Source organism: Cucumis melo, chromosome 6, assembly GCF_025177605.1.
Source record: "Cucumis melo cultivar AY chromosome 6, USDA_Cmelo_AY_1.0, whole genome shotgun sequence".
Taxonomy (NCBI): domain Eukaryota; kingdom Viridiplantae; phylum Streptophyta; class Magnoliopsida; order Cucurbitales; family Cucurbitaceae; genus Cucumis; species Cucumis melo.
In genome coordinates, this window is record NC_066862.1 from 36,251,221 (window position 1) to 36,323,309 (window position 72,089).

Sequence of the window (72,089 nt, forward strand, 5' to 3'; positions counted from 1 at the left end):
TTCTACCCGTCCTTTTCTCGTTACCATTTTTTTCATTACCATTTATTTACCAATTTCATCTTTAACTCAAATAAGGAAACCCATGTGAGGATTTCAATGGATGATTTTTAACTTTGACACCATTAAGATGAGATTAGTAAGATATGAAAAAAAAAAAAAAAAAAAAAAAAAAGGGAAATTAAGGACACTATATAACTAATTGTAGTTACTTTTACTAGGGGTTATGGTTAAGTACTGACTGTGGTTTGTATTTATATTTATACTTCTCATTTATTTTAATAAAGAAGAGAGATACGTCAAGGCAAATCTGCTTATAGACACCATGGGAAGGATTTAAACACGCCCTTGAATTTTGGCTTAACAAAAGCTAATAATTGAGAGACATGTGTAATAGACATCTAAAATATCCAATCACATAGATTTATATTTAACTACAGTCATAAATATAACGATTATATTTAAAGTATTTGATATACATAGTAATATTTTTTAAAAAGTATATAAATACCACTGTATAAAAGTTTATAGAAGTAACTACGGTTAGTTACATAGTGTTCAAATAAAGAAAACAATGAAAAGTTTTTATAAGAGCCTTCCCTGATAGATCATGAGAGTTTAAGTTTATAGCTAATAGACTTTGCTATAGTTATAGTATTTTTTTAAATGTTATTATACACCTAGTTATTATCCCTTAATTGCTATCAATTACAATTACAAACACAAATTGTATTCTATTATTTTGTGAAATAAAAATAAAGAGAAAATAAAAAAAAATCATAAATACAACAAAATAATAAAATATTTACAGCCCGCGTAACAAAGCCCATGAAGTTAGTCATTTTTTAAATATTTCAGATTTGCTATTCCATCTGTCTTCTCCTCGATCTTCACTGCGATTTCTTTCCATCGTCTTTCTTCTTTTCTTCTTCCTTTTTTTTAAACTATTCTTTAGTTTCAAGATCGTGTAGACTTGAAAAAAAAACGTCGTCTTGATTTGGGTGATCAAATTTAAACAAATCTAAACAATCGTGTACAAAAAATAGTCAAATATAAAGGATCGTGTACAAAAAAATTTGAAAAAAAAATCGTTTAGAGTGGAGTAGAAAAATCTAAACAATCGTGTAAAAAAATAAAGGATCGTATACCAAAAGAATCTTAAAAAAATCGTTTAGCCAAATCTAAAATATCGTTAGCCAAAGAATCTTGAAAAAAATAAACGACCGTGTAAAAAGATCGTGTACCAAAAGAATCTTGAAAAATTCGTAAATTTTGAAAAAAAAATGATACGATCAAATGTAAACGATCATGTAACCAAATTAAACAATATAATTGAAAAAATAAATCGTTTAGATTTGACTATCCAAATTTATCGACCAAATCTCAAAGATCGTGTACCAAACAATAGCCAAATTTAAACGATCGTGTACCAAATGTATTACATGTGTCGTTGACGGCGTGGTTGATAGAGCATTTTTTGTATTTTCCATTATGGGTTTGTAAACCTTTTTTCCGTTTTCGAAATTGTTTTATATAGTGTAAATGTTTTGCCGCTTTGTTATATTTTTTAAAAAACGTAAAACTAAATTACTAGATTCTAAAAAGAAAAAGGATAAAAAAATACAAAAAAGAATTGTTTCCATTATTATATATGTTTATTATCATCACCTCAATAGCAATAGGTAACATCTTTGATATAAGTAAAAGTAGAGTTATATGGTACGGAAATATTGAATAAATTAGTGTATGAGTCATAAGTTGAATATAATGATCAAGTTAATTGAAGTGATTGAGACATGATATTTAAATTTGTTATTTTCGGTTAGCTAACACTTTACATCCTACTTTGATTTAAACAATTTTAGCGTCTTTGGCCCACACACATTTACAACTACGACATTAGAACCATACTTTATCTCCATTCTTTAATTGACATTTATACTATTCTTTTTTTAAATATATATGTGTTGCAAAAATCTCCCACAAATTAGGAACACACAACAATTCACCCAAATTTTCAAATTGGACACCAAATAATATCATAACATCTAGAGTTTTAAGAACACATGAATGAATTGATCAATATTGCATTTAAGTGAGATATCCTAAACAAATGAAAATATGGTTCAAAGTTACTATTCATACTAACAAAGATGTACTTTTCTTTTTAGTGGCTCAATCATACATGAACTCCAACGTTAAGCGTGCTTAGTTTTGGACAATGATTTTCTTGGGATAACATGCTAAAAGCATTCGTGTTAGTTTGTGAGAACAAATTCCACTCTAGAAACATTCAAAATAAACAAGGACAACTGGATGACGTTGTTAAGTTGCAAAGGACACAAGAGTGATAGGGCTATCAGATGTTAGATCTATAGGTGTAGGGTTTTACATAAAATATGGACTAGGAAAAATTTACTACATACTAAATGTTACCAATTACTCTGAAACCTCTTCGACTATTATATCGCTCATAAAATTGAAGTTTATCAAGCTTAAAGAGTTTCCAACTTAGGTTACTTAAAACCATGCCAAAAGTTATAGACTCCTTACAAATTGATTATATATATATAATCACTTTCATCCTATGAGATATAATATGTAGATGTGTTTCAAAATTTGTAGTAAAAATAATTAGAAAAAGAAATTTAAGTCTATATTTAAATATAACAAAACTATAGCAAAAATATTGAAGTCTATCTATTATGGACCACCAAGATATATCCTACTATATGTTTTTATTTAGAAGGAAATTTGAATTTTTTTCTATATTACCATTTATTGTTGCCAACCTAAGCAGCTATTAAGAAAATAAATGAATTGTGTTGGGTTAACTCAATAAATATTTAATAAATTACTAAATCATTCGATAACCTGTCAAATAATCAATAAAGTTATTATATACTAGGCGCTAGAAATTTTTCTGTCTAATTGTAACATGACAGACACAAATAATACCCTACAAGAAGGGGTTCTACATCGGCAGATGTCAGATCCGCGTCAACAAAGGCTATGTCGACGCAGAAATGGACGCCGACAAGAACATCGTGAGAGATGTGTCGTCAAAGGCACTCCCGATGCGCAAATGGGATGACGTCGGCAAAGGGTTACTTTCAACGCACTGTTCGCTGACATGGTCAACACGTCGGCAGTAGGGAACGACCAACGTTTGTTAATGGCGTTGCCAATACCTTCCTATCGTTGTCGTCAGGTACGTTGGCATAGTCTAGTACACGGCATCGGTAATGTTATCTAATTTAAATTCATTCTAAAAATGCAATTAACATAAAATTAATAAAAAAATTATTAGAATTTCAAATTGAATTACGATTAACGTAAAATTAAAAAGAAATTATTAAAATACCAAATCGAATTTATATTAATACTATTGCAAATATTAAAAAAGTACACATCTGTACATTTAGAAATTACATGAATAATAAAAAGTAAAAATGAAAACTTAAAACATAGTTCTAAGTGCCGATGCCACTTTCTCAACTTCTACACATTGGCCTCGGCATGACTGTAGCTAGTATGATCATAGGGACATGGGCAAAATGTACAAAGAGGAAAGTTGAACATTATTACGAGGTGCATCGAGAGAAATATGAGGTTGCTTCAAACAGAAACAACCCTTGCTCTGGTGGTTCTAGAAAATTGATTGAGAAGAGAGGAGCAGTAAATGACAAGATCGATAACAAAATAGTGAGCCATTGAAAGTTTCCCACTTGCATATTAAGTAAATTTGATTGATAACTTTTTTAACAATCAATTGTATTTATGTAATATACTAGTGAAGAACTTTCTATGGCTTGCCTGTTCGGTTCTCGATCTTGTTATTTTCTACTCCTCTCTTCCAAATCAATTTTCTGAACCACCAATGTAAGGGTTGTTTTTGTTTGAAGCAAGATTGTATTTTTCTCGTTGTAGCTCGTAATAATGTTCAACTTTCCTCTTTCCACATTCTGCCCATGTCTTTATGATCATACTAGCACAGTCCATATTGAACTCTTAACTGCTACTATTTAACTTTTTTTGAGCTCCTCTATAGACTTCTCATACTATTCCTTTTTTTTCTTTGTTGCTTCAATATAGACGATTGTAATTCTGAAATACACAACAAGTTTGATATCAAACATACATACAATATACATTCATCCATCAACAAAAGTACATCCCACTGCAAAGGTAAATTTTTCTTCTTTACAATCAGTAGCTTTACTGTTATTCACCTAAGCATGCAATCATAATAGTATTATGTATGTGGCTATCACTTTAATCAAAATCTAAATACATGGCTAGCAGAATATGGTATTGGTAACTTCAATCTCAACTTCAATCTTACATCCTAGCACTAAATTAGAATGCAACACTAAAAGCTACAACTAAATCAAAATATAAAACTTAAAACTAATTTGAAATCTAAAACCTAAAACTAATTTGAAATCTAATACTAAAACTACTTAACTAAAACAAAAGTAAAAAAAAAAAATTAAACCACTTATAGGAATGAAGAGTGGTGGTGGCAGATGATGATGAACAAAATGAAGAGGACGGCAATGACTTCCCTCCTTCTCGGCCTCTTTCAACTCTCTCTCGCGAAGTTAGTTTTTTATAGACGAACTCCTAAGTTTCACTTATGACGTTGGCATAGGATCCCCAACTTGCGACGCAGTCCCTTATGGCACTACAAGAGACGGGGGTACTCCCGACGCTCAAAAACGTCGGCAAAAATGAAAAATACGTCAGAAAAGGATATGCCGACGTACATCACGGCATCGGGAAAAACGTCGGGAGAAACGCATCGGGATAGGCTTTCTTGACGCCGTTTTGTTATGGCGTCGGGAAAGCCTCTCTCGATGCTTAAATACACATCGACAAAGGTGGCGTCGGGAATACCTCTTTCCCGATGGACCTTATGCCGACATACCTCGCGGTGTAGAGAATGGCTCTTTTCCGACGTTTTTTGCTGGACGTTTTGTCACACCCCCTCCCGGACCACCTGCTGTCTTAGCCCAAAAGACGACGTGAAGCCAATAGACATCGTATCCTCTAACGATCCCTGTTGACCCTACCGAAACGTTAAACCTAATAAACATACCAATCTTAGATATAGAATATTCAACATGGAACACCACACAGCGGAACCCACAGAAACCTTCCCAACATAAACGAGATGCAGTCCTGACATCATTGGGTTTGTTCAATAACCTAATATAAATATCACGAAAAAACCTATACAGCTAAGTTTTACGACCACGACCTCTAGGACGATATTATACAAACCTTACAAAACATTTCAACATGAACAGACTCAAAATACAACTCCAACCACGTACTGGAGTTTGATCCGAAACTTTCAGTAGACGTTGGCAGTGTACCAGGCACCGGGAGCTCGATCTCTACCTGAAATGTGGGAAACATTTTGAAAAGAATGAGCTACGAGGCCCAATGAGTGACCAAATTTAAAACTCTAAATACGGACATCAAAACATGTGATAAACCTTTAGACGTATAAATATGCTCAATCAAAGCATTTAACACAAACGTGTAATAAATAAGGCTTTCTAAAATATCTTCCAAGTTCGTTATAAAAAATCTAGCAAGGCATAACAAATACATCAAATGTTTTAACTAACATGACCGATCTACGTGGTGTAGGGCACGCCCAGTACAACCAACGTTTACTAGTCCTAGGATGTAGGGGGACCGCCCGGCACTCTCATAGTCTTTGTCGTAGCGGGGCCAACCTAGCACTCACGACATCATCGTTGTCACGAAGTACACTCAATGTCGACAACGAAAATATAACCTGTGTGCACACGGTACCATATAGCCTCAGGCTCAATGTCTCAGTCATGTAGTCAATGTAAATCTCCACGAAGTCATATGAAAACATTTAAACATGCCTGTTTATCGTTATCTTTTGTAAAACTCAAGTTTATTCAGCTTGCTCGTGCAAAACTTTAAATCATTATACCATATTTGCTAATACATGCTTTACTTTAAAAGAAATTGTTTCAACTACTTTTCATGAAGTCATTAGCCACGTGCTCAAATATAACCCTCATTAGAAAATCTAAGCTCAAAACTCATGTTTGAAACCGTTCACAAAAACCGTGTATCATTCATAGAAAAACATGTAAAGCATATAATTATGAACAACTGTTTAATAACATTTTAGAAAATTGTTTTGTCACTCACAGTCTTATCTAGTTCCCCGGTTTGTAGACTCGACCTATTTCCTCTTGGCCTTCAACAACCAAAATCGAGCATTAGAACCATAGATAGCTTTGTCTTTCCATGCTCATGAATCTCTAAACAATTAGATTAAGAATCACATTACATCCCACTTTCTAGATTTTCCAGATTCGATATCCTAACTTCCAACATCCATAACTTCCTCAAAACTTAACCAAAATTAATGAAATACACATACAACTCTTCATTTTTGAATGCTCTACAACTTACCTGAATCAATGAAAACGAGATTCTCAACCAATTCGTCCAGAATTATCCCGAACTCAGACAATACAGAATTCGAGGTTCTCTACCACTCTTTATCTATCTCCTGCAATTAACCCCACTTAAAGTCATTTTTGGCTCACCAAATATCCATGAAAGTTATAGGATATTGAATAAGCTTTCCAACCATACCAAATAGAGCTTCTGATTCAACTTGTGCACTTCCAGAATACTTAAAGCATTAGAGAACACCAGAAATCCTCCTAGTTTGCTCGAAAATCCTGTGCTCTGTTTTTCATTCCAAAAACCATTAACTTCTCATACTATTCAGCTCAAGCTTCCTTCATGTAATTTTTTTGAAAATGAACTAACTTTCAAGAAAATCAAACCTCACCTCTTAGTTTCTTCTGGATAGCTCAAACTGAACAAAACAAATCAGAGGTTGACAGTTGCACCCAGATTCTGCAATGGCTGGCTTTGCATGAACTTTTTCCTATCTTCTTCAACCTCAAACCACGAAATTCTTATTCTTCTTCTTTCACTCTCTCCTCAAAGTGCTCTGAAAGTTTGGATGAAAAATGATGGAGGAATGAAATGAAATTAGGCTGAAAAACGAGCTTGCCGATGGGGGCTTTGTGTTGTCCAATTCCACTTCCTTTCTTTTCTTTTATTTCTTCTTTTAACTTAGTAATCCCAACAATAGATGACAAGAGAGAATGATCCTAGGGAAATCTCGGGTTTACACGTTTCATTGCATCGATAATTCCTTTTTATATATTTTTTTAATATTTCATTTCTATTTTTCCTTAAAATATTTTGCTCAAACATTCATAACGATTGTTCAAATATTTTTCCCAACGTTTTGGATTAAATTAAAATAAATTGAATATAAATTAAAATAAATTAAAAAATATACAAACACAAATTAAAATTAATAATACGAATAAGTTCACTATAAAAAATATAGTTCTCATAATACAAGAAAACACAAACATAACAAAAAAGTCTCCCAACGAGGCACGTATGCGTCATCCTACACCTTCAGTCCTGAAAATGATATAAAAGTAACTAAGTTTATTACATAATCATATATTGCAAAAACTTAAAAATAATAGAGACATATATACGTACCGCAGAGCTAGGGATCATGTGGTGGTCCCTGTTGTGCACGAGTTATTTCTTTTATCATATTTTTCATGTTTTCCACTTGTGAAGCTAACGCTTAGTGATTTCTATCTTGTACTTCAATCCGTTCCAAAGCTTCATGAAATTTAGCTTGTAATTCAATCTCTTTTTCTGTGGACTGCGAACAAGATGTCGACGAACTGCTTGCACTCGCCGTTCTACGGGCCTTTGGCTTGAGTCCCCAACCAAGACCTTTTGAGTAGCCTGGTCGTCTACCCAACACCTGATCGCATATCTCATCCTCAGAGAGTGGCTGACTACCCTCTGGGATAGGTTGGGATTGGAGTTCCAGAATTTGATTCTGCAACAAATTTAAAAACTATGTTAGGTACGTCCAAAAATATATAATGAAAGTGGATAATTAATAAGGGCATAACTTACAAGTGCATCCTCCGCGGCCTGCGACACGAACGTCCCAACTTGAACGTGTGTTTCTTGGAACAACTCCACACGATCGACTGGCTCCCCTTTTCTCTCAGCGAGCTCGTACTGTCGTTGTAGAAACGACTTGGATCCGCTACTATGATTGTAAGGCTACTTCTGTCTAGCAACCTTGTTCGTCCATGATTGCTCCTGCATTAAAACAATTATACTGTTTATTTCTTATACATATTAAAACTTGTTATCATAATTAATCATGACAAATACCTGGAATGCACGGCTGATATACTGGTCGCAGAGGAAGTGTCAATCTTCATCACGTCCAACCAATGCGTTTGGTGGGTTGGCCCGAGCCTCCTCCAAGTCGCTGTACTTTCTGAAATGTTTGTGACAGTGAGCCCAGAACTCTTTAAAGGTCGTGAGCATCTAATGCTCAACAAACCTATTCATTGCTTGATCATTAAAATCAAGCACAAACAATCGCTACACATTACAAACATAACACATTAGATTGGTTAAAGTTAGATATGTTTCAAATGAAATCATATATAAATGTGTAGTGCACTTAATTACCTGGAGGTCGCCCTTCACGACCTCAATGTATTCTCTCCCAACGTCTGTCTACTTAAGACAGCGGACGGGAAATGTCTTTCGCATGCACACGCCTATCGCCTGGCTGAAGCGAACAGCGTGTGGGGAAATAAGCTTCTCTGCTCTAGAGGTGATCGTCATCGGAATGCACCCATTTATTGCAACGTGGCGCTCTAACTCCAAGAGTCGAGACTGTGCACGGCTCCTAGGAGTCGGAGTCGCATGTTGTTGAGAAGAAGACCCTACTCAATAAATCGATAATAAAATATAAAGTTTGAAAAAAGAGCATGAAATAATTGTAAGTTAAAATGAAGAAAATTCTTCGACTCACCCGTATTGTCGCCCACAGATTACGACCCTCCCGCGATGTTATCTAAATTGTCCTCAAACTCGAGGACATATCGTCCGTCTCCATAAAATTATTACGTCGATATGACATAATGGTTGTGGACATAGAAAATGAACATTCAATTAATAACTGTAAGATAGCCAACACAACCTAATTATTAACAACAAAATATTTCAAAATCTTCGCATCCTACAAACCCCTCCAAACTACAGAGGCTACCATAACTGCAGGATAGCCAACACAACCTAATTATTAACAACAAAATACTTCAGGCTATCCTACTACCACCCCTTGAAACCAGCAAATTCAAAACAAAAAAGGCTACCATAACTGCAGGATAGCCATCCCAAACATAAACAAATTGAAAAAAGAAACTACCACAACTGCAAGATACCATCTCAAATCAACAATAAAAATATTCAACACAAACAGGCTACCATACCTGCAGGATAGCCAAAACAAATCTTAACACACATATTACATTTTCAATTCAAAACAAAAACCTCCCTTCAAATTTGAATGTAACCATAACCCTCTCATTCAAATTTGAATGCAACCATAACCCCCCCTCCCAAAAAAAAATATCACTTTTCAATTTCACTTAAACCCCTCTCCCCCCAATTCAATTTAACTATAAATCCCCCCCCCCAATTCAATTTAACCATTAACCCCCCCTCCCCCGCCCCCGCCCCCCCCCCCCCCCCCCCCTCCAATTTCAATTTTCAATTCAACTATAAACCCCCCCTCCCAATTCAATTTTCAATTTAACTATAAACTCCCTCCCTCTAATTCAATTTTCAATTTAACTATAACCCCCCCCCCCCCAATTCAATTTTCCATTTAACTATAAATAACCCTAAGCCCTAAAGTATTCAAATTTCAATTTAACTATATTAACCCTCCTAATTCAATTTTCAAATTAACTATAAATCATAAACCCTAAACCCTTCAAATTTAAATTCAACCACAAATTACACATTCTATACAAAAATACATTTAACAAACAAAAATCTATTCCAAAAGAAAATCCTAAAACAATTCTCCTAAAAAAACCCTAAAACATAAATTTAAACTAAACAAATTTTAATTTTCCACTTACCTAAAGTAGCAGACGGCGGCGGAACGGCGGCGGCGGACGAAGCGCTTCGATCTCCTTTCTTTTCCCCTCTCGGTTTCAGTTCTGTATTTTACAGAACTGAAACGATTATAAAGGAGATTTTCCGACGTCGCGCGACTGCGTCGGGAAATCCCCAAAAAGGCGTCGGGAAAAAGGAAATTCCTAACGCTCATTAAACGATTTTCCCTATGCGTTACCATGCGTCGGGAAATCCCCCTATTCCCGACATCGTTCTCGACGCACTGTGCACGACGTCAGGAATAATGTGTTTTTTTAAATTAATTTGGCCTTTTCCCGACGTCAAAAAAAGTGTATTCTCGACGCCTCTACCGATGCAGTGTTCATAGCGTCGGGAATACACTTATTCCCAACGTTCTTTATGCCGACATATTTTTTGGCGTCGAGAATCCTCTGTTTTTTTATAGTGTGGCGTCATGAGAATCCTGTTAAAAGTAGTCAAAACGTCACACATCTAGCAACATTATCTACCTCATGTCGACTGAGGTTCAAACTCTCATGATGTCCTGATGGCATCGTGATATGGTTGTCAGAATTTTTAAAATGTTCAACCTTTACCAACGCGGTCAAAGCAACATCGACAAAAGGTCAACCTCTCACGAAGCCTTGCATGCAACGTCGGCAGTAATTGGGGCAATGGCGATGCGTACATGGATGGCATCATGAAAGTCTATATTATTATTTAAATTAAATGTTTTCGTGACGTCTCCTCACGCGACGTTGTGGAAGCCTCACCCTCTGTTGACGTTATTTGGGCGACATTGCTAGAGATCCATACTGTCGATGCTTTCTTCACGGTATTACAGAAAAGTTCTTCTTACGACGTCACTTTTACCGATGCCTTTTTCAGCATTGGCAGACCTCCTATTTTTTTTAGTGATAGTTTTATCGTAGTCGATAGAGTGCGATATTTTGATATATTTGTAAATATTTTCAAAAAATTTATCCTTTAAAATAAATATTAAAACATTAATTTAACAGTAATAATCAAAACTAATTTTTTTAAGGGTCTTTTCAAGAATATAATAAAGGGGCAAAATATTTATACTGTATAGGACAATTTCAAAAATGGAAAAAGCCCACAGGCCCACAATGGAAACTACAAAAAATGCCCCGTCAACCACACTGTCAACAATGCGAGTAATATATTTGGTACATGATCATTTAAATTTAGCTATTGTTTGGTACAAGATCGTTTAGATTTGGTCGTTTAAATTTGGATAGTCAAATCTAGACGATTTATTTTTCCAATTCTATCGTTTAATTTGGTTACAATAATTTGGTTATACGATCGTTTAGATTTGGCGATTTGGGTAACCAAATCTAAACGATTTTTTTTTCAAAATTTGGTACACAAAAATGAATTTTTTCAAGATTCTTTTGGTACACGATTGTTTACTTTTTCAAGATTCTTTGTACATGATCGTTTAGATTTGACTAAACGATTTTTATAATTATTTTGGTACACAATTGTTTAGATTTGTTTACACGATTGTTTATTTTTTCAAGATTCTTTGTACACGATCGTTTAGATTTGGCTAAACGACTTTTTAAATTCTTTTGGAACACGATCTTTTAGATTTGTGTACACGATCGTTTAGATTTGTCTACACGATCGTTTAGATTTGTCTACACGATCGTTTATTTTTTTACACGATCGTTTAGATTTGGCTACCCAAATCTAAATGATTTTTTCAAGATTCTTTATATATGATCCCTTTAGATTATGCTATTCTTGTACACGATCGTTTAGATTTTGCTACCCAAATCTAAACAACATAAAAAAAGAAGAGGGAAAGAAGAAAGACGATGGAAGAAATCACAACGAAAAAAAAAAAAAAGGAAAGACAATAGAAAGAAATTACAACGAAGATGAGAAGAAAGACAGAAGGGCAAACCTGAAGTATTTAAAAGATGACTAACTTCATGGGTTTTGTTACACATACCTAAATATTTTAGTTATTTGTTATATTTATGAAAATTTTCTTTTTTTTTATTTTTTTATTTACCAAATTAACTTCTTTTCCAAAAAGAAAAACTTGTAGGTTATAAATAAAAATTTTCCAAAATAATTTATTAGAATATTTTAAGGGTTAATTTTCATAAATATAACAAAACACCAATATCTTTACGGCTCGTGTAACAAAATCAAAAAAACCATGAAGCTGACCATTTTTTATAAATATTCCAGATTAATCTTCCTTTCTATCTTCTTTCTTCTGCCATTTTTCTTTTCCTTTCTATTGTCTTTCTTCTCTTCTTCTTCCGTATTTTTTCTTTTATCACACCAACGTACTTTGAGGATTAATCATAAATTTTTTTTCTTGAAATAATTATCTTTTTTTTTTAATCAATCATAAATTTTGTATTATTTTTTTAAATGTGTTATTTGGTTCATGACCTTGTACCAAATATAAAAGATGTTGAAAAAAATAATATTGGGATATTGGTACGATCGTTTATATTTGGGTACAAAATCTTGAAAAAAAAATCATTTATATTTGGGTAGCCAAATTTGATCGTGTAGCCAAATATAACAATTGTGTAGGCAAATCTAGCAAAAAATTTTAAAAGAAAATCGTTTATATTTGGGTAGCCAAATCTAAACAATCCAAATCTAAACAATCTTGGTACAAGATCATGTACCAAATATTTTATGTGTGAGTGGTCGATTAATCGGGTGTTAGTTGAGCATTTTTTACGAGTCTGTGCTTTTTTTGTTTTCAAAATTGTTTTATACGATGTAAATATTTTGCCAATTTGTTATATTTTTTTTAAAACCCTATTTTAATTCTAACACACTTAAGGAGCATATAATAAGCCTCAAAACACTATTTTTATTTTACTATTAATTAATTTGAACTTTTCTTTTAGAAAAGTAGTTAATTTTGGACCTTAAAAAATGATGTGAATATGAAATAACTTAAATATAAATTTAAATATTTGATTTTCAATTTTAAAATAAAACAAAAAAAAATCATAGCTTTGATGGTGATTTTTTTGCACCTTAGAGATTTATAGTGTAAAGTTGAACTATAACCGTGGAAATTAAACATTAGTAAATTCTAGTGTTGTATTATTAATAATAATTAATATTAGTTGATTTATCTCATAACATAAAAGAGATGCACATATAAATCTAACAATTTAGTTTAAGATATAAAGCAATGTAAAAGAATCTGTAAATATGATTAAACTATTTAATCCTCAAAGTCTGATGGTGTGATAGATTTACTATGTCAGTGGTCGAAGTTTATCGACGATAGATCTTGTTATTATTTGTAATTTTTTTAAAACATTAATTAATTAGTTTTCTTAGTCCAATTATCTTAATTAGAATATAAAAGGCATTAGTATGATTGAACAAACTTTGAAAGAGAGGAAAAAAATGAATGGGAATGGTAAAATAGTTAACTTAAAAAGGGTTGTGGCATGTGAGTCTATAGGTATAAATTGTGAAGTAATTGATATAAAGATTGAGGGGCCATGCAAAATATGAAAAGGGAATGAAAGTTATGAGTGTTTCATTTTTGGAAGGAATGAGATTGCCCATAGTAAGGCGAAACATTTCCAATTGTTAATTTGCTCCATCGCCAATGGATTCCATTATATTTGTCATAATTCTACTCAAATAAATAAATAGGAATGCAATTTTTTACTTGACTTAATTTTTATTTATTGTAAATATAATGATATATTATAAATGTAGATTATCCATAACCTACATAGGTTACAATTTTCATATAGCTCTCACATTCAATTCCACATTGTAACATTCATCCCATTGAATTCCATAATGTAACTTATACCATGATATGTTCTATAAATAGAGTAGTGGAGTGTCCTTGTAAGACACACCACAATAAAGTTCAATTGTCTTCTCTTTTCCCTCTCTTCTCTATTATTCTCTTTGTTTATTCTTTATTTCATAACACGTTATCAGCACGACACTCTACAATTTTATCATTTGCAAAAAAAGTTATGGACATTTCTCATATTTTGGCTGACTCAAAGATGAATAATGAAGACTTATGTTTGGCAGATAGTGCAACTACGCACACAATCCTTAAAAGTAAAAAATATTTTTCTACATTGACAATGCTTGAAGCAACTGTCAATACAATATCAGGTTCTACAAACTTGATTGAAGGTTTTGGTAGAGCAAACCTTATTTTGCCTAGAGGAACAAAATTCACAATTAGTAATTCTTTGTTCTCTAGTAAGTCAAAAAGAAACTTATTGAGTTTCAAAGATATACGTCAAAATGGTTATCATGTTGAAACTAACAATAAAAATAATATAGAATATCTTTATATTACATTTATTGTTTCACATGAGAAGCGTATATTGGAAACATTGCCTGCCTTTTCTTCTGAATTATATTATATTCATATACGAGTAATTGAAACATATGTCACCATGAACCCAAAGTTCATGAATTTAAATATGTTTACTATTTGACATGATCGATTGGGTCATCCCGGGTCAATAATGATGAGAAGAATTATTGAAAATTTCCATGGACATCCACTAAAGAACCAGAAGATTCTTCAATTCAATGAATTATTATGTATTGCTTGCTCTCAAGGAAAATTAATTATTAGGCCATCACCAGCTAAAGTGGGAATTGAGTCACCTACATTTTTAGAACGAATTCATGGTGACATATGTGGACCAATCAATCCACCAAGTAGACCATTTAGATATTTCATGGTTTTAATTGACTCATCAAGTAGATGGTCACATGTGTGTTTATTATCAAGTCAAAACCTTGCTTTTGCACGATTACTTGCTCAAATAATCAAATTAAGAGCACAGTTTCCAGATTATACAATAAAAAACATTCGATTTGATAACGCTGGTGAATTACATCCCAAGCATTTATAATTATTGCATGGCAACTGGGATAAATATTGAACATCCTGTAGCTCATGTTCATACACAAAATGGTTTGGCAGAACATTTATCAAGCGTTTACAATTGATTGCCAGACCATTACTTATGAGAGCAAAACTTCCATTATCTATATGGAGTAATGCTATCCTGCATGCAGCGTCACTTATACGCATAAAACCAACATCTTATCATAAGTATTCCCTAACACAATTAGCTTATAGCCAGGAACCAAATATTTCTCATCTGTGATTTTTTTGTTGTGCAGTATATGTTTCAGTTTTCCCACTACAACGTACTAAAATGGGACCTCAAAGAAGGTTAGGAATATATGTCGGATTTGAATCCCCATCAATTATTAGATATCTTGAACCCTTGACGGAGGATGTATTTACCGCACGATTCGCTGATTGTCATTTTAATGAGACAAATTAGATCTCGATAAATTATACCATGACAGGAAAAAGGTGAAATAGAATTAATGTAATTGTGGACAACATTTTTGCGCATAATGTTGCACATAATATCATTCATGAAAATGAGGATTATGAACCTAAATCTGTTGACAAATATCGTCATAGAAAGGATTGGCCCAAGTGGAAAGAAGTCATCCAAGCAGAACTAAACTCACTCACGAAACGTGAAGTTTTTGGACCTGTAGTTCATACACCTAAAGGTGTAAAACCTGTGGGATTTAAATGGGTATTTGTGTGTAAACGAAATGAAAATAATGAGGTCACTAGATAAAAAGCACGACTTGTTGCACAAGGATTTTTTCAAAGACCAGATATTGATTATGAGGAAACATATTTTTCCGTGTTGGACGCTATTACATTAAGATATTTAATTAGTATGACTGTATGTGAAAATCTTGATATGCATCTTATGGATGTAGTTACAGCATACTTGTATGGATTTTTGAAAATGAAATCTATATGAAAATCCGTGCAGGATTTAAGATACCCGAATCATATAATTCAAATTCTAGATAATTATGTTCAATCAAATTACAAAGATCATTATATGGATTGAAACAATCAGAACGAATGTGGTACAATCGCTTAAGTGAATATTTATTGAAAGAAGGTTATAAAAATAATCCAATTTGTCCATATGTTTTTATTAAGAAATCACAGTAAGGATTTGCGATTATAGTTGTATATGTTGATGATTTAAATATAATTGAAACTCATGAAGAGCTTTCAAAGGCAATAAAATATCTCAAAAAGGAATTTGAAATGAAAGATCTTGGTAAAACAAAATTTTGCCTTTGCTTACAAATCGAGCATTTAGCCGATGAAATTTTTATTCATCAATCAACATAAACAGAAAAGATTTTAAAAAGATTCTACATGGAGAAAGCACACCCATTGAACATTCCAATAGTGGTTCGATCATTGGATATAAAAAGGGATATCTTTCGACCTCGAGAAGATAATGAAGAATTACTTGGTCCTGAAGTATCGTACCTTAGTGCAATAGGTGCACTAATGTATCTTGCTAATAACACAAGACCAGATATAGTGTTTTTAGTAAATTTGTTAGCAAGATATAGTTCTTCTCCAACAAAAAGACATTGGAATGGAGTTAAGCATGTACTTCGTTATATTCGAGGGACAATTGATATGGGTTTGTTTTATTCAAATAAATCAAACTTTGATTCAGTTAGTTATGCGGATGCTGGATATTTATCTGATCCACACAAAGGAAGATCTCAAACAGGTTATCTGTTTACATGTGGAGGAACTGCTATATCTTGGCGATCTGTAAAGCAAACCATGACGGCCACTTCATCGAATCATGCAGAAATTTTTGCAATTCATGAAGCTAGTAGAGAATGTGTATGGTTAAGGTCAATGACTCGTCATATTCGAGAAACATGTGGTTTGTCTTTCAGTAAAAATTTACCAATAATATTATTTGAAGATAATACCGCATGTATAGCACAAATTAAAGGAGGGTATATAAAAGGAGATAGAGCAAAGCATATCTCACCAAAACTCTTCTATACACATGACCTTGAAGAAAATGGTGACATTAGTGTTCAACCAATTTCTTCAAAAGACAACTTGGCGAACTTATTCACAAAAGCATTACCCACTCAACATTTGAAAATCTGGTGCACAACATTGGAATGCGACGACTCAGAGAACTCAAGTGATGTATCCATAAGGGGGAGTAGAAATATTGCCCTCAAGGAATAAGAATACTGCACTCTTTTTCCCTTGACTATTATTTTTCTCATAGAGTTTTCCTAGCAAGGTTCTTAATGAGGCAGTTATTAATGTATAAAAATGATATATTCTTTTTCCTTCACTAGGATTTTTTTCCATAGTAAGGTTTTAACGAGGCATTTATTTTTATATAATATGGATATCTAAGGGGGAGGATTGTAAATATAATGATATATTATAAATGTAGATATTCATAACCTACATAGGTTACAATTTTCATGTAACTCTCACGTTCAATTCCATATTGTAACGTTCATCCCATCGAATTCCATAATGTTACATATACCATGATATGTCCTATAAATAGAAGAGTGTAGTGCCTTTGTAAGACACACCACAATTGAGTTCAATTGTCTTCTTTTCTCCCTCTCTTCTCCCTCTCTTCTCTATTCTTCTCTTTGTTTGTTTCATTATTCTTTATCTCATAACATTATTATTATTATTTACTAGTACAATTATTGTGAGATGATGAACCTATAACTTATTTACCTGTATGTCATGTAACAAGTCATTATATATTATAATTTTTTATGGAAAAATCAAATGATTGAATAAAATTATATCATTTGGAACTCGTAGACCATGCCTATGGCTTATGGCATCCCTTAACACATGGTCATCATAGATATTGATATCCTTCCCAACCAGATAGAACTTATATGACTTGCAAATTGGGTGAACATGCCCCAAATCCTTTTTCACTATCTCATTCTTCCTCGTTCTGTATTTTGGTTTCTTGATTTTACAAACATGAACCCTTATGTTTGTTCTATCAACGCACCTAATACCTTTATGGATCATAGCTAAATAACAATTATCGACAATAAGACTTCTTACCTTCAACAAAAGATGATGAAATAACAACTCCTTACCTTAAAACATTTCCATTGAAGATCAATTGAATTTACAGGAATTAAGACAAGGGTCTAAAGTTGTTGGCATTAAATAATGGATTTTAGACATTCATGAAAATATTTACTAAATGTTCGCCCGACTTCTTGAATATGAAACTAACCACTCAATTTCTCGCATGGTGCAATAGTACATAAAAAAACATTGCGACAATTTCCTCAACATCCACCTTTTTTGTTCCCTTTAATTGTCTGTTCACCTCGAGGCTATTACATAGCTTATGGAACGCTTGTTTATCCATAAAAAGTGTATTGACGCAAGTGACATTAATTTCCTAAATTAGAGACTACAAATGACTTACCTTATAAGTCATCCTAACAAACTGATCCTTATACTTATCCTTTAATATGAGCCTTGCTCGGTATAAACATAAAGCAACATATGCATCAAGCATTTCCCAAAGCATGATTATAACCAAATGTTTACGACAACATCTACTCTCTTTCTTTCAAAGGTAAGTCGAGACATATCTACAAATGCATATGATTAACACATACAAACAAAAAAAAATTGAGTACATATGCATAAAACAGACACTCATACATTCATGGATGAGAGAAAAAAATTGTACCGAAACACGCAACATACCACACATGAGATTAACAATCAAACAAAATGTAGTAATAAATCATGGTAGGCAGCAAAGTAAAAAACTGATTTGTGTACTAGTATGTTCCAACAAGAGGTCTAATCTAGAACAAATCAAATGGGAAGACAGTGTGAACCCTACCTAAACACAGTTTTGTTTGCGAAACATGAGTAAAGATCTATATGTTAATTACTTATCGTGTAACGACCCAACTCCTTATACTGAATCGAAGTCATTACCAAATATAGAACAAGTGGTTTAAGTCATAAAAATTTTTAAAACGCATACGGTTTAAGAAATTTCATTTATAAAATTCAAACAAGGTAGTCATGCAAAAATGTAAAAGCGTTCTGAAGTCCTACTCGGGCCCTATCTACATAAAAGATGGTAAGTGATGAAAAGTACTCAAATTCAAATGCGAAAATCTGAAATAAGAATAAGCGGAAGCGGTAGTCCCTATGGCCCTTCACGGTCTCACTTCGGGTCGCTCGCCAGCTTGCCCTTGCCCTTGCCTCGTCCTCTACCTGAATACATGAAATAAAGAGAGTGAGTATAAAATACTCAGTAAGGGACCCACTACTAGTCCCACTAGGTGCCTGTTAGCTTCCTGTTAGAGTCCTGATAACTGGTACCCAATCTCTGGCACGTTCCCGAACACGTGCAATCATGCGCTCCCGTAGGAACGTAACTCTGGTCTTCGGTGCCCCGGGGGACACCTAGGACAGTCGGGATGCGAGGACCCCGTCGAGTCACTCGAGTCACATCTATATCCATGCTAGACTGGTGTCCCGTCGGACCACACAGTCCTCAATAGGTGGTGATCCCGAAGGACACCCATGCAGGTACGACTCTAACAGATTAAGCTAACAGGTACCCTAATTGCAGTATACATACACATGGCATCAGCATATAACATGTCACATAAATCATCTCTACACTCTCCGTCCCGACATTCGTCGTAACCATAACAGCTCTTGCCACACATAATAGATTATAGCATAACTATATCGTCATTTACCTCCTACTAACGTTTATCTCAGACAACGTACAATCTAATCCTTAACATGAAAAATCGGGGCATACATGGTCTCATACTTCTAAACATGAAGCTAGTAGTAGAATCTCTTACCTGGAGATCTACTTGTCGAGTCCTAACCGCGAGGCAGTACGCTTTCCAAGCGACGAAGTCCTAACTGTTTGATATGCCAAAATTCGTAATTAGGTCGCCAACGACTATCGGTTCAAGACTCATTTGAAATAACTTACCCTAGAGAGGTTGCAGTGCTCGAGCCCCCCTGCTGAAGAATTCCCGCGCTGCAGCAATTACTTGGTCCAAGACGTCCCTTAAGGAAAATAACTAAATTTTAGTCCCAATTTAATTTAATTGACGTCCGAAGCATGGAGTCTTACTGGGAAATGCCACAATAATTAATTAAATTACCAAAATCTAGGTGGATGGAGCCAATTTGGTCTTAGCGGCTCGGCTGGAAGAAGACAGGGACCGGCTCGGCTTGGCGCAGGCGCGGCTCGGCTCGGTACAGGAGGCTACGCGTGCGGCTCGGCTTGCAACAGGGAGGAGATGCGGCTCGGCTTCGCGGAAACGCGCGGCGCGGCTTCCCACGCGGACGCGGCTCACACGCGGAGAGGGCTGGACGCGGCGCGGCTTCGGTTTCGGCTTCGGGCGCGCGGGCGTGGAGCGGCTCCGGGTTCGTTCGTCGGCTGGAGGCACGCGCGGCGGATCGGCTTCGAGTGGCGGCTGCGGGAGACGGCTGTGCGCGGATCGAAGCGGCTCCCTTCGGCTCGATCGGAGCGGCGCGGCTGGCTGAACTTCTCAGATCGACGCGGCGCGGCGAGCTTCGGCTGCACAGATCGGCTTGCTCGATTTTTCCGACGCGGCTGGAAGCTCGGCGGCGACTCGGTTTTGACTTGCAGGCGCGCGGCTGGTTGGCTTCGGCTGTCTCGGCGAGTTCCGGCTGCGCTGCGTCGGATCTACGCGGCGCGGCGTGGCTGGCTGCAGATACGGCGCTCGGCTGCGCGGATGAGGAGCGGCTCCGGATTCGGCTTGCAGACGCGGCGCGGCTGGGATGGTGGTTCGGCTCTACTACGGCCGGCTCCGAGGGTTATTTTGCAGCTGGCGGCGGCGGCGTGCGGCGGCGTGCGGCGGCGTGCGGCGGCGGCGGAGAGTGGCGGCGGCTAGGGTTTTTTTTTTTTTCTTCTTTGGGGAGATGATGAGTCTCACATTTCCCAATGCCTCTTTTTAAAAGAATTAAAATAATAAAAGAAATCCCTAAACCCTCTTTTCTCTCTCCTCAATTAAACCACCCTTGACCATTTCCAAGGCAATTAATTTATTTGTTAAGCCATTAATTGATTATTTCACCCCCTAACTTCAAAAATTAATATATAAAAAAACCTTAGTTTAATAATAATAATAATAATATTAACCACACTTAATATTAATATTAATGGTCAAAACAACAAAGGAAAACCAAATTGTTGGGCGTTACATATCGTTACCATTTGGGTTTGTAGTTATCATTCATTTTCCTCTGTGGTTTGTATCGAAACAATTTAAATTAAACGAATCCAAAATGTATTGTTTTCGTTCGAGTTGGCATTTACAACCAGTGAGTTACCGATTCCATTTACTGTAATCAACGAATTTCTTTCAGATGTAATGCTTTTGTAATCATTTCTTGCTAACTCACATTAGGAATCATGACCCCATCATTCAGCGAATTAAATATGTGTGTGATTAATGGAGTAATTATCAAGCAGTAACTACACCACGTGGCCTCATGTGATCATTTCGACTCACATTTACCATTTATGTTCACAGCATTGATAACCAAAACGCTATAAGAAATTCTAGATCTCCCGACGAAAAGAATCATTGGAAATATAGGAAAATGCATCGAGGAAGGATCTCTCAACCCATAAATGCGCGTCAAGACCGAGGCTGGGCGAAGTGCGTCGAGAAAGAATCTCACAATGTAGAGAAATGCAACGTCAAGAGATCATAGAACTCTTGAAGCTACGTTCGATGAACTCCCGATGTTATACGACATCGAGAGTTTATATAAAACTCCTGACGCCATACATACAGCATCGGGAGATCTTTATAAAACTCTTGACGCCATATGTATGACATCAGAAGTTTGATTATTTTTTCTAGAAAAATACCTACTCCCATCTTCTACAATTGAATAACCTCTTCCTCCTCTTCTACAAGAAATCAAAAACTTTAAACGTTTGTATACATTGCTTTCTCCCAATTCAAAGAATAGGTAAGAAATTAATGTAAGGCTAGCGCATTAGATTATAAGCTCAACAGTTTCTTATTCATAGTACTAAGAGTTCAATGAAATAATAAAAAAAATTATTTAATGAAATGATAGTCATAACTAAGCATGTCCTCATTCCAACATTTCACAATGTGCAAAACTCAATCCAATAATTGAGAGCTTAATAACAAGTGCAAAGAGTTCATCGTCATAGCCCCCCCAGTGTCATCTTATACGTTCTGTCACATAAATCTTGTAAAAATAGTTCCATTGCCTTTGCTGAACACAGAAAATAGCAAGTAAACAAAAGAATAATCAACATACTAGGAATATACGGTTAAAACAACATTTTAGAGAAGAAATAAAAACAAGCAAGCAATCATTTATGCTAGTAGCGAGAATTAGGGAAGTTTGAAGATTGGACTACTGAAAGTCAGTAAATTAACAAAACTATTTGAGAGGGTGATCATGCAAAGAGAAAATCATCGTTTTAGAAAAGGACAAAAACATTCAGTATACAACAACAAAAGCACTACAATTTGAAAACATTCAATACATTCAACAAAGTAAATATTAGAATCAACAATCATCAAGAGCTACCTAGACATCGACGCCATGATTAGAGCAGTTTCAACAATAGGAAACTGCATAATCCTAACTGTTTAGATGGAAAGTTTGTACCATCTTTCTACCAGCACAAGGCATCAAGAAAACATATGGTGTAAACATCTACAATGGAAGAACTTTCTCAACGAAGGTTAAGAACACAACCTCATATTTGATCAAAATTTCCAATCATATGAAATATCATCCTTGACAATCAAACAAAACCTTGAATCTTATTCAAAATATTAAATCAAGCCATACAACTCCACCAAATACAAATAATATAAACAATAACTAAAAGTAGTCATTATTTGAAAGAATATGAAAAAATGAAAAGCAAGATAACATTTGTTTAGGCTCAAAACATAGGTCTAGATCTAAATCTATTGACTTTCAAATCGTTCCCCGTTACTTATGTTCCTCGTGTAGAAGCAATAATGAAATTACCATTAATATTGCAAGATTTACAGTGTTCATAATATATTTGTATTTATTTTGTTCAATATTATCCATTTTCTAAAAATATATTTTTCTTTACCAATAAATTTGTTATTGTGTAATATTTTTCTTCTCAAGTAACATTTTCAAAATCTATCCAACTTTTAGAATCTTACTGGATATGAGTGTCCTTGGTCTAGTCTTAAACAAAATCTACTACCTAATTATCCTTATAACTCAACTCTGCATTAGCCGATTTAGTATCACTACTTTGATCCTTATCCACAGACCTTGTTTTCTTCAATACCAACAATGGCTTCTTCAAAAAAAACTTTTGCTTTCTGTCAGCTCATGGTACCCTACTATAAAAGCATACACTTCCTTCAAACCCTAAAAAAACAATCCCTCAATCAAATGAACGAATTAGAAGCAACTAATTTAATATTAGAAATCACTAGTAATGGAAAAACAAAAACAGGCCGTGAAATGAAAATCACTCTTAGAGACCAATTTACCAAATTAATTATCAATTAGGTTACAAAAGGGGAATCTAATTTTATGGTTACAATAGGGTCTGAGAAAAAAGTACATGAGTGGAAGGTCGACATAGAATGCCAATTTCAAGGTTTTGAAGACGATCTTAGAAGGTGGATGAAGTACCTGAATGGAAGGATGAAGGAATAAGTGACACCAGAAGTCGTGCCACGGTGGTGCGTTTTCTAGGGCGGTGTTCTCCTTCATGGCTTCTTTTCTCCAAAAAATTTTCCCATTTTCAGATCTGTGAAATACAAATCTAGGGTTTTTAACGAGGAACTCTCGACGCATCCTAATAGATGTCAAAAGTTTCCCACAAATCTAGGGTTTTTAACGGGGAACTCTCGACGCATCCTAATAGATGTCAAAAGTTTTCCACAAATCTCGACGTTGCAAGTAAAGCATCAGGAATTTCCATATATCTCCCAACTTCGTGCATGTACAGCGTCCAAAAAGATCAACTAAAGGCTGACGCATTAAACATGCATCAGGAGATGTGTATCTCTCGGCGCCCTAACGGCAACATCGGGATATACCATACCTCTCGATAGCTTAAACATGCATCGAGAGAGCCTAAATTTCTTGTAGTGACAGTAACACAATTTCTATAGTTCAATAAATATAGTCAGAAATACAATAAGCATTCATCCACCTACTACACTCAACACATACACTCCTTCGGAGTATATATATGATCTTGTCATTTTTCAAACTCCTCTTGAACAAGAAAAAAATATGTGGTCAGACATATATGATGTAAGGCCCTAACCGCGTTCTACCTTACATGATATGCATGTCCGCGATAAAAGAACTAATTATGCGACGAGACTGTCTTTCGATGAGAAGGCTACATGACAAACTGTTATGCGTTTTAAGCTTCCTTCACTAAGAAGTAGTGATGTCACCTTTGTGAAAGTAAGTGGACAATTGGTTTGACTTTGTCGTCCAATCTAAATTTAGGATAAGGAAGTGGCAAGAACACATGGCATTCTGATATTGGACCTATTCTTACCACCAGCAGAAGTAATCATTTCGATATGAAAAAATTCATCGAAGAGGCCTATAAATAGATGAAGTTCGCTCCTTTTGAAGCTATTTGTACCCTGAGTATACATAAGAGAGAATTGAGAGAAATTTCATGGTTTTTAGAGATAATAATCGGGCTTAAATTCGACAAGAAAGTGCAAAGAAGCTCGTGACTAATGTGCTAGGTGAAGAAGCTAGATGATTGAGATTGTGAGCGGTTCTTCTCATAAAATTTTTTCCAATATAAGGGGTTTCTAAAATGTGTTTAGATCCTTACTATATTTCTATTGAGACCATGAACAACACGTTGTCTCATCTTTTTCAATTTTTAAAATGCATATGATTTATAAATGAATTGGACTTATTATGAATTAGAATGATGCAATGAAATGATTTAATATGAACTGAATGATGAAGCGAGAAGATTCTTTGTATCTTATGTGATGAGAATGTCTCATACTTGTGTGTGATTGGTATAGGATGCCCTATGTCATACCTCGTCCCGCACGCGTTCTCACTTGCCATGCGAGACGTGGTATGATTTTGAGTATCTTGACGCATTAAACACCAAAGCATTCAGCTTGAGGTCCTTAAGCTTTGCTTAATCGCCTAGCATTTCACCCTTAAACTCAAAACACAAACTTAAGCCAATAAATAACTTAACACAAAGAACCAATTCTTAAACTTTTATTAATTAGGTCATTCATTTACAACACTTTACAACACATAACCAAATTACAAAAGCAATACTTGAAATTAAACTAAATGCCTTGACAGTCTCTTCTCGCCTAGGAAGTTCCTCACCATTTTCTTGCTTTGGCCTTAACGTCTAATAACTTGGGAGGTAAAACTCAATAGCATAAGTGAAGAGACTTAGTGAGGTTTTACGAAATACCTTTGTCAGTATCATTATTCACATCAAATCGCAATAGCATACATTTCACATAAACACACATTAATCTACAACCATTTCTTTTGCCAAGATCCCGAATCATTCTCTACACAAAGATGCATCATCTCATATTTAGACTACTGAGATGACCTTCTCATCATCAGCATCCGAGAATGTCATGATTCATTTCTTATTGCCTAGGCCAAAGTGCAATACACATCTTTTATGCATTGTTCCACTTCACTTCACCATGCACACCTTTTACATATGGCTGCTTTTACTCATTATGTGCACATAACAGTTAGCTCATTGATAGGAATAAGACTAATGGTTTGAACACCATTTTAAAATCATTGAAATCATATAAAACATACTTTAAAACATAGCATGTAATTCTTATATAAATTTCTTTGGAAACATTTGCATTGATTAATCATTTCAAATCAGCAAGATTTAAAAAAAACCTTTAAACATAAAAAATACTTTGAAAAAAAATATTCACAAACTTGGAAACTCAAACTCCATTTTGTTCTCTTCTTCTTCTTCTCGCGCAGCTCTTCCATGCAGCTTTAGCACTTAACTAAATTCTTTCAAAATTTCAGCAATAGATTAGTCATGCTTAAACTCTTGTTATCACACTAGCTCCTACTCATAGTGGTACACGTGTGAACTTCATGTTTACTTAATCATGCTTGGCTTAATCTTCTATACGTGTCCCATTAAACATCCTTCGAAAATTTGGAAATTTTCTAACTCCTTCTCGCCTAGTCTTCAAACTCAAAAAAAAAAAAACTTTAATCGCATACTAACACTTAACCTTCAAAAGTCTTGTTGCATAACCCTTCTCGCGAACTAACTCAGTCACCAACTTCTTATTGTGTAGTCTTGCTTCATCGCCTATGGTTAACTTTTATCAAACCTTTCACTTGAAACGCTTACTACTTGTAACGACCCAACTTTCCGGACTAAGCTGAGGTCACTACCAAACACCAAAACTCGACCATTCAACATAAAATTTAAAACGGACCAGTTACGATTCATTAAAACATTAAAAATCTTACAAAAGACAGTTTCGGGCCCTATTTTAAATAATCAAAAGTCACAAAATAAAATATCAAGTCACCAGTTCAAAATCACAAGTCAAAATATTCTGACAAAAATACATAGCGGAAGCGATAAGAAAACCAGACGCGTCCATATGGCCTTCACGCATCCTTCCTGCCTCTCGTCGGTCTGCCCCTCGCTGTACCCCTACCTGAAAAGTTAAAGAAGAAAAAGGGTGAGTATAAACATACCCAGTAAGGGACCCACTACTGGGCCCGTTAGGGGACAACAGTTAACTTCCTATTCGGGGGTACCCTACATAACAGTCTAGTGCTCCCGAAGGATGCACATATCAGTCTAGTGCTCCCGAAGGATGCACATATCAGTCTAGTGCTCCCGAAGGATGCACATATCAGTCTAGTGCCCCCGAAGGATGCACATATCAGTCTAGTGTTCCCGAAGGACGCACATATCAGTCTAGTGCTCCCGAAGGACGCACATATCAGTCTAGTGCTCCCGAAGGATGCACATATCAGTCTAGTGCTCCCGAAGGGCGCACATATCCGTAAGGCACACTACCCCATAGATGAAGCTAACCGTTACCCCTCAGTCCAAACTAAACTGTCTACATCAGTCACATCCCAACGGCATTCATATCACAGTCCCGCCATAGGCTTTGTCAGTCAAATAGTATAGGTTTAAACATTTACACCCTCAGTTGCTATATGCATTACCGATTCGCACACCAATAGGGAAAACCCTAGATCCAACCGACTAACCAACCAAAAACCGGACTCACTGTCCTTCCCCGTCCAAACTCCATGAACCACATCCAGACCAGTGTTTTACTACATACTGAACCGTAACTTTAAGGCCCATCAATATAAAATCTCAATCCACAATTAGCAGTCACAGTATATTTACATCAGACAAAATATAATATCAGTACTTAACAGTCAACACGCATGCAGTTATTCAGTACAGCTACTAACGTGCAATCCCCTGTGGATTACTACGTTTTCAGCCTGGACTCGGGGTCCAGTAGTAGGAAAAACCCTTACCTGATACTCGGTTATGCCCCTCGATCGAAATCCACACTCGACAGATCCACCTAACGAAACACGAAAGTTTTAGTTGATGACTTTAGTAGAAGTCGTTTAAAAAGGGTCGGAAGCGACATCCGTTGACTTACCCAAGGAAAGGAAGCTATCTTCAACCAGGCCTGCCGCGGAACCCGAGAACTTAAGCGTCAACTCTGTACTACCTTCAAGGGAGAAAAGTAGGGCCATATCTTAATCCAACATTCAAACTCGAATCGGACGAGGTAACATTAGGGAATTCATCAAAACAATCCTTACCGAAGACTCACCGTGAACCGAAGTGGAGGAGGGAAGGCTTAGGTGGCTCGGCTCGGCTCGGCTTGGACTCGGCTCGGCTCGGCTTAACTCGGCTTGGTTCTCGGCTCAGCTCGGCTCGGCTTGGCTTAGTTCGGCTCGCGGCTCGGCCGTCGCTGATGCTTCCCGCCGGTGATGTGCGAACACAGAAATGGACGGCCGACGAAGGCGTGCGGGCGACGTCTGTGTGCCGGATGAAGAAGCCGAAGAGAAGAAGACGAAGGAGAAGAGATGAAGAAGAAGGAGAAGGAATGGTGGCGTCGGAAAGGAAGGAGAAGAAGAAGAAAGGAAAGAAAATCGGGGGGGGGGGGGGGGGGGGGGCGGCGCGCGGTAAGTAGGGTTTCTCCCTTTTTTTAAAATATATATATATATATATATATATATATATTAAGTTAAATAAATAATAATAATAATAATATTTAATAATAATAATAATAATAATGATAATAATAATAATATAATAAATAATAATGTTAATTAATACTAATGTAATAATAATGTTAAATAACAATAATAATAATATTAAATAATAGTAATAATAACAATAGTAAATTATAATAATAATAATAAAAGAAAATATTAATATCAAATTATATATATAAAGATTATAATAACATTAATGATAATAATAATATAATTACTATTATATTATTATTATATAAATTTACAAATATTAATTTCAGAATTTCAGAAATAAATCCAAAATTTAAAATTCCCGAAAAATTACATAATACGGTAAAAGTTTACCTCGAAAATTTGGGGCGTTACACTACTTATAGTGTAGCCCATGTCAAAACACCTTCTTTTTAATACTTTAGCCAAATTTTAATCCTTCTTAGGTATGGGTCACACACTTTATCCATGTTGTGTGATTTGGGATAAGATGCTCAATTCTTGTTGTGTGTTCTAGGATAGAATACCTTATTCATGATGTGTGATCTTGAATAGGATGCCTTATACTTGCTATATGATCTGGTATGAGATGCCCTTTACTTGTTGTGTGATCTGGCATTGGAAGATGTGTTATGCGTGATAAAATTGATGGAACTTGCTAAATGCATTGAGTTTACTCCACATAGCTACAACTTGGCAAAACAGTGCGGTAAACACTTGAGCTAAGGAAATGGTACAAAAACGTAATTAAATATGCAAAATGATTCTGCGAGATATTATGTTTCATGCAAGATGCATACTATGTGATATGATTTATGTTGAAAGAATTGAAAAGAAATGGTTTCCATATTAATTATGATGAATTATTTGATTTAAACTCAATGCCCTATTGATGGAATTGTATATTATTTATATCGCATGAGTTGGCGAAATGACTATAACGCGTTAAGGTAAACTTTGATTTATCGAATGTATTGATAAAAGACCCCACTCACTAGACATTTTCGTCTAATTCTTTAAATTTTTTGTTTTATTTCCCTTCCTCAGGTAACAAAGGATATCTAGCATTGAACTTGTAGTCTTGATTTCTTATTGTGCCACAATTAGAGAGCATCGTTTAAGTACTAGTCACTGTCAACTCGCATTGCATGTTGAAGCTAGGGAGAAGAGTCTAAATGTTGTTTGGAGTTGTGTATAGTCTTTTGAAAGAAATTTTATACTAATTAGTACTATGAATAATGTACTTTGTTACTTGAAATATCAATAAAGTATTTCTATTTTAAGTTCACATTCTGCAATTAAGCTTGTTTGTTGCATTTACTTCTGCTTACTAGGCGTTTTGTGTGTTATCTTTTGGAGAGACTCACGTAGAACGTCTAGGCAGTCATGTCTCCACTTGGTTGCATAGAGTGACTTTTGGGATAAAGCGTGACATATGACTATTTTGATTCTTACGAATATTCGTCTGTTCCTAACTGAACAAGCTTAGATGATGACAACCTTCCAACATCCCTACAACCACAAAGTAGTCCTTCATGTATGACTCGCCCGTACCATGATGACACAGACAACGAGATGGAGTGTCTTCCCCCCCCCCCATCTTTCACACCTTCATGAACAAACCTTCTTCTTCTTCTTCACATCCAAATGTAAACAAGCCACCACCCACAAGAAAAACTTTTATTAAAAGGAAAACTTATTTTGAAAATTGTTAACATATTTTTCCTTTTTCTACGAGATTATTGTGTCCTTGTTTTTATATTTCTTTCACTCTTTCCTTTCATTAAATCAAGCTCACCACAATAAGAAACAAACAAATTAACAGGAGTATAAATAAGTATGGCAGAAGTTAATCTCATGCATGGTAATTTATAAACTTATCGATACGTTTGTGCTAGCTCCAAAAATTTGACAACAATAATACATACTGTAACGCCCCAACAGATTGGTTCTTCATTTTATCGTCTTAAGAGTAATTATGAAAAATTTGAATTTATTTGAGGAATTTGATTATTTTGACCTTGTAATTTATTAAGGTTTAGAGTTATTTATTTTGATTGGATATTAAATTTTCATTTGGAAATAAATTGGTGAAGTTATGTGATAGGATTAAGGTGGGTTGGTTAAGGGAGAGATGCGAGGATTTAATTGAGGAAAAGAAAGAAAGAATTAATTTAAAAGGAGAAAAAAAAAAAGAAAGAGGATTTGATGAGATTTGGAATTTGATGAGATTTGGAGGAAGAGAGAGAAGGTGGAGTTATTAGGTGTTTAAATGAACCTTGGGACCCGTGTACCAAAAGTAAATTTTTTGGAAAAGAAAAAGGAGAGAGAAACTTAGAGAAATTTTGGAAGAATTTGTTTGAAAACCCTAGCCGCCGCCGATCTCAGCTTCGCCGCGCCGCCGCCCTTGCCGCCAGATCCCAGCCAGTACGTACAGGAGCCCAGCCGCAATCCCGAGCCAGTTCCTCATCCGTCCCGCGCCGCCGCATCGAGTCGGGAGTTTCAAAGCCGCGCAGCCCAGCAAGCCGAACTCCCCCCGTCCCAAGCCGTCGCCTTCGCGGATCAGAAGCCGCCGCGTCTCGCCAGCCAAAACCCCGTTTGCAAGCCGTCGTCAAGCACTGCTAAAGCCCAGCCGTCGAAGTCGCGGTGTTAATCGGATCACCCCGCGAACCCGTCGTGCTGCCCGAGTCCGAAAACCCCCGCCTCGTTCATGCGTAAACCCGACCCGGTCGTGCCTCCGCCCCGCGACCCGAACGACCCGCGTCCGCACGCACACAACACCTACGCCCAAGCCGAGCCGCTCCTCTCTGCGCCGCGCCTGCCTGGGCCGTGTCCGAGCCGATCCCAGCCTTCAATCCGAGCGGGTTCCTGCTTCTCTAGCCGAGTCGACCCGTCTGTCCTTGAGCCGCCAGTCTGCCCCGGTCCCTTTACACCTATTTTGGTAAGCCAAATAGGTTTCTTTGCATACCCAGCCGAGACTTGAATTTCAACCTAAATAATTTAATTTGGACTAAATTAAATTATATCTTTTAAGGAAAACCTTGGACCAATTGACTGGAGCGTTGGATTTCTGCAGCAAGGGCACAAGCGTTACAACCTCGACCTAGAGTAAGTTGTCTCAACTATATTTTTTGGTCTTGGGTCATTTGGCGAGTTAATCATGAAAGTTGGCGTATTGAACAGTTAGGACCTCGCTGCTTGGAAAGCACATTTTCTGGCTGTTAGTACTCGTCGATCAAATCTCCAGGTAAGAGATTTCTACTACTAGTTCTGTGATTAGAACCATGAGACCGCATACACCTCCAGTTATGCATGTTAAGGACTAGACTGTATAACACGTGTAATTAATGAGAGCATGATGTGATTGATGATGTGATTATATGATGGCATGGTAATGTGATGACTGACTTGTTGTAACTGTATGTTGGATATTGTGATGAGATGTGAGATGACGATTAGACTGATATGATTACATGATGATGTTATGTACATGTACGCTATGGTTAGGGTACCTGTTAGCTTAGCCTATTAGAGTCGTACCTGCATGAGTGTCCTTCGGGATCACCACCTATTTAGGACTGTGCAGTCCGACGGAACGCCAGTCTAGCACAGATATAGATATGATTCGAGTGATTCGACGGGATCCTCGCAGCCCGATTGTCTTAGTACTCCCCCGGGTTCACTATAGACCAGTATGTCCTAGGTGCTCCCCCGGGACACCAAAGACCAGATTTTCGCTCCTACGGGAGCGCATGTTGCACGTGTTCGGGAACGTGCCAGAGATTGGTTACCATTTTCAGGACTCTAATAGGAAGCTAACAGGCACCTAGTGGAACTAGTAGTGGGTCCCTTACTGAGTATTTTATACTCACTCTCTCCATGTCATGTTTTTCAGGTAGAGGCCGAGGTAGGGGCAAAGGCAAGCTGGCGAGCGACCAGAAGTGACCGTGGCGAGCCATAGGGATTTCTGCTTCCGCTTACACCCCGTTTTAGACATTTAGTACTTGATTTTTATTTTTCTTCCTTATTTACTATTTCATTTCTTTAAAAGTAGATAGGGTCCGAGTAGGATTTTAAATTTTTATTTATATTTTACACATTACCCTGATTTGATTTTATAAACAAAGTTCTGAGGTTTTATTTGTTTTCACTAAACTTTATGACTTAAATCATGTTATTTACATTTAGTAATGACTTCGACTCAGTATAAAGAGTTGGGTCGTTATACATACAAATTTTCTTTCAAAAAAAAAAAGAAAAAAGAAATCCACACAAATTTATCGTTACGATTTTTGTTTCCACTAATGATAGAATGAAAACTATGTGTCATATATGAACGGTATATTTGTAAATGTTGATGTGTGAGAGAAAAATTTGGAATTTTTTCCAAATCTATGACAAAAATGGTGTGGATACCATGCAAAATTTAAACAAAATCTCATAGATCAATCCTTCCTTCATTCAAATTACATTAGTTTATTGTAATTTTTGAAATGGGACCCATGTGTTATATATAGGGAATGCAACGACGTTTGTAAACAATGTGAAACGTAATTAAGTGGGTCCTACTTTGCTAATTATGTTATATTTATTACATTATATCATCCATAAATATGGCTTAAATTCATAAAAATCTCCAAAACTACCATGGTTTGACCAAAAAAAAAAACGTTTATTACGGTCCATGCATTATTGATTAAATCAATTCATCCACAAACTTTAGTTGATTTATCTTTTAACTTTATTTGAGATTTAACGATTAAATAGACACTATTTTCTTTTATTACAACAATATTAGAGAGTAGATAATTTAATTCATACATCATATAGTATTAATATATTCAAATGTTAATTGAGTTAAGCTTTTACTAACGCCGTTAAATGGACCTTAGTATCAAATTTTAGAAATTTGAAAAGTAAGTTTATTAGATTAAAAACAATATCAAATATTTATTATAAATCACAGATGTCATGAATTAGTAGGAAGAATTAATTTTTTCCAAAGTGTAATAAATGGATTTTAGACCATAGGGATAAAACATCTCCATCAAAGATGTGTTCCCTATCAACTCAATAAAATGCCTTTCTAACAAAAAATATACTCTATCAAACTAGGCGTATATATGTGTGTACCGTAATATGTTAAATAAGTTCGATTGTACTCCTTTTAACTAAATTTAAAAATCAATCCAACAATATCCTAAATTTTTGTTTTACTTCATAATGTCTTTGTTGTATTAAAAAAGAACAATTAATACTTATAGTTAGACATTTTGATTTAGTTCATCTTCTCCTAAATCTAAAAGAATATAAAAAAAAAATGTTAAGCAGAGAGTTTTTAATCCTTCAAATTTGCTTCTATTTTGATGGATCTTTTTAAAATTACAAGTTTGGTTCTTATAATTTTAGAGAAAATTTGAATTTATAATTAGAATAGTAGAGATTATTAATGAGATTTTATCAAGAAAGTACAATGACAAAATTTGTGATTTAATCATCTTCTTCTTTTAAAATTATTTTTGTTAATTCACTAATGAATTAGATTAGTAAATTTATTGTCACCCAATTTTAACCTTTCAAGTAATGGAAACTACAATTAAAAATGTCAATATACGTAATTGAGTGAATTGAAAGTTTTGAATTAGGAAGGACTACGTGTAAAAGTAGAATATGAATTGAATGAAGAGAGCGATGAATAGAAAATTTGACAAGTCTTCTTTTAAGAAGAATTTTGAGATTTTTCTTAATCCTTAAGTCATATTGGGGTTTATTTCTTAGCCAATAAGCTCTCTTTCTTGCAGTAATTTAATTGAAATTGTGACAGAAAGCGCTATGCTGTGGACACATTTATGATGTATAGTGATTGCGAACCTTAAATTTTAATATGTTCACATTACATATTGGACAGATTTTATATTTAGCTTTATATGTATAATCTATATATAAACGTTAATTTAATCGTAAATTGCACCCTAAGACCAAGATGAGTTTGAGAGAGAAAAGTGGTTAGGCCAAGGTGAACACACATTCTTAACTTTGGCAAAGGTTGAGGCTATGTCGACTAGCAAAATGTCTAATAATGGTGTATACCTCAACCTAAATTGAAGATCATTTTCATTTGAAGTCATGTTTTACACCGTGTGAAATGTAATTCATCAATGATAATCTAAAATGTGGAATTAATTTGATTAGGTTTGTTATTGATTATCTTTGTCTCATAATCATAGTGGAACTGTGATGCCTATTTTCAAATATGTAATCAAAACATGCAATCTAAATTGAGGAACAAAACAATCTAGTCCTGTTTGAAAATTATGTGGGACTTACTTTCTTTACCATTATCGATACAAATATTGTTATTGCAATTATATAAGAATTATGACTTTGTCGCATTTCTTTGTCTTTACCTTTACCATTACCATTATAGTTATTATTTATGGTTAGAAATGGTAGTAAAAAGGTAAAGATAATTGTAACGGATTTATAATATTAAGTAAATGTGATTAAAAGCAATCCAATCATGTTTGCAAAAATCATGTATTTAATAGAGTATATTTATAGTCTTAATTAATTTTCATCGATATGTCAACATTTTTATCCATATTTGCATGGATTTGATATCGATATTACGATGGATTTGGGCTTTCAGCCTACTCCTCTTAATGGATGATTTTCAACTTTCGTTTTTAATTTGTAAAATTTACAAATCTGGTTGATTTAGTCTCTCCTTAAAGTAAATCAAAATATATTCTTTATATCTTTTACTTAAGTGTTATAAAATAAATAATCAAAAACTAAATAGGAACAATTATATTTACGATATAAAGAAATTTATAGCCATATATTAAATTAATTCTAGCTTTGCTCAATCAACAAGTTGGTTATTAAAGTTAAAAAGTGAATATAGTTTTAACTTATATAAATAGATGGTATTCATGAATGTTCGAGAAGTTTGTGGTTTATATGTCTATCTCTCAAATCTTACTATATTAAGAATAAATATTATGAGTTTAGCCCAACATTAATTAACATGTTTTTTTTTTTAAATTAAAGTTAGAGGTTTGGTCCTCTAAATAAACGATATAAGATATGTTAACAACTAAGAGATATGTAGTTTGTCTTTCAAATTTGTCTGTACTCAAAAGAAAAAGAAAATTAAAAAAGAGTTCGATGTTTGAAGTATCATATGCATTCAGTGATAATCTATTTCGGCAAACACGTAAAATAGTTAATATCTATCTATCTACTATATTAAAAGTGTGGATAATGGAGAATTTTTGCATTCTCGTGTTGCCCTTTCACTTTTAAAGAAATATCTACTATTCCCTTATGTCTTCTACGGTTAGTTATCACTTGCACATTCTTTTCCTTAACTCAAATCTGTAAAAATGGTGAAGTATTTTGTGACATTCGTCTTGTTTTTATCTTCAACCTATCAAATGTTGAATTGTCTACGCACTTTTCCTTCACTTAAATCGTAAAAATGGTAGATGGTGAAGCATTATGTGACATTCGTCTTGTTTTTTTCTTCAACCAACCCTCTTTGTTGAATTGTCTACACAGTTTCAGAGATTCTATCTTTCTGTGATTTCAAATTAAATAGTTTTTTAAAAATCTCTAATTTTATAACTGAAACTCATATTCATATTTTATTTCTTTGTTTTATTGTAATGACCAATTGAATAGTTTCTTTATTTTCTTTATTCGTGCAATCTCTAATCTTATCACGTTCTCATATCAAATCAATTTTTTAAGTTTGGTGAATATTGGTAATCTGAATTTTTCAATATCTACATATAGTCCTGACTTTTCCTTGGAGTCCTCAACACAAGTAATCATAAAAACAGTAGAGTGTCAAATATACAAATATATATGTGACATTGTTCTTCGTTTTGTCTTCAGCAATGATTAACAATGTTGTATTATCTACACTCTTAATTTGGTAATCTGCTCTCTTTTTTATTTGAATGTGACATCTCTAATCTAAAAATCAAAATCAAAATCAATTTTGTTTATTTGTTTTTTTTTTTTTTTTCCTTATGTAGATGCTAATTTTTCAAATTTATTTTCCTTCTTTATCATTATAGATTTCCTATGAGCACTAAACCATATATTCTTCTTACCCTCAAATTCAAATATATTGTTACAGATTTTTAGTTCTAGTAAATATACTTTACAATTTTTATTAGTTAATTTTTTTTTAATTTTATTTAACTTTTATTAGGATACACTAATTTGCTAGAAAGAAGATTTATTGTAATTTTTATTTTAAAAAATAATTTGGAAAATTATATCCTAATAATAAGAAACCACCATTCAATTTCACTTATCAAATTTTGAGAGAAATTTTTTAAAACAATTCCACATTAACTAGAAAAGATTCTAATAGGAAGATATGGCATACATGCCTTCTTACAATATATAATGACCTAGCAGGAATAAACATCTTCTTTGAATTTATTCAACTTGTCTAAGTATCTTTTATAATGAATAAAGATCAAGTCATAACGTAGTTCAAGTATTTATTTTTTTTATCATTCCCTTCTTAAGCTCATGTGGACTAAGAGTAACATGCAGTTTATACTCTCACATTAATGAATTAAAAAAAAACATTTATATTTTAGAAGCTTTTTACTTTCATCATGGAACCTCTCCTTCATTTATAGGATTCGTCCAGATGATAAGTCTTGGCTTCACCATTCAGGAACCTCTGTATTATGGCAATAGACAACTTCCTCTTCATACGTGAAGGGACAAGGACTACGAATTTTATCGCCATTGCTTGTTTCATGAAATGGTTTTGTCTTCAAGCTTTTCATCTTTCTTTTCATGTTGGCACTCGTCACTTTAAAGACAATCAAAAGCATATGTCAAAGATTGATCTCTCTGTAACATGAAGATACTTAAGCTTTTGAAAACTAAAATTCTAGTTGAAGTGGATGTTGAACATTGATTTTCTTCTTTGGTCGTCATGGGCCATACCCAATCTTCGAAAGGCTAAAGATCAAGTAGTTGAACGCTTAATATGTTAGGGATATAATTGTTTGATATCTTTTGAATCATCAACTTCCTCAATATTAATATGATATGAATTTGTAAAGTTTATTTGATTGCAACCATTTTTTATTACTACAACATGATTTGATTGAGTTGTTTCATCAAAATCTGGCTTAAATATTTTATTTTTGAGCTAATTTCAAAAGTAGCTCTTTAAAACAAAGCATTTCTCCACCACTAGATGACTATGACTTGATGATACGTGTAATAGTTTGGATTATCGACTTTCTGGATATCTTTCGGTCGTTTACACTTAGGAAGTGAATTAGTCGTGCTTTAAGCAATTGCTCTAACATATCAAGAATGCCACCATCAGGAAAAGGATAAACTTTTACTCATATTTCCTTTAGAGTTGAGTGACTTATTTCATATTCTTGGTAACTTTAAGTTTTCTTACTCTAACATATTAAGTCTGTCACTATCAGGAAAAAGATAAACTTTTCTCGCATTTCCTTTAGAGTTAAGTGACATATTTCATATTCTTGACGACTTTAAGTTTTCTTGTTTTTCTCCTTAAATTCTTAAGAGAGATTGTATTTACAACCATAAACTCTTCTAAAGCCGCATCAACTTCAATTTCTTCATTTTTACATTAGAGTTTAAAATATTTTCATCTCTTCGACTAGCAATACATAACTCCATATCATGGACTTGAGTTGTTAGTTTTTCAAAGGTGCGAGGTTTTATACCTTGAAATATATAAAATAGTCCCTAATGCATTCCTTAGATGTACATCTCAACGATAGACAGTTTAGTGAGACGGTATCTTTTCAATCCAAACTTGCGACTCTCCATCAATTTATGTAATTGATGAAGAGTTTGCTTTATTGTTGCTTACTGTTGGTGAGCTCGCACATACTAACTATTTGTCTTGTGCTATAGAAGCAATTTAATTAGAAACTCTTTTTCGAGTTGTTCCCAACTATCAATTGACACGGACTCCAAGTTAGATTACTAGTCAAAAGCATTTGCTTTCAATATTTTAACAAATTGTTTGGGTAATAAGTCTACTCGTGTACTAACATTTTCACATGTTTCGGTGAAATGAGCAACACATTGCCTTGGATTGTCCTTCCCATTAAATTGTTGAAACTTAGGTGGTTCGTACCTGATTGGCATCGTTAAATTATCAATTCTCTTTGTGTATGGTTTAGAATAGAAGTGAGAACTTTAGGAAGGACCACCATATTGAACTCAGATGAAGTTTTTGATCATATCTTGCAATTGTTATATTGACAACAAGACAATTGAAGTTGATTGTTGTTAATTTTCTTACAAGATTGTCTTCCCTTTGTTATTATCCTTGAAAGTAGATGCTTGACTTGATTCAGCAACATCAAGAATTTCGATGTGATTGTTTAGAGATGTGATTTCATATTCTCTCTTGTCATTAGCATGCTCACATTCTTTTCTAGTTCAGCCATTCTTTCTTCATTTGTACCCATGTTTGTCATATCATTACTGACATTTCATTGGATTCTAAAGCTTCTTTGTTTAATTGACTTCATTTGATAGTGGATTCTCATCGCTGATAATCATGCTATTTAATTTATTGATTTCAATAATTTCTCACATATAATCGCGATTTCAATGGTTGGCTATCTTCAAATTGCAAAATTTCTTTGAAGTGACTATTAATAATTTTGTCTGTGTAAGCGTCACTTGAAGTTTTAGAAGTGTTGTCTTTAGATGACATTTAATTGCATTTGTGAGAAAGAGATGAAATGTAGAGATGTCTCGACGAACGTGCTAATCTATTTGACAAGATTTCTAGAGAAATTTAATTCATAGAATTAGAATTTTGTATTTGTATTGATTTTAGTATAGTGAATGCAATCTCTAATATTCAATTCTTTTATTCTATCTAAAAAAAATAAATTTTAATCCTCAAGCTTATTGATTTTTTTGAATGATCAACCTTTGGGATTTTTGATCTTCCTTAGACGATCGGTCTTTGGCTTGTAGATATTGTTGAACAATTTGAATTAGCCTCTTACTTGTTGATCGTCTTGAATCAGCTTTATAACTTCAGACGAGTTATATTATTTAGATTTTCAATGTTTTAGAGTTTCCATCTTCAAAATTTGAGAGTTTTAGAGTTTCAGAAGAGCTATAATCTTAGGAAATTTCAATAATCTTTGGAATTTCAAAGCTCAAAGTTCTATATTTTGCATATCTACAATACTTTAATCTTGAGTTTGAGAGGGTTAATCTTCTAAGCTTCCTATCTTCGTAGATTTAATTTTTAGACAGTGTTTTGGCCATAAGTTTTTCTTTTCTTCCTCTTCTCCAAAATGAAAAGATAAGACCTCTGTTTATAGAGACATGAGCTTTTAAACGGGGCACTTGAGCCCAATTGTTTATTGGATTTGGGCTTAGGCTTAGAATCAATATCTTTTTTGGACCAATTTTCACCATGGACTTAAATTGGGTTCAACTCGATAGTTATCTGACCCAATCCAATTTTGCGATAACATTCCAAAATTTAATTGGTCAAAATTTCTCGTTCAACAGTCATGTTGGTAAAAAAAAAAAAGTTGTTCCTAATTGATTATCAAAATTTCAATTTTGTAGGCAACAATTATGTTATTTATTTTTTAAAAAAATGTTTGGTATTATGAATTAGACACACAATCGAAAAGTTAGTGGTTTAGTATATATTTTTAAAGCCCAAGAACTCTATATGACACAGATTTAATATCAATAAGCTAAAATTTTAAGCTTATATAAAGTTGTGTCTGACCTGAAATTCTGAATTTGCCACTATTTGTATGTCACTTAGTTTTGCTCCTATTAGCAATTACTACTCAATTGAAAAATAATACTACTCATTTGTAAATTAAATTTATTTACTATTCATTTGTTTATTGTTAAACTTAACTTTTCTTTTATTTATTTAAGTAATGAAAGAGTCGCCAAAAATATAGTATTACTAAATATGACATTACATTTTCTATTCGCATTCTTTTTATCAGAACTTTTTTTGCTTTTTGTTAGCAATAACCATCTCAAAACATCTTAACAGTTCTCATGTTAGAACCAAATTAAATACAGAAATCCTGTTACATCTTTAAAGAACCATCGCCTTGAAAGCAATGACACGATGTCGGTGTTAATCGCGGGTATCGGTTGATCCCTAGGTTAGCGCAACTTCCAATTTTAGGTGTGGGCTCATGAGAAAATGGATTAGATCAATCATGTTTAAAACTATTATTGAAGACGATGGAGGAAAATCAATAAATCGAGTAAAACTATGTGGGACAAGACTCCCCCATCTCTCTTTAACTTTTGTTATGAGTTTAAACTCATAAAAGTTATCTTCAACGGTCCCCCACGAATAACCGTTACAGCAAAATTAAAACAAAACAAAATATTTAAAGGAACTGTTCTAGCAAAGATAGGAGATCAAACTTAAACACCAATATTTAATGATTTGAATTGATGCATAGTAAAGTAGAGCAACAATTTTGTTAGAGAAAGTGAGTTACCTCTTGTACTTTCAATAACATTAGTCAAGATCTGTAACGTCCCGAACTTTCGAGGTAAAATTTATTTTTCTATCATTTTATATAAATTCTCGGGAATGTTAAATTTTGAATTAATTTCTGAAATTCTAAATTTATAATTGTAAATTTTATAATAGTAATAGAATAAGTAATTATATTATTATTACTATTGGTATTTATTATTATCCTTACACATAATTTAATATCAATATTTTCTATTATTATTATTATTATTATTAGTACGATTATTACTAATTAAATTTTTATTTTAAAGTTGAAATATGTATATGCATATAATAATACTTTATATATTTTTTAATTATTTATTTTGATAAGTAGAAATTAATATATGTATAAATATATATAATAATAATATCTTATTTATTATTATTATTATTAAAAGTTATATATATATATATATATAATAAATTTTTTTTTAAGAATACCCTAACCCGCGCGCCGCTTCCCCCCCCCCCCCCGTGTGAAACTCCTTCTTCTTCTTCCTCTCCCTTCCTCGCCCGACGCCGCGCCTCACCGTTCTCTTCTTGTCTCCGCCACCATCACCATCCTCTCCGTCTCCGTCCTCTGCCCCTATCTCCATCTCCGTCGGTGTGCGTAGCCTCGCCGGACGTTCGCCGCCGCCACCATCCGCAAGCCGCAACCCGTCTCTTCGTCGTCGTCCGTCGAATCCCAGCCAACGCCACCGCCGCTCGTCGCCGCTCCACGAAGCAGCCACCCGCATCCCTCGTGTGTCGTCCGCAAATCACCGCCGCCGTCGTTCGCCGGAAGAAAGAAGCCTCAGAACCGTGCTGCCCGTTTCGCCCAACCCGACCCGGTTCCAAGCTGACCCGACCCGAACCCGTTTCCAGTCCGAGCCACACAAATCCGGGTGAGCCGAGTTGAGTAAGCCGAGCAGAGTGAGCCGTACCCGAGCGGCGAGCCGTACCCGAGCCGCCATCCTTGTCCGAGCCGAGCCCTAAGCCGAGCGAGCCGCGAGCCGAGCCGCGAGCCGAGTAAGCCGAGCCGCGAGCCGAGCCGCGAGCCGAGTAAGCCGAGCCGCGAGCCGAGTGAGCCGAGCCGCGAGCCGAGTGAGCTGAGCCGCGAGCCGAGTTGAGCCGAGCCGAGGCCAAGCCGAGCCGAGCCACAAGCCGAGCCGAGCCGAGACCAAGCCGAGCCGAGCCGAGGTGGAGCCGAGCCGAGCCGAGCCGAGCGCCTTCAAGCCGAGCCGAGCTCCTTGTTTCACCAAGCCACCTAAGCCTTCCTTCCTCCGCTCCGGGTCACGGTGAGTCTTCGGTAAGGATTGTTCTGATGAATTCCCTAATGTTACCTCGTCCGATTCGAGTTTGAATGTTGGATTAAGATATGGCCCTACTTTTCTCCCTTGAAGGTAGTACAGAGTTGACGCTTAAGTTCTCGGGTTCCGCGGCAGACCTGGTTGGAGATAGCTTCCTTTCCTTGGGTAAGTCAACGGATAACCTTTTTAAAACAACTGCTACTAAAGTCATCAACTAAAACTTTCGTGTTTCGTTAGGTAGATCTGTCGAGCGTGGATTTCGATCGAGGGGCATAACCGAGTTTCAGGTAAGGGTTTTCCTACTACTGGACCCCGAGTCCAGGCTGAAACCGTAGTAATCCACAGGAGATTACACGTTTGTGACTATACTGAATATCTGTATGCGTGTTGACTGTTAAGTACTGATACTATATTTTGTCTGATGAAAATATACTGTGACTGCTATTTGTGGATTGAGAATTTATGTTGATGGACCCTAAACTTACGGTTCAGTATGTAGTAAAACACTGGTCTGGATGTGGTTCATGGAATTTGGACGGGGATGGACCGTGAGTCCGGTTTTGGTTGGTTAGTCGATTGGACTTAGGGTTTTCCCTATTGGTGTGCGAATCGGTAATGCATATAGCAACTGAGGGTGTAGATGTTTAAACTTATACTATCTGACTGATAAAGCCTATGGCGGGACTGTGATATGAATGCCGTTGGGATGTGATTGATGTAGACAGTTTAGTTTGGACTGAGGGGTAACGGTTAGCTTCATCTATGGGGTAGTGTGCCTTACGGATATGTGCATCCTTCGGGAGCACTAGACTGATATGTGCATCCTTCGGGAGCACAAGACTGATATGTGCATCCTTCGGGAGCACTAGACTGATATGTGCGTCCTTCGGGAGCACTAGACTGATATGTGCGTCCTTCGGGAGCACTAGACTGATATGTGCATCCTTCGGGGGCACTAGACTGATATGTGCATCCTTCGGGAGCACTAGACTGATATGTGCATCCTTCGGGAGCACTAGACTGATATGTGCATCCTTCGGGAGCACTAGACTGATATGTAGGGTACCCCCGAATAGGAAGTTAACTGTTGTCCCCTAACGGGCCCAGTAGTGGGTCCCTTACTGGGTATGTTTATACTCACCCTTTCTCTTCTTTAACTTTTCAGGTAGGGGTACAGCGAGGGGCAGACCGAAGAGAGGCAGGAAGGATGCGTGAAGGCCATATGGACGCGTCTGATTTTCTTTCGCTTCCGCTATGTATTTTGTCAGAATATTTTGATTGTGGTTTTTGGACTGGTGACTTGACATTTTATCTTGTGATTTTTTTGAATTATTTAAAATAGGGCCCGAAACTGTCTTTTGTAAGGTTTATACTGTTTTAATGAATCGTATCTGGTCCGTTTTGAATTTTACGTTGAATGGTCGAGTTTTGGTATTTGGTAGTGACCTCAGCTTAGTCCGGAAAAGTTGGGTCGTTACAGTTGGTATCAGAGCCTAAGTTTTAGGTTCTGTAGACTGACTTATAATGTGAGTCTGTGTTTTGTGTCCTTATGGCTGAAACGATCCTTGCCGCTCGTCAGGTACGCTCTCATGAGAGTATATGTATAACTCTACATGCATTACCTTACCTAAGTTAAACTGCAAATTCAATTACCATTTATGACTAAAGGAATCGTTTGGTGGTTGTTAGGAAAATGCCACCAAGGAGAGGTGCACGTAGGGGTGGCCGAGGAGGCCGAGGAAGGAGAGCAGGACGCATTCAGCCTGAGGTGCAGCCTGTAGCCCAAGCCCCTGACCCGGCTGCGCCAGTTACTCTTGCGGACCTAGCCGCCATGGAGCAGAGGTTTAGAGATATGATTATGCAGATGCGGGAGCAGCAGAAGCCTGCCTCGCCAACTCCGGCGCCAGCTCCAGCACCAGTTCCTGCTCCAGCTCCGGCTCCGGTACCAGTTGCGCCTCAGTTTGTGCCGGATCAGTTGTCGGCAGAGGCTAAACATCTGAGGGATTTCAGGAAGTATAATCCCACGACGTTCGATGGGTCTTTGGAGGACCCCACCAGGGCTCAGATGTGGTTATCGTCCTTGGAAACCATATTCCGTTACATGAAATGCCCTGAGGATCAGAAGGTTCAGTGTGCTGTTTTTATGTTGACTGACAGAGGTACTGCATGGTGGGAGACTACAGAGAGAATGCTAGGTGGTGATGTGAGTCAGATCACGTGGCAGCAGTTCAAGGAGAGTTTCTATGCGAAATTCTTCTCCGCCAGTTTGAGAGATGCCAAGCGGCAGGAGTTTCTGAACTTAGAGCAGGATGACATGACAGTGGAGCAGTATGATGCGGAGTTTGACATGTTATCCCGCTTCGCTCCTGAGATGATAGCGACCGAGGCGGCCAGAGCTGATAAGTTTGTTAGAGGCCTCCGACTAGACATTCAGGGTTTGGTCCGAGCTTTCAGACCCGCTACTCATGCCGATGCACTGCGCCTGGCAGTGGATCTCAGTTTACAGGAGAGGGCTAACTCGTCTAAGACCGCTGGTAGAGGTTCGACGTCGGGACAGAAGAGGAAGGCTGAGCAGCAGCCTGTTCCAGTGCCACAGCGGAATTTCAGACCAGGTGGTGAGTTTCGCAGCTTCCAGCAGAAACCTTTTGAGGCAGGGGAGGCTGCCAGAGGAAAGCCGTTGTGTACCACTTGTGGGAAGCACCATCTGGGCCGTTGCTTATTCGGGACCAGGACCTGCTTTAAGTGCAGGCAAGAGGGTCATACAGCTGATAGATGCCCGTTGAGACTCACGGGGATCGCGCAGAATCAGGGAGCAGGTGCTCCACATCAGGGTAGAGTCTTTGCTACCAACAGGACTGAGGCTGAAAAGGCAGGCACAGTAGTGACAGGTACGCTCCCAGTGTTGGGGCATTACGCCTTAGTCTTGTTTGATTCGGGTTCGTCACATTCTTTTATCTCTTCCGCATTTGTGTCGCATGCCCGCTTAGAGGTAGAACCCTTACACCAGATTCTGTCAGTATCTACTCCTTCCGGGGAATGTATGTTGTCGAAGGAAAAGGTGAAAGCATGCCAGATTGAGATAGCAGGCCATGTGATTGAGGTAACGCTGATAGTTCTGGATATGCTGGACTTTGATGTAATCCTGGGTATGGATTGGTTGGCCGCTAACCACGCCAGTATAGATTGTTCACGTAAGGAGGTAACGTTTAACCCTCCCTCGATGGCCAGTTTTAAATTTAAGGGAGGAGGGTCAAAGTCGTTGCCTCAGGTAATCTCAGCCATCAGGGCCAGTAAACTGCTCAGTCAGGGTACTTGGGGTATCTTAGCGAGTGTGGTGGATACTAGAGAGGCGGATGTATCCCTGTCGTCAGAACCGGTGGTGAGGGACTATCCAGACGTTTTTCCTGAGGAACTTCCAGGGTTACCTCCACACAGGGAGGTTGAGTTTGCCATAGAGTTGGAGCCGGGCACGGTCCCTATATCCAGAGCCCCTTACAGAATGGCCCCCGCAGAACTGAAAGAACTGAAGGTACAGTTACAGGAATTGCTTGATAAGGGATTCATTCGACCGAGCGTGTCGCCTTGGGGTGCGCCAGTCTTATTCGTTAAGAAGAAGGACGGATCGATGCGTCTGTGCATTGACTATAGGGAGTTGAACAAAGTAACCGTAAAGAACAGATATCCCTTGCCCAGGATTGACGATCTATTTGACCAGTTACAGGGAGCCACAGTGTTCTCTAAGATTGATCTTCGGTCGGGATACCATCAGCTGAGAATTAAGGATGAGGATGTACCGAAGACAGCATTTCGTTCCAGATATGGACACTACGAGTTTATTGTGATGTCTTTTGGTTTGACGAATGCTCCGGCAGTGTTTATGGACTTGATGAACAGAGTGTTTAGGGAGTTCCTAGATACTTTTGTGATTGTGTTTATCGACGATATCTTGATATACTCCAAGACGGAGGCCGAACACGAGGAGCATTTACGTATGGTTTTGCAAACACTTCGGGATAATAAGTTGTATGCAAAGTTCTCGAAATGCGAGTTTTGGCTGAAGCAGGTGTCCTTTCTGGGCCACGTGGTTTCTAAGGATGGAGTCTCTGTGGATCCAGCTAAGATAGAGGCAGTCACCGGTTGGACCCGACCTTCCACAGTTAGTGAGGTTCGTAGCTTTCTGGGTTTAGCGGGCTATTATCGACGGTTTGTGGAGAACTTCTCCCGTATAGCTACTCCTCTTACTCAGTTGACCAGAAAGGGAGCTCCTTTTGTTTGGAGCAAGGCATGTGAGGACAGTTTCCAGACCCTTAAACAGAAGCTAGTTACCGCGCCGGTTCTTACTGTACCTGACGGTTCTGGCAGTTTCGTGATTTATAGTGATGCTTCCAAGAAGGGTCTGGGTTGTGTTTTGATGCAGCAGGGTAAGGTGGTCGCTTATGCGTCTCGTCAGTTGAAGAGTCATGAGCAGAACTACCCTACACATGATCTAGAGTTGGCAGCAGTGGTTTTTGCTTTGAAAATATGGAGGCATTATTTATATGGTGAAAAGATACAGATATTCACAGATCATAAGAGCTTGAAATACTTCTTTACTCAGAAAGAATTGAATATGAGACAGCGAAGGTGGCTTGAGTTAGTGAAGGATTACGATTGTGAGATACTGTATCATCCGGGCAAGGCAAATGTGATAGCTGATGCTCTTAGTAGGAAGGTGTCCCATTCAGCAGCACTTATTACCCGGCAGGCCCCATTGCATCGGGATCTCGAGCGGGCTGGGATTGCAGTGTCAGTGGGGGCAGTTACTATGCAGTTAGCCCAGTTGACGGTACAGCCGACCTTGAGGCAGAGGATCATTGATGCTCAGAGTAATGATCCTTATCTGGTTGAGAAACGTGGCCTAGCAGAGGCAGGGCAAACGGCTGAGTTCTCGTTATCCTCTGATGGTGGACTGTTGTTTGAGAGACGCCTCTGTGTTCCGTCAGATAGTGCGGTTAAGACAGAATTATTATCTGAGGCGCACAGTTCCCCATTTTCCATGCACCCAGGTAGTACGAAGATGTATCAGGACTTAAAGCGGGTTTATTGGTGGCGTAACATGAAGAGGGAAGTAGCAGAATTTGTTAGTAAATGCTTGGTGTGTCAGCAGGTTAAGGCACCAAGGCAGAAACCAGCGGGTTTATTACAACCCTTGAGCATACCGGAATGGAAGTGGGAGAACGTGTCCATGGATTTCATTACCGGGCTACCGAGAACTCTGAGGGGATTTACAGTGATTTGGGTTGTGGTGGACAGACTTACTAAATCAGCGCACTTCGTTCCGGGTAAATCCACCTATACTGCTAGTAAGTGGGCACAGTTGTACATGTCTGAGATAGTGAGATTACACGGAGTGCCAGTGTCGATTGTTTCTGATAGAGATGCTCGTTTCACTTCCAAATTTTGGAAGGGTTTGCAGACTGCTATGGGCACGAGGTTGGACTTTAGTACGGCTTTCCATCCACAGACTGACGGTCAGACTGAGCGTCTGAACCAGGTTTTAGAGGATATGTTGCGAGCGTGTGCATTGGAATTTCCAGGTAGCTGGGACTCCCACTTACATTTGATGGAATTTGCTTATAATAACAGTTATCAGGCTACTATTGGCATGGCACCGTTTGAGGCCCTGTACGGCAAATGTTGTAGATCCCCGGTTTGCTGGGGTGAGGTAGGTGAGCAGAGATTGATGGGTCCTGAGTTAGTTCAGTCTACTAACGAAGCGATTCAGAAGATTAGATCACGCATGCATACCGCTCAGAGTAGGCAGAAGAGTTATGCAGATGTGAGGCGGAAGGACCTTGAGTTTGAGGTAGGGGATAAAGTGTTCTTAAAGGTAGCACCTATGAGAGGTGTCTTGCGTTTTGAAAGGAGGGGAAAGTTGAGTCCCCGTTTTGTTGGGCCGTTTGAGATTCTGGAGCGGATTGGCCCTGTAGCTTATCGCTTGGCGTTGCCTCCATCACTCTCGACAGTTCATGATGTGTTTGACGTTTCTATGTTGAGGAAGTACGTGCCAGATCCATCCCATGTAGTGGATTACGAGCCACTAGAGATTGATGAGAACTTGAGCTATGTAGAACAACCTGTTGAGGTGCTTGCTAGAGAGGTGAAGACGTTGAGAAATAAAGAAATTCCCCTGGTTAAAGTCTTGTGGCGGAATCACCGGGTAGAAGAGGCTACATGGGAGCGTGAAGACGACATGAGATCCCGTTATCCCGAACTGTTCGAGAAATAAAACTTTCGAGGACGAAAGTTCCCTAAGGAGGGAAGAATGTAACGTCCCGAACTTTCGAGGTAAAATTTATTTTTCTATCATTTTATATAAATTCTCGGGAATGTTAAATTTTGAATTAATTTCTGAAATTCTAAATTTATAATTGTAAATTTTATAATAGTAATAGAATAAGTAATTATATTATTATTACTATTGGTATTTATTATTATCCTTACACATAATTTAATATCAATATTTTCTATTATTATTATTATTATTATTAGTACGATTATTACTAATTAAATTTTTATTTTAAAGTTGAAATATGTATATGCATATAATAATACTTTATATATTTTTTAATTATTTATTTTGATAAGTAGAAATTAATATATGTATAAATATATATAATAATAATATCTTATTTATTATTATTATTATTAAAAGTTATATATATCTATATAATAAATTTTTTTTTAAGAATACCCTAACCCGCGCGCCGCTTCCCCCCCCCCCCCCCCCCCCCGTGTGAAACTTCTTCTTCTTCTTCCTCTCCCTTCCTCGCCCGACGCCGCGCCTCACCGTTCTCTTCTTGTCTCCGCCACCATCACCATCCTCTCCGTCTCCGTCCTCTGCCCCTATCTCCATCTCCGTCGGTGTGCGTAGCCTCGCCGGACGTTCGCCGCAGCCACCATCCGCAAGCCGCAACCCGTCTCTTCGTCGTCGTCCGTCGAATCCCAGCCAACGCCACCGCCGCTCGTCGCCGCTCCACGAAGCAGCCACCCGCATCCCTCGTGTGTCGTCCGCAAATCACCGCCGCCGTCGTTCGCCGGAAGAAAGAAGCCTCAGAACCGTGCTGCCCGTTTCGCCCAACCCGACCCGGTTCCAAGTTGACCCGACCCGAACCCGTTTCCAGTCCGAGCCACACAAATCCGGGTGAGCCGAGTTGAGTAAGCCGAGCAGAGTGAGCCGTACCCGAGCGGCGAGCCGTACCCGAGCCGCCATCCTTGTCCGAGCCGAGCCCTAAGCCGAGCGAGCCGCGAGCCGAGCCGCGAGCCGAGCCGCGAGCCGAGTAAGTCGAGCCGCGAGCCGAGCCGCGAGCCGAGTAAGCCGAGCCGCGAGCCGAGTGAGCTGAGCCGCGAGTCGAGTTAAGCCGAGCCGAGGCCAAGCCGAGCCGAGCCACAAGCCGAGCCGAGCCGAGACCAAGCCGAGCCGAGCCGAGGTGGAGCCGAGCCGAGCCGAGCCGAGCGCCTTCAAGCCGAGCCGAGCTCCTTGTTTCACCAAGCCACCTAAGCCTTCCTTCCTCCGCTCCGGGTCACGGTGAGTCTTCGGTAAGGATTGTTCTGATGAATTCCCTAATGTTACCTCGTCCGATTCGAGTTTGAATGTTGGATTAAGATATGGCCCTACTTTTCTCCCTTGAAGGTAGTACAGAGTTGACGCTTAAGTTCTCGGGTTCCGCGGCAGACCTGGTTGGAGATAGCTTCCTTTCCTTGGGTAAGTCAACGGATAACCTTTTTAAAACAACTGCTACTAAAGTCATCAACTAAAACTTTCGTGTTTCGTTAGGTAGATCTGTCGAGCGTGGATTTCGATCGAGGGGCATAACCGAGTTTCAGGTAAGGGTTTTCCTACTACTGGACCCCGAGTCCAGGCTGAAACCGTAGTAATCCACAGGAGATTACACGTTTGTGACTATACTGAATATCTGTATGCGTGTTGACTGTTAAGTACTGATACTATATTTTGTCTGATGAAAATATATTGTGACTGCTATTTGTGGATTGAGAATTTATGTTGATGGACCCTAAACTTACGGTTCAGTATGTAGTAAAACACTGGTCTGGATGTGGTTCATGGAATTTGGACGGGGATGGACCGTGAGTCCGGTTTTGGTTGGTTAGTCGATTGGACTTAGGGTTTTCCCTATTGGTGTGCGAATCGGTAATGCATATAGCAACTGAGGGTGTAGATGTTTAAACTTATACTATCTGACTGATAAAGCCTATGGCGGGACTGTGATATGAATGCCGTTGGGATGTGATTGATGTAGACAGTTTAGTTTGGACTGAGGGGTAACGGTTAGCTTCATCTATGGGGTAGTGTGCCTTACGGATATGTGCATCCTTCGGGAGCACTAGACTGATATGTGCATCCTTCGGGAGCACAAGACTGATATGTGCATCCTTCGGGAGCACTAGACTGATATGTGCGTCCTTCGGGAGCACTAGACTGATATGTGCGTCCTTCGGGAGCACTAGACTGATATGTGCATCCTTCGGGGGCACTAGACTGATATGTGCATCCTTCGGGAGCACTAGACTGATATGTGCATCCTTCGGGAGCACTAGACTGATATGTGCATCCTTCGGGAGCACTAGACTGATATGTAGGGTACCCCCGAATAGGAAGTTAACTGTTGTCCCCTAACGGGCCCAGTAGTGGGTCCCTTACTGGGTATGTTTATACTCACCCTTTCTCTTCTTTAACTTTTCAGGTAGGGGTACAGCGAGGGGCAGACCGAAGAGAGGCAGGAAGGATGCGTGAAGGCCATATGGACGCGTCTGATTTTCTTTCGCTTCCGCTATGTATTTTGTCAGAATATTTTGATTGTGGTTTTTGGACTGGTGACTTGACATTTTATCTTGTGATTTTTTTGAATTATTTAAAATAGGGCCCGAAACTGTCTTTTGTAAGGTTTATACTGTTTTAATGAATCGTATCTGGTCCGTTTTGAATTTTACGTTGAATGGTCGAGTTTTGGTATTTGGTAGTGACCTCAGCTTAGTCCGGAAAAGTTGGGTCGTTACAAGATCCTAACTACAATATTGTTAAGATATTATGGGCCGTAGTATTTGTTGCACAAGTTATACAAAATATATCACACGTGAAATATAGGAAAAAAGATTGTGTATCTCATCTGATTTTATTGGATATCGAATTGCTTGCAGAAGATATGTTTTGCAAGATTTGATCATGTGTTCGGTGAAAACATAAATTATATATATAGATGGTTGAAGTTTTTGGCAAGTGTTGTTGAATTATTGAGCAGGTGAAAATTTTTTGCTACAGAATAGAAGTATATTGCTCGAAAGTTTCTCAGAGAACATTGTAAATATGGAACGACTTTTGTGAATGAATTCAAGATATGCAACACACTATCCTTATAAAGATCGCGTATGAAACAATTTATATACAGAACCCTGATCGGATGATTGATGAGAAAATTGATCAGGGGGAGATCTTCATCGTTAAATTACTTAATCAAGAAGTATTGATTAAGGGGGAGATTTTGATTAGTTTAAATCAAACATAGACTTAATCGTTAAATGTCTGTATATTTTCTACCAAATATAATTACTCTATAGAGTAAGAATCAAAGTGTAAACTATAAACTAATTATCATAAGTGATTACTTATGATAAGTTGTGTTGTTAGTAATAAAATCTCCTATCTCGGGTCACGTACCCCCAAGTGTAGATGCAATGTCATCGAACTAGGTTAACAAATCCATGTGTCTCTATTGTCTCTACTATGAGCTTATTGTTGTTAAGATTATCTTCCGATACAATTGTTGATTATTTCATTATTTTTCAAATATGTTTTACTTCTAGTCTAAGTAAGGACATGCACATAAACCTCGCCGTGAAAGCTTTAAAAAAAATCCCTTAAACTCTTTGATAGAAGGTGGTTGCACCTTGATTGCTATCAACTTTTTTCCCCTTCTACTATTTATTTGGACCCTAAAATAGCCCATTTCTTATTCCATATCGGATCTTTTTCCTTCCCCAACCACGTTCTCCTTGACATCTCCACCATCTCCTCTATGCTCTCTTTCTTTTTCAATTTTTGTTAATTCTTTTTCTTTCTATTTCACATCTTTTTTGTCGCCATTTCTATGTTCGTAGTTCAAATCAAGTGAGTTCATAATTTCTATTTTCTTACGGATGGAAAATTTTGAGGTTGCAAATTGGAAGTTTGAAAAAAATTGGGGAAACTTGGAGAAATTTATTAACACTTTTTATTGGCGCTAACTTCCATCTTCCACGACAACTCCAACAAACTAATTTCGGGTTTTGACAGCCATCTCCTTTGCAACAACTCTAACGACCAATTTATGTCTCTATTTTTTGTGCATGTTCAACTCATATACGTTCCATGACTATTAAAAGGGTGTTGTAGGGTGTTGAATGAGAAACTTCAACCAATTAAATTATGCACATCATTACCATGAAAATCAAGTCCATTATGAAAATTATAAATGTGGATTGGATCTAGTAATTAAAATGACTCCGGTCTAACCCAATTTAAGCCTATGGTGGAAATTTGAGTCAAAGAGGACATTGGGTCCAAGCCCAAACCCAAGCCCATCGGGCAACTTAGTTCAAGCCCACTTAAAGTCCATGGAAATTTTCTATAAATAAAAGTCTCGCTTTTCATTTGGGGTAGAGGAAAGAATTGACGACGAAGTGCTGAAGCAATGGAGATTTGAAGAATCCACATCTGAAGACATTAAAGTTCTTATTGATCTTAAGATTTTTACCTTTTGAAATATTGAAGCCTTGAAAGATTAAACTTTGAATTCTAGAAGACTAAAGCACTCAAGTTCTAAAAAAATAATAAACTTTGAAGGTCTCAAAATTCTGAGGATTGAAGCTTTAAAACTCTTCAGACCTAAAAGTTCATGTGATAAAAGCTTTGAAGATGTAAAGAATATAACTCTTATGAAGTTGGATTCAAGTAGATTAGCAAATCAGAGACCGATCCAAACTAATTATCGAACCTAAAGACCGATCATTCAAGAAAGATCAACAAGTCCGAAGGTCAAATCATCCATGAAGATTATCAAGCACAAAGGCCAATCATCCAAGAAAGATCATCAAGTTCAAAGGTCGATCATCCAAGTAAGTCAACAAGCCCAAAAGTCGATCATCGAAGAAGATTAGCAAGCTCAAAAGTCAATCATCTAAGAAGATCATCAAGCTCAAAAGCTGATTATCCAAGAAGATCAATAACCCAGCCCAAAAGTCGATCATAGAAGAAGATAATCATGTCCAAAAGCTAATCATCCAAAAAGATTAACAAGCCTGAAATTTAAAACTTATTTTTTGAGAGAAATCATCAAAATATCATGTATTAGAGGTTGTACTCACTATACTAAAATTAATATAAATGTAAAGTTAAAATTTCACAAATTAAATTTCTCTAAAAATATGGTGTAAACGATAGGGTTGTTGAACTTTGACTACTTTAATTGAAATAGTTACATGTAGATTGAATTCACATATCAAATGAGTGTTATGAGTTTGAAAAAAAGATATGCATGCAGTAGAATGGTGGAACAATAAAGTTAAAGAAAAATAACAAATAACAAAAAAAATCACAAAATCGAGATTTATTTTGTAGAGCATTTACTAGCAAAAGAGGATGAAAAATGAAGATTTACATTTTTTTTGATAACCCTCAAAATTTGGAGGAGTTGACAAGTGGAATTATTGAAGAAAAAAAAGTAGCTAGTGACATTGCATTAGGTGGTAAGATGAGTGGGAGATTCCACTATAAATAATTAATGACAGAAGAAAAAAAACACAGGAGGAAGAATATAATGGGGAAATTCAAGAAGAATTTTTTTAATTCTTTTTTTCCTTTGGTTTTTCATTTTATTTAACTATAATCTTGTGGGTTAGTTGTTCTAGTTTTTTTACAAAAAAAAAAATATATATATATATATATATATATATATATATATATACATTCAAAGAAAGAAAAGCTTTTTAAAAAAAAGTTAATCCATACTTTATTGGAACAAATATTATAAGAATTATTAAAAATATAAAGAAGTTTTGAAACAAAAATAGTAATCATAAATGACATATAAAGTCACCTTACACCCCAAACATAAATAATGAATTCAAACAAAAATGACTCTACATTCCAAAACACCGTATATATGAATACAGATGGGCTCTTTAAATTTCTTTTATTTTATATCAACACACCACCCCCCAAAGAATTCCTAAATGAGAAATTTGTTTCTTTTGTAATCATTGTTTTCTATTATTTATTTTTATTTTTATTTTTATTTTTATTTTTTTTTTTTGAAAAAAAAATTATAAGAAATTAAAATATTTGGTAAAATTAGGCAGTTTGTGGTAACTTGGGAGGGGTTTTCCCTCTAACTTGAGGGTAGTTAAATTTTTTTCCTTACTCAATTCAATTTCGTTTTTTTAACCTAGTCATTTTTTTTTTCTTTAATTACTTTAGATTCAATTAGTGTTTAAACTAATGTTGTCTTCGGTTTAACTTTTTAAAAAGCATAATAAATTTTAAATTATTTTATTTTCTAAAAAATAAAAGTGTTTGTCATTCATACAAAAATAGTGGTTGAAACATCTTAAATTGATTTTTTTTCCTAAGAGCTTTAAAAAAATATTCTTTTAAAAAATAGTATTTAATCTAAAAGAGTCCAAAGTGATAGATGTTATATATTGTATGCTTTTAAGAAATTTCTCAATGAATGTATTGTATTACCCTATTACTAAGGACATGTTGGAGTTAGGTTTGAGTGTAGTGGGGTATAATAGTTCACTCCTTGTTTGAGGCAAGGTTTAGTTTTAATTGAGGATTAGAATTAGGATTAAAATAACTAGTACATCATTACTATTCTTTAAACCTGGGGTATTTATTTCAAGAGTTTGGAAAGTTTGTCGACCAACTTTCAGATACCATCTCCCATGATCATTGTTGGCCAATCTCCGACTACCACCTCCAATGACTCCACCGACAAACTTCTGACAACCAACCCTGGTAACTGTCGCCAACCAACCTCTAGTTGCCACTGATCAACCTTGGAAAATTTTAATCAAAACATTTATCAAAATTTTAGGATTTAGGCTAATCTCCAGTGATCATCGGTCGACCAATCAATCTCCAACCACCAATGAAGTTCTGACAACCAACTCTAGCGACCGTCACCAACAATAAACCTTGAAAAATTTTAGTAAAAACATTTTTATGGTTTAGGCTAATCTCCGATAATCGTCGTTGGCTAATCTTCGATCACCACCTCCTGTGACTTTACCAGCTGCGATCTTTCGACAATCAACTCCAACAATCGTCGCCACCGATCAATGTTGAAAAATTTTAATACAAATATTTTTTTATATATATAACAAATAAAAGAAACTTGTATATGCAAATATATTTTTAAAAAAATGGACGTTTGCAAAACTAGCAAAAAAAATTATGATAATAAAGCCCATATCACTACATTTTCTAAATTACAAAAGTAGCAAATTTAAAAGTGGATAACCTTTTGATAGCGTTCTAATCTCTGATAGTCCTATGATAGTCGTCTGATAACATTAATTACTTATCAAATTTGTCATATTCGCAATATGAAAAAAAAAGATGTATTATGGACTGTTTTTTCTAATTTTTTTTGTCATCCGATGCAATTTTCCTTTAAAAAAATATTTTAAAAATACATTGTGTTCTTATTTTAAGAATTTTTTATAAAATATATTTAAATAAAAGTGAACTTTTTAAAGATCTTTTTCTAAGTCATCCCAAATACACTTTTAAGTTCAATTATAATAATATTTTTTAAAATATACTTTTTTTATATCTTTTTGCATGTAAAATTATTTTTATTATTTGTTAAACTTGCTAATAGTCATATATGATGACTGTGGTTAAATTTATTAAATGAACAACTAAATTAACTATATTTAATTAAATCACATATCAATTTCTATAAAAAGAAACACTATAACATAAAATTGTATAAGACATGCATCCCAACTAGTAATAAATTAGTTTGTATAAATTGGAGTAAGGTACAAATCGAACTATGTTTTCAAAAAATGATATTTCACGAACTAAATATGTTGTTACAAACTTTATAATAACTCATTCTCTGTTCCAAACAACCTCCATTGTGTTTTATTTTGGTGTTTGGACAGTGACGTGGCAAATCACATCCTATTCCTCAATCACCAAAAGGACAAAAAAGGAAAAAAGAAAAAACTTGCTGAGTTTGAGATAAGCTTTCCTTCTACGGGTGAGGCGCGCCAAAGGCCTCTGTGGAGCTACCAACTTCCTTTCATGGCGTTCCCTTTGTCTTCCCCCGTCGTTTCTCGCCGGTTTTCTCTCTCATCTGCCCTTCCAATTACGAAACACAGATTTCTTCATACGAATTCCATATTTCGATTTACCCATTCCTCCGGAAGCTCGATTCTCCCCAAACTCTCTTCCAACTCCGCTAATAACTCTTCACTGGTTGGTTCTGGTTTCACCTCTAAAACTCTTCAATTCCTCTTATATTTCACAATGTGAGTTCTATTTTCCCGTTCAATTGCTTCTACGCAACGTCTCTTCAAATTTCTCTTTTGTTTCTCTGAGTTTAGTTCCTAAAACTTGGTGAGAATTTCTTCTCTTGGACTTATCTTAAACTTTACGAATCAAAGTCATAGAAATGTACTGAACGTGCCACCTCCATTGATATTTTGAAGTCCAACTTCGCGTTCTTGATTTGTTAGTAATCTTATACTTGGTTTATCTAGGTTGTAATGGTTGACTGGTTAATGTATTTGCCGTGCTCCTGAGAGTGTGATTCTAAAGACTGTTTCTGGATGTGTATTTTGTGGCTAGAAGGAGTTTGAGCTCATTCCTAAGTGAAGTCAAATGAAATGATAATTTTCTCTTGATAAATTCTTGTTGTCTTGGCAAGTCATATGCCTTTCTGTCATAGTGTTAATGTAATATTAAATTTACTTTCACCCACCGGCTTAAGCTTTTGGATGAATCGATGATTTATCATGGTACAGAGTATGAGTTTTTGTGTTCAAACCCTTGCAATTTCTTGTTTCCTCATCTGCTTAAATTTTTTGGTGAATTAGTGATTTAACACTTCCCATGTTAAGTAGGTTAAGAGATTGTCGTTTTAGTTATGTGGTTTTGAATTTCTGAATAGAGTTTCAGTCGTGCAGGGACTAGAGGACCAGCATAACTTTCTCCAACAGTTATGCATTTCACCTTTTGAACTTGGAAAGAGGGAAATTAAGAAATTGATTGCTGTGATCCTTATATGTATCCAAATTTCTTCACCACTGCCCCTGGTGAATTGGGACTTTCAATCTATTCACCCTGCCATGGCAGTGCTCTATTCACCGGACACCAAGGTTCCTAGAACAGGAGAACTTGCATTAAGGAGAGCAATTCCGGCAAACACAAGCATGAAGGCAATACAGGTTGTTGCTAAGATTCTAGTCTGCACAATTTTTTTTATGGTGATCATTAATTTTATCAAGCAGACTGTTTTTCCTTCTAGGACTCTTTAGAAGAGATATCATATTTGCTAAGGATTCCACAAAGAAAACCTTATGGAACCATGGAGGGTAATGTGAAGAAAGCTCTCAAGGTAACATATAATACTGTGCTTCTTCATTGATGTAGTGCATATGGTAAAACTTGAATCAGAAAAATAATCAGGAGTAAAATAGTGTCATTCTGTTAGACCCCCGATTCTGCACACATATAAAAGAAGGGGAATGCACAGTACCAAGGAGAGAATAGCACCTGAGGGCCCACTATGAAGGGAGTATAAATAGGGAATGTTTTGGGGGATTGGGTTTCTTAGGTATTGATTTTGGTTAAAAGCTGCTGTTTGCTTTGGGAGAAGTTTCCAGCCTTCTCAACAGAGCTGGGTTGTCTTTATTGAATTTCTGTTGCTTTTATTTCTAGGATTTGTGTTGATGGTTGGCTGTTGAACATTTTATTTTGATATCAATATATTACTGCAGAGTACTGTCTCTGTTTTGGCCCTTGGTGAGATTTTTCTGAGTTTCTGATTTAGAATCTTAACACATTCTTTCCATGACCGTGAGTTTAAATTGTTTATCTCTTCTTTGGGGCATTGACATTGATAAACTTCGAAATTATTGTTTGCCTAATTTCAGCTGGCAGTTGATGAGAAGGACTTGATTTTAGGAAGTATACCATCAGAGTCGAAGGAAAAAGGTTTATCAATATACACAACTCTAATTGAAGGCAAGGTACACAAAAGCATCTCAATATTGATTGAAATTAAAGAAGAAGATTATAACAAGCCTTTGATCTATGAAGTATGGATGAAACATATAAGATACATATGATATTTAATAAACCTCAAAATGGTGTTTTTTCTTTCAAAACAAGAGAATAGATAATGAAACAGACATGCGTCATCATTAATGTTCTTTCATTCTTTTAAAGCAGCAAGTGTTTCAATAATGCTCAACAAGTCATCACATTGTATCATATTAATGAATTCAACCTCTAGTCTGTATGAATGTGTGTTGTCTTGTTTAGTGCTTCTTGAAGACGATGCTCTGCATAAAATGAAATGTCAATGCTTCATAAAATTTGATCATGGCAATTGTAACTTTTTTTCGTCTCTCTCTTGCAGTCCAATTTTTTGTAGGTCAGTTCTTAAAGTTTTATAATATGTTTGGTTTGATAAATATGTCCTTCAGCTTACTGTCATGGTAAACAGTACGTTGTGGGGCTGATTTTATGGCTAGATAGTAGCTTGAATAGTAGTTAGGAATTAAAGTAGCGCTATATTGCTATTGAGACCTCATTTAAACTTTTTATCCCATTATTTTATTTTTCATCTGTGCATTTATCCCTTTCCCTTTCATGTAATCTCTCATGCTTAGGTTTTGGTTGATTTTATTGGGCAGTTCAGAAACTACAATTTAACATTTCTTTGGTTTTCAGGGTGGACTGCAAACTCTCCTCCAAAGCATTAAGGCTAATGACCCTGATAAAGTGTCTGTAGGACTTGCATCATCACTTGATACTGTTGCGGAGTTGGAGTTGTTGCAGGTTGGCATGTTAAACTACTTGAAAGGACTACCCACTGCTTTGACTTTGGAAAAATGTTGCTTTATACGTGGTTGAGATGTTGGAGTTGCATTTTTTGTAATTTTTTCATCCTGATTAGTTAAACCCTAGAAACAATGTTATCTGCTTATGTTTTTTTTATTTTTTATATTATAATAGGCTTCATACTCTATTTTTCCTTAACATTTTTATCTCACAGGCTCCTGGATTGTCATTTTTATTGCCCGCTCAATACTTGAAGTATCCAAGGTCAGTAATTGTTTGGATGGCTCCTTTGCACCCTTCCTTTCTTATCACTCTGACTGTTGAGGTCTAAGGATTGGTTCGAAACACATGACACAGTTGTTAACCTCAAGAAACATTCAAGTATTCTAGTTTAGAAATTAAACCACATATTTTTATTCAGTACATGAAGGTGCATGTGATGGGACAAATAGAGAGGAGAAAGAGAGACTGAGAATATGGGCGTTGTGTCTCAACTATTATTCAAAATTCTACTCTTGAACACTAAACTAGTTTATTCATCATAAGCCTTTGTGTCTCGGTATCCATCCCTAAACCAAACTTTGTTAGATTCTGTGTCACAATGGCAACTCTAATATTTCTATATTCCTTGTTAAGATATTGTTATTCATAATGCATCTAAGGTCGACTAATCTCTAAACAAAACCTTGATATGCTGAATACTTCATAGTAAAGTGATTTATGATTTGCCTCCGTATTCATATCTCTGACTTTTTTGTTAGTTTTACCTCCATATTTACAAAGATAATTAAGATTATGATAGAATTTGAATATATTGAAATATGAAAGATAACAAAAATTCCAGATAAACCAAGTGATTCAAGGTACTTTGAGAACTACTCTTAAACCCTAATTCACTCACTACAATATTACCTATCTTCTCCATGCCCCACTCCCTCTATTTGTAATCAACAAGTATAACTATCTCTCCAACTAAATACTATTATGTCCTTAATACCCTAATACAAATCGTATCAGGTTAGCTTTTGGAGCTAAATACACATTTTGGATAAATGGATTTATTCTAATATAATCATTGACTTCTTAAACATGAGATTTTGCTTCACATGACATATGCTACCTAACAACTGAAGTTGATTCATTATAGAAATGTGTTGAACGTTCTCCATTAGTCAAATATCAATGTCTCATAGTGATTTGTAGGCTGACAGGGAGAGGAACTGTTGAATTTACCATTGAGAAAGGAGATGGTTCATCTTTTTCCCCACAAGCAGGTGGTGAAACTAGCAATACAGCCACAGTTCAGGTTTGTTGTGATTAGTTTTGACATCATTGGTGCTTTTCTGAAAAAGTATATATTTAATTCACAAGATGTACTTTCTATCGTTAACATGACCTTGTTGGTCTCGAGCCTTGACTAGTGATCATCAATATTCCACATAAAGACAGTTGCAGGATGAGGTGATACTGATATTATCATCCTCGTTTATAGGTTGTTGTGGATGGATATTCAGCACCACTCACTGCAGGGAATTTTGCAAAACTGGTAAGGTCAGCCCCACTTAAGCTTAATTGAAGGATGTCCTTCCTCTGCTCTTAAATTTTCATAGATAACTTGGATACCTCACAAATGACACGAGTAATATAACAAGCTGAAATAGAGAACTTTACAATTAGCATAAAAAATACTGATTGTGCATGGAAATACAACATATGGCTGCATTTCAGGTAGTTGATGGAGCTTATGATGGATCAAAACTCAGCTCTACTAGTCAAGCTATTCTTTCTGAAAATAGTCAGGATAAGAACAAAGGCTATAGCATTCCCTTGGAAATAAAGCCATCAGGACAATTCGAACCCTTATACCGAACAACCCTCAGTGTGCAGGTGTTTTCTGTTCTCATTATCGACTTAAAATTTATGTGAGAAAAATTTTATGTTTCGTATTATCTTACATTATTTCTCCTATATGGAAGGATGGAGAATTGCCGGTTTTACCTCTGTCTGTGTATGGAGCAGTTGCAATGGCACATAATGAAGATTCAGAGGAATATTCTTCACCACATCAATTCTTCTTCTATCTGTATGATAAAAGAAATGTAAGTTTGATACTTCATTTTGTGTGTGTATATATTGCAAGCAGTTCCTTATTGAAATTGATAACAAGTCTGCTTTCTGATGATGCAACTCATGTTGTAGTCTGGCTTGGGAGGACTATCCTTTGATGAAGGGCAATTTTCAGTTTTTGGGTAAAAATTTGATCTCTAAATCTTCTGTTCTCTTGTGACTCTAAAGTTCTGATCCAGTTTTTGGGTAAAAATTTGACCTCTAAATTTTCGGTCACATTAATCTCTATATTCTCTTGTGACTCTGGTAGATACACAACCGTTGGAAGAGACATACTTCCTCAGATCAAAACTGGAGACATAATTCGATCTGCGAAACTTGTTGAAGGTCGAGATCGCCTCGTTCTACCAAATAAGAATTGATTCTCTGGTTATTAACAAATCTAGATCTACCAATTGATTCTGTACATTTCTTACTTGTTCATTTGTATTTGTTGGTAAAATTTTGTTGCTCGTGGTATCTAACTTGTACCATTATGTAACTTCATATTTCCATTCATATTTATTGAATATTGCAAACAGTCGGCCTTCCTTGGACCTTTGGATGAAGCAAAAGTAGTTTTTTATTTTTCCTCGAAAAATATAGTGAAAGACGAAAACGAAAAAAATAGCAAAGAAGTTATATCAAGTTTCCAACTCCTGCCCCTCTTTTTTGTCCTAGGAGGTTTGGAAATGTTCTCAAGGTCGTAATTTTATTTTTTGAATTTTCCTGAGCATTGTTTTGATCGAGGAAATTGAGATGGAAATAATATTGTTGTGAATTAATGATGTCTGGAAATAATAAGTCTAGAATAGGATTGTTGAGAATTAAAGATGTTTGTAGTTGATTGTGTATAGAAATGATATTAAAAATGTATGGGTTTGTATTTGATTTGTAAGATTAATCATGAAAACTCTTTAAAATTTTAATACATTAATTGATATACAATAAACCTAATTCAAAATTTTGAAAGACATTAATTATTTAATAATCAAATTATAATATTAATTTTAATTACTAATATTTGTAAAGGAGTAATTTGATAGGATGAATTTGATGAAGGTGTATAATTATGATGTACTAATCAATAAAATAATTAATCAATTCTAATTAATCAATGATAAACTAATCGTAAAATTATTAAAAAACAAGTTCATATTATATTAATCATAATGATATTATCTACCTATGAGGTTATATTGATTTTGAGGATGTCTCGATGCTTGTTCGAGGGAGATGAAGGACAGAATGCTTCAGATTTTGGGAATTTGGGCAATCTCGAGGCTGAGTTCAATTGAGATTGGACGTGGAGAAGCAAGTTTAAGGAGATTTGGGGGCATCTTGGGAACGATTTCGACTGAAATTGAAGGCCAAAAGTGGAAATTTAAGGGATCTCGAGCTATTCCAGAGCTGTGTTCAGTCGAGAGTGGAGATGGAGAATGTTTATCCCATACCCATTCTCATCCCAGTCCCATTCCAATTCCCTTAATCCATAGGAATAAGTTGGGACAAAACCTCCCAATTCTACATAGGAATAAGTAGAAAAACAAGAGAACTTAAAAAAAATTACGTGGAAAACTCCTAATTTGGAGAAAAACCATGGACAAAAACAAAATTCACTACGTGAAAATTTTTAAATTTAATTAGAATTAACACAATAAATCTTAAAGTGATTCTAACTTGACATATTTGTAAACAAATGAGGTGAACTCAGTTTTACAAGTTTGAAATCACCCACTTTTTTACATAATGATCGATATGGGATAACTGCACTTTTAATATTTTGCTAAAAATTCCAACAAATTTAACTTTCTAAGTATTTAGATTTGAAGAAAATAAATAAATATAGAAAAAGTTGAATTGTGAAATTGTTAAAATATCTTTTGAAAAAATGAGCTTATGAAACAAGTTAGTTTGTGAGAACTTTGGAAATCAATTTTTAGAAAAATTATTTTTAGAGTGTTATAATGTCTCATTAATTTGCCATAGTACAGAAAATTACCAAAATATCCTCATTAGCCTCTACCCCACTTCAACCATGTTTGCTACCTCCACTCTTTACTAATCACTCGTTGATAACAAACTCCGACACCAACACACCAATAGTGATCACCCCATGTCATTCTTTGGTGAATTATCACTAGCAACCAACTCTAATAACCAACTGCATTGACTATCTCGAATGAGCAACTTCTCACAAAAAAAACTCTTGTAACCGATTAGATCAATCATGTTCTACGATACAACTTGGTTGGTCAATGTTTTATGGAAATTTATTGTTAATGGGAACACTTCTAGTACATAGTAAATCAAACAAACTCGTAGACAAAAATATTTTTAAATTGGAATCAAACATATAATATTTTATCAAAAGTGTTTTGAAAAATGATTTTCCTAAAACTTTTTTTTTTCAAAGTCAATCCACCATAAATTATTACATACCAGAGATGTGGAATCCGCATATTACCTAAAAGGATTAAAAGATATGTTATAGTTAGAAAAGAATAAAATTATTTATAAAATAGAACAAAAATAAAAAGTTGAGTAGATTATAAGGAATTTGATGGATTTTGTAATATTTTATAAATAGTTTTTTTTTTTTTTTGATTTTTGAAAATGCACCTGTGGATTTTAAAAATGGAAATTGTATCATAACTTATGGAGATATTAAGAGTACATGTCGTTTTCACTTTTCATCTTAGAGTTCTTGTCGAAGTTCGTGGGCCATTAGCTTTGAGCCGCAATAGGCCCACTTGTGGACGCAATTATGGGCTTAGATTCTCAATCTGAAATTTCTGCACCAATCACTTTGTGGCTGAAATTCTCACCGATCATTTCCATCAAAATCACACATTCACAGTCAGCCCTCATTCTCAATATATATTTTTAATTTTCAAATTTTTGTGAGATATCAAAAATTATATATATATATATATATATATATATATATATATATATATTTATATATATATATTTATATGCACGGGTTTGTATGTGGTTTTATAAAATTAAAGTGACGATGGATGACTCAAATGAATTATTTTCGAGCATGGTGGGTGTGTTCTATCAACTAGTTGTCAATTGATAACTTGTAAATATACAAGTAATAGTGATGCTTTATTTAGAATAATGGAGTTGAATTATGAGAAAAGTGAGAAAATGTGTAAATTCCATAAAAAGATGAACTATGCGATCCAAAAGTTACAAAAGGCAAATAACTGTTTATTATAGATTTTTCTTGTCTTAACGTAGAACTTTGATAAAAAGAAAGACTAAGTGAAATGAAGAACTGCATTTGGTGATTGAATCTGACTCACGTCAACCCAACTAGCTGATGAAAAAGATAACATATGATTTCCATCACTACAAGACAAATGAGTTGGTCGTGGGAATGTGATCAGCAAAAACCATGCTAACATTCACATAATGATGCAAGTCGATAGCAGTGTAGCATTGCAGTGACTTTGAGCTTCAAATGTGTTTATTGTTGAATTAGAATCCATGTGTTATTGTTACACCCATCAAACACCTATAAATAGGCAACTAAAGCTTCATTTCAAAGGGTTGGAGTATTAAGGTCGAAGTGTTGGGTAGTGTTGAGAGTGTCAAGCGTGTGAAAGAAATGTCTTGCTTTTAGTAACTTTAGATGAGAGCTTAGAGTTGTGAGAGTAGAAAGGAGACTACCAAATCTCATTCCCCTGACTTCGTAAAACAGTTAATTATGGAGCCAAGGATTGCAAGAGATTGCATTCTGAGGCTTGACACATCTTTATGTCTTGTCATTTTTATCTTTTCTTTATATTTCCTTTGTACTACAAGTTCAATGGCGAGAGGCCTACACTTCTTACTATAAATACAATGCATTTTTCATTATCATTCTCCCATCTCTTTATTTGCCGCGTATTTTAGTTTCCTATGCTATGATATAAATAAAAAGTTAAAATGTTTTCTTTGAGAAATATGGATGGTTACAATGTTTCGTTAGTTTAATCAGAGCTATATTCACCACCTAATTTTGTTTGAGAGAGAAAGAATTAACTATTGGGAATTATTTACTCGAAAGAGCAAGTAACTAAAACCTCATTAAAAATATAGAAATGGTTTTAGAAATAAAGTCATTTTTGCTATTTGATTCTTAATTATCATATGGATCCCGAGAGGAAAGCATGTGTGGCATTTAAACGTCGAGAGGTTGCTTAACTTAATTAAAGGTTGAAACACGAAAATCACGTCTAAAAAAATTTAGATATAAGTCATGTGTTTCGCTTCAGCATTTGGGTCTCGAGATGTGAGCATGTGCGGTGAAGGCAAGCCGAGAGTTTGCTCACCATACTTTGGAGTTGAACATAATATTTATATCGCCTCAAAGAGATTATTTTTTTTCTAATTTCATATTATAGCATATAGTAACTCTTTCTTTATTATCTCAAAGTTTGTGATAAGTAAAGTAAGTTCAACAACATTCGCTATCATCATATTCACTGCCCTTCATACTCCACCACTAGTGTAAATAATAGCACTAGTTTAGAAGCATGATATTACGAATACAACTATTTGATACTATATAAAGATACAACATAAGAACAAAAGTAAGGTTTATAACTCAAATATCTTAAAATCCTGTGTTTGACCCTAAATTATCCAAGAAATCTCTCTTTTGATTTACACTTGTGCAAGAGAGAGAAAAACTTATACACAATAGACAAATCATAATGTTTAAGCAACAAAATAAGGTTAGGTTAATTGAACCTTTTATTACATATGCATAGTTTTGTAGCCTATATAAAGTAACAAATTTAGAATCTTAATGATCATAAAATTATGAGCATTATATCACATGATAACCATTACATATTGCCTATTTCTTTTATACAAACGTGATATAGTTACAAACATAAAACAATAACAAGTATAAATCCACTCAAAATTAAAAGGAACAACAAGCATAAATCCACTAATACTATTATGGAGATGTTAAAAGAGATCAAGTGAAAGTGGAATGGTCATAACCCTTATAAATTGTGGAATCCAATACGCCTAGGGGCCACAGATCTCATCAATTGGGTGGATTAAATTTTCTCTAATTTTTAGATGTTTGTTAGAAAGATTGTTAATGCTTTCTGTTTCGTCACGTTCTCTAAAAGAAGAATAAATCGACTTATGCTTTCATATTTTCTTTGAGTTACTTTTTGTTTTAGAAAGATGTGTTTTTATATTGGGTTATTTTCATCGTCTTACAAGAGCATACAAAGATTTGCCTTGAAAAGAAAAAGGAGAAAAAAGACCGATGGAACGGAGCATCCATGCTATTTATAACATTTATTATATTATATAAATTTATTATTATAAATAATAGTAAAATTGATATATATTATCCATTATAAATATCTATATAGCCAAGTGTGACTCCCCCTCTCATCCACCTCCTATTTCGTTGCCATGTGTTTTGAAGATGTCAACTCTTAGGGCATGTTTGGCCCAATGGTTGGAGCAGGATGGGCTAGCCCACTCCACGTTTGGCCTGCTCCTTAAGAAAAACCAAGAATTAGGGTTATTCTAATTTTCTCCTATTCATGACTCCATTTTCGTGTTCATCACTCCCCCATTTCTCATTGTTCACCACTCCAATTTCTTCTCTCTTTTCTTCGCCGTCCGTTTTCTCTTCTTTTCAAACTTTCTGCAAATTTTTATTTGCATTGTTTTCTCTTCTTCTCCAACTTTCTCCTCTCTTTTTTTCGTTGTTTTCTCTTCTTCTCCAGCTTTCCTCTTTTCTTTTCGTTATCTCTTCTTCTCCAGCTTTCCTCTTTTCTTTTCGTTATTCATCTTCTCGTCTTTTTTTTTTTGTCGTTCGTCTTCCCTATGCATATGTATGGAATCTGATGTATTGGTGACTAGTTGGTTTTCTTTCTCATGTTTGCTATATTCTTTCTATATTTTGTGTTCTAACTTTTCTTTTTCTTCTCTGATGATAGCGCATTTGTTGGTGTGGTTTTCAATTTCTTGATAATTCTGTTGATTTTTCTCTTTTCTCTTCTTTTCGTTGGTGGAACTTTGATGAAAAGTTTAAATTGGGGTGGAGATCACTTTTTTGTTTTTAGTTTGAAGCGGATTGTTACTTAATTTCTTTTTTTGGAATGTGGATTGTAAAATGTTTCCACGTGGTTGATGTGGTTACTTTGTGCTCTCTATTTTGTTTCCATGAATTAGAAATTAGAGATGTGTGTATTGTTTTATCATTGATGCCAAGTACGATTCTGTTATTGACAAATTGTTGGAGCTTGAATCTCGTATTTTGGGCGTTAATGGATTGAAGAAACTTGGGTTTTGGATGCGATGTTAAAGGCATTGTCATCTGGATTTTTCAATTTATTACCTTCATTGTTCTATGTGGGTTTACCTATTTGCTCAATGGATGGACTTATGGCCCACACATGCTACAATCATCACACTCATTGCTACAATTTTTGTTGAATAAGAAGACATGGGATCTAGGAATAGAAGTAGGAATAGAAGTTGAATTGATACTGAAGCATAAAGAAGTTGGTTTACACATTTGAATGCTTACTCAAGAGATTTGCAAGTCTCTAATCCTATTGAACTTTTATTATTTGTAGAAAGTTGAAGACAATTTCAAAATATATGTATAAAAATAGAAATAGGAGTTAATAGAACGAAGAGAATAAAAAAAATGGTATAGCTGTTGCAAAATTTGATAATATTTTGTAAATATTTATTTTTATTTTGATATATTTGAAAATGAACCTATAGAAAAGAAAGATAGAAGAATAAGAATATAATATAAATACAGTTAGATGGACGGAGACAATAATGTCCTAAAAAAGAAAAAAACATTGTATACTACTACAAGAATCTTAGTTTGTATTGATTTAAGTTTTAATTACAAATGTTATGAAACTTTATATATTTATATTTCACTAAAAACATATTGTGGGGGAATTAAATTTGGTGGGATTAATCTCTTTTGAAATTTGTCGACGATTTGTAGGAATGTATTTGTAACATAGTTTCAAACACGATTACCTAAACAAATGAGAAATTACATTATGGAGATTATAGTTAAATTTATTAAATGAACTACATAATTAACGAGATTGAATAAAATAATTATGAAAAAAATGTGTATTGCAAGAATAATGAAAAAAAAACTTTTGATATTCTTCCGACTATAATAATCTGCACCCCAAACACAGATTATAATAACCCAAATTATAATAATTTGCATCTTAAACACAGATTATAATGAACTAGACTATAATGATCTGCATCCAAAACACAAACTATAATAATCCATGTACTATAATAACCCACAGACTATAATAACTCACAGACTATAATAACTCAGTCCATGCCCCAAAGGCCCTTTTAGTGGCCATGTATATCACCTTGCTTTCCAAATTGCCTAGTGAGATTTGGTGGATTTTGGAAGTTACACACATGTTAAAGAGAAACCTATGAAATTTGGACAATGCCGAGAAAGTGGAAAATTTGAAATTTTTTATTTTATTTAATATTATATTTTTGATATCCGTTTTTTCATTATGCCTCATTTTTATAACAAAATTTCATAAATTTGAAATTTTAGGTAACATTATTATTATTATTATTATTATTATTTTGTTATAACTAGTTTTGAATTTGCACAAAGTTAGGTTTTTTCATTTATGAAATTTTAGGTAACATCATTTTTTTTTCTTATAACTGCTTTGAGTTCATACCAGACAAATTATTTAGATTGAAATTAAGGTTTAAAATGTTGAAATCAAAATATTACCAAAAAAAAAAAAAAAAAATCAATTCAATGGCGTTGATAAATATTTCTTAAAATAATAAAATAAAATAAAAATTATATAAAATAAATAATAAAAGAGAATTTGTGAAAAACCATTTTAGTAAATTAGAACATTTATTTACTTTAGTTTAATATTTTGATAAAAAAAATTTCACCATATACAAGTAGAATATCAATATAATACACCTCATGAAAACTTAAAAGAAAAAACACCTTAATGCTATGTGAAAATACAAATGAATATTAAAATATTTAGTGATTCTATAGGATGAATGTTATCCACTCATTATCTGTGTATATTAATTGCCCCTTGAAAATCCTCTAAAGAAACAGATCCCTACTTTACAAATATCCTACATCTGCTCACTACTAATTCTATACATCCAATCATCAAAGTCCATCTAAAATCAAACGGCATTCGAATTCCATACCTCGCATTATCACTATACACTCGACCACACCCAATCATCTCCCAAACAACCTTCGTATATAAATCTCTTTCCTCCGCTTCCTTCCAACTCGGAGTAACACGTCCTGTCTGCCAACTCAGTTCCTCCCCACTCCCGATCTCATTCCAACTCCGCCATGGCTTCGGTACACGCCACGGCTCCTCAGACCTTCACTTCCTTCACCACTGCAAAACGAGCTCCGGCGCCCTCTCATCCGCGACCCGCCATCAATTTCCACGTGCCCAAGCTTCCACAGCGTTCTATTTTCTCCAGAAATGGGCGGAAGTCGAATTGGGCGTTGAACTCCGCCGTGGAAGAGTTCGATGTTATCCCGTTGCGGAGTTCTGATTCTACCGACCAACAGGAAGGGCTGGCGGTGGGTCGGGCGGAGAGGGATGGCGCGGAGGGAGAACTGGGGAGTGCGGTAGGAGGATTCGGCGAGCTCTCGTTGGGAGGCGCTGGTGAAATTCAGGGGTTTTCTTCTTCTGCTTCTGTTGGCGATGGCGGCGGAACAGAGAGCGGGGAAATGGAGAGGGTTATGATTGATCGGATTATCAATGCCACCATTGTTCTTGCGGCGGGTTCTTATGCTCTCACCAAGTTGCTTACCATCGATCAAGATTATTGGCATGTGAGTCATTCTTTTCAATTGCTTCCATTCAATAGTTTTCTGTGTTTACTAGGGAAGTGAAATTTTATGGTTTGGAATTGCTTTGAATAAGGTTGTGAAGCTAAGTCGAATATACTGTTACTCTTAGATTGATAAATGAAAGGAATAAACTATGCTCAATCTTAGCTATGAGAAGAAGAAACAGCTAGAACTGGAGTTTTTCTGTTTTCATGTTGTTAATCGAAAGTTATGCGGTGATTGGTGATATGAATCATATGATATCTATATCAAGTTTGCTCTACTGTTAAACACTTGTAAACTTTAAATTAGGGTGGAATTTTACTGCTTCAGCATTTTGGAAAAGCTGTGAAGAGTTTCATGCTTTGGGAAAAAGTAAAAAAACACCTTCAATTGATGTAAGAAAGCAATTCTAGTGTAACTATGTTTCTTTTTTTCTTTTTAAATAAAAAAAAAAAACAAATTCTTGGGTCAATTGCCAAGAATTACTTGCAAGACGTAGTATCAGGTACCTAAGTTATTAGATAACATGAAGTTCCACCATAAAACTAATTGGCATCGAAAGGAGCAACCTGGATAGAAAAAGAGCAGGAGATCCCTTGATCTTTCTAACGTGGGATCCTCAACAAAAGTAATTTCTTATTGAATGCTTTTTACACTAATCTTTTGCTAAAAGCACTTATTTTGAAAGGATTCCCTAACACAATCTATTCTGGGAATCAATAAGTTTAGCACTTAGACAACGGTCTAAAGAAGTGTGCTGAGTGATCTTATAGTAACACACAGTTCATGCATGTTATCGAACTCTATGCAGCATTCTAATATTTCTTTTCCTTTTAACCTGCAGGGATGGACACTTTATGAAATACTGAGATACGCCCCTCAACACAACTGGAGTGCTTATGAGGAAGCTCTTAAGACGCACCCTGTCCTTGCTAAGATGGTGATTAGTGGAGTGGTGTACTCTCTTGGAGATTGGATTGCGCAGGTAAACTCAGTTGTATCAACTTTTTACGTCCCAAAATATCTACTCTTTGTGTGCCTAAGTAGATAAGTTTCTCATTTTTAAATTTTCTCTTGTAGTGTTTTGAAGGAAAACCTCTGTTTGAATTTGATCGCACACGCATGTTCAGATCAGGCCTCGTTGGCTTTTCTTTACACGGTTCCCTTTCCCACTACTACTATCATTTTTGTGAGGTATGCCTTGTTTTTCGCAAGATTTTTTCTTACCTTAAGATGAACTTCAATTCGTTAATCTCAGTCTCATTTCTTCACACTAAAGAAGAAATCATCTGTTTTGTGTTTCTAGGGTCTTTTTCCTTTTCAAGATTGGTGGGTAGTTCCTGCAAAAGTAGCCTTCGATCAAACGGCATGGTCGGCAGTTTGGAACAGTATTTATTTCGTGGTATTAGGTTTCCTGCGGCTTGAGTCCCCAGTTTCTATATTTAATGAACTAAAGGCGACATTTTGGCCTATGCTTACTGTAAGAGATTCTATTCTTTTCCTAAATTTTGACATTTCTATGAGTTAGTTAGTTGAAGAAGGCAAAACACATTACATTTCTTATTTGTACAAGTTTTGGGAAGTCACTTTCTGTTTTAAACTATCCATTTCTCAATATTATTCACATATTATCGTATAGTTGTCACAACTCGTCCTAATTTTAGTAGGATAATCTAGGGACGAGGTGTGACACTTCAAATGTAAGCAAGTCTTACATGCACAATAGTGCCTTTTTTTTTTGCTTGTGTACAAAAGGTTAGAAATCAGTTTTGCTT

General features: G+C 35.7%; 2 protein-coding genes and 1 long non-coding RNA gene across 5 annotated transcripts in view; all 3 read left to right on the forward strand.

The window, feature by feature from the left end:
- The first annotated feature begins 31,012 nt into the window (after positions 1-31,012).
- On the forward strand, positions 31,013-32,346 carry LOC127150044 (uncharacterized). Its single transcript, XR_007821975.1, has 3 exons — positions 31,013-31,283; positions 31,377-31,589; positions 32,238-32,346. It is a non-coding gene; the product is annotated as an uncharacterized LOC127150044 (long non-coding RNA).
- A 24,122-nt stretch (positions 32,347-56,468) lies between these two features.
- On the forward strand, positions 56,469-61,965 carry LOC103493349 (peptidyl-prolyl cis-trans isomerase CYP37, chloroplastic). Of its 3 annotated transcripts, none has more exons than XM_008454056.3 (12): positions 56,469-56,726; positions 57,437-57,697; positions 57,778-57,867; positions 58,406-58,501; positions 59,208-59,315; positions 59,533-59,582; positions 60,522-60,624; positions 60,811-60,864; positions 61,047-61,205; positions 61,295-61,417; positions 61,518-61,567; positions 61,696-61,965. In XM_008454056.3, exons 1-12 carry the CDS (start codon positions 56,553-56,555, stop codon positions 61,805-61,807), a joined length of 1,380 nt encoding a protein of 459 aa, XP_008452278.1. In that variant the 5' UTR covers positions 56,469-56,552; the 3' UTR covers positions 61,808-61,965. The 3 variants fall into 3 exon arrangements, with proteins under 3 accessions (XP_008452278.1, XP_050942731.1, XP_050942730.1); XM_051086774.1 differs by having other exon boundaries at positions 56,580-56,726; positions 57,429-57,697; XM_051086773.1 differs by having other exon boundaries at positions 56,630-56,779.
- A 7,779-nt stretch (positions 61,966-69,744) lies between these two features.
- LOC103493348 (uncharacterized) overlaps positions 69,745-72,089 on the forward strand; it is a 3,250-nt gene continuing 905 nt past the window's right edge. Inside the window, exons 1-4 of the mRNA XM_051086775.1 lie at positions 69,745-70,314; positions 71,159-71,299; positions 71,395-71,508; positions 71,621-71,794. Coding sequence (XP_050942732.1) covers positions 69,820-70,314; positions 71,159-71,299; positions 71,395-71,508; positions 71,621-71,794 — 924 coding nt within the window. The 5' untranslated portion in view covers positions 69,745-69,819. The remainder of the gene's footprint in view (positions 70,315-71,158; positions 71,300-71,394; positions 71,509-71,620; positions 71,795-72,089) is intronic.

Excerpts from the sequence above, each read along its gene's own strand:
- LOC103493349 (XM_008454056.3), top strand. The coding sequence starts at position 56,553 with ATGGCGTTCCCTTTGTCTTCCCCCGTCGTTTCTCGCCGGTTTTCTCTC. Across the intron at positions 59,583-60,521 it reads CAATACTTGAAGTATCCAAG|GCTGACAGGGAGAGGAACTG; the intron begins GTCAGTAATTGT and ends AGTGATTTGTAG. Across the intron at positions 61,418-61,517 it reads ATCTGTATGATAAAAGAAAT|TCTGGCTTGGGAGGACTATC; the intron begins GTAAGTTTGATA and ends CTCATGTTGTAG.